Raw genomic sequence first — 63,489 nt, forward strand, 5'->3', positions numbered from 1 at the left:
CCATGTATTCCTATAGATGCCCTAAATCCTACACACTGGTCCTTTAAGCCAATTTATTCTCAACCTGATGATTCATTTGCATTTAAATCACTGAATCACAAGATAAGATGAGATGCACCCCATCTATTGATTTCCTGAAGGGGGTTTTAAAACCATTCTATCATCAGTGTGAGGTCGAGAAAATACCACAAATTCAAAGATGGAGGCCCACTGTGTAACGAGGTTGTCAGGGCCATGCCAAACCCCGGTGGCCATGTCAAATGGCGTGTCACGTTTGCTGCTAAATCAACATTATTTCATTCAGTGACACTGTCAATGAATACATTAATACACAGGTGGCAGGTCTGCGGCTGCAGCGAGGCTCTCGCACTGGGAGATTTTGCTTTACTCATTAATGGGGTTTATCAGGTAGTGCTGAACCTGCATTATATTGTAGATTAATGCACGATACTTGTTATGCTATAGTCGATAGGCAATATGACATACTCTTCTGAGAGATAAGTTTTATCATATTAAATCTAAATGTCTACGTCTGCCGTTCCTTAAACCTGATATCAGGTAGGAAACAAAGTTCAAAACACAAGCTCTCTGTGACTGTCGGGTAAATCAATGGACAGCAAAAGTGCATGTTATGGAATTATACATATTAACACATATTAAAATAAATAATTGGCATTGTTAAACCAGTACAATAGCCATTTATGTATGTTGAAATTGTACATGTTAGGACAGTTACCTGATGTACAGAAACGGTTTGGTGGCAAAGTTGTGATTTCTCAGAAGATGTTGGTAATATAGTGAATAATTAATACCATTCCTGACCAAATAAGTATAAGTCATGTCATATTCTTCCTCAGTGTGTCCGCGCAGCGTAGTGAGTGGACCTCCATATCATATTTGATTAATGTTTGCACTCATTCATAATTAAATCTCTTTGAAGCAGATTTATAACCATCCATGAAATCTGATCATAGGTGTACATGTTCTCTCCTGGGCTGCAGCAAATATGAAATGTTCATGCATGTCTGAATCTTGCAGATCATGTGACATTAAAGTGTTTTTTTTTTTCTATGAACCACTTACTCTCCTACACCAAAGTCCATAGAGGAAATCAACATTTTTAGCTCACGGCGACACCAGAGCTACTCGTTGTACTGCTATCTTGTTTGGTAACTTTGAGTTACTGAGTTACATCCAAACACTGCAGTCACAAAGTAACTTGTTTCAGCGTACTGATGGAGGCAGCAGTGGATCAAAAACTCACTGTGTGCCATGAGGTCAAATCACAGATTCTCTTCATGGGCTTTGGTGTCCGAGAATGAGCAGTTTCCAGTCAAAAAACAACAGTAACATGTTCTTAAAACATCTCCATGTTTCCCTACTTGCAGCCATGTTTTCAGTGTCCAACCACAGCCATGTTTCAGTATACAACCACCCTTCAAAAAAACCTTCAAGTATTGCTTTAAGTACCGTGTCATGGTCAATCATGGTGATGCCCTTTAATGTTCACTATGTGATACTGATTCCATTCTAATTTAAATGTCCACATTCTGTCATATTGCTGGGGTGAAGACAGCCCTGTTAATGGGGTCACGAGCCACGTCTTTCTCCATGAACCACCACACAAGTGCATAATTAATCTTTTTTTTTTTTGTATCGACATTCTTGTAAGATTCACATAATGCCCTCGAAACCAGAAATCCTAACTCGAGTGCTCTGTTTTCTACTTCGTCACTTCCTATCCATTTTGTATGGAGCTGTGACGTCACTCGTGTGGGAGGAACACAGTGAATTCTCCTTATGTCTGAGTGCGGGGAGGTCAGCACAGAATATCCGACAGCAACAAATGTGAGACTATAGACTGAGGCTGCAGGAATTGATTGACTTTTGCTATTTGTCAGAGTGCTCGTGGCGCTGATAACGCAGAGGGGAACTGATGATGATAAAGCAAAAGTGGAGTGTGGTAAATCCCTGACTTGCCACATCTCTTTTTACATGTTTCATTGTGAAGCCATCATAGCAGAGATGGCTCAGCTGTGCCTCGGCTGCTTGTCTTGCTTTTGTCCCACTGACACCACAGTGGTGACAGCATCGGGTCTACTCCTTTAAATGAGCCTTTGCGCATAGCCTTCGAATCACCACAACTGCATCAGTGCTGGCTGGGTTGCCTAGCAACTGGACAGCACAGAGATCCCTGAAGAAAACCTCCTCCTCTGTATAAAACACAAGCTTGTGTGATTCTTGAAATTGTGACGTGTGGGGGTTAGCAATTTCAAGCAAGGATGTTTATGTCTCAAACACAAAGGCTCGAGTCCTGTGTATTGATACGCAGCTGAATTAAATACGTATTAAAAATTTTCAAATACATGATTGTATACTTGTTTTTCGTTATCTCTTCAGGGCCTTTAAACAGAAAACAGACTTTTCCAGGTACAGCAGTTATCCTGGGCATCAAAGTCTAGTCCTAATAAATCAGTCTGATTTCTGAGGATCTGTTGAGGAGCTGTGAGTAAAGATGAGGTTAGGTAAGGTAAGGCATTAACTGGTGCTAACGGTCAGATATAAGTCTCCTTAAGTCAATGCAGAGTCCTGACAAATCATAGTTTCACAAACTTTTCTGGGAGAAACACTAAGCTTTTCACAACCTGTTGTCCACATGGGGACCAAAACCTGGTCCTAAGGAGGCAGAAACTCATTTCTGAGTTCAGATTATAGCATTATGTGGTCATGTTAGGGATGAGGCTCTGGGAGTCAATGCAGAGTCCCAGAGCAACACATTTTGGGATGTTTTCTGTTAGAAACACTGATCTTATCAGAACCTGTAGTCCACATGGGGACCAAAACCTGGTGAGTTATGATTAGAAATAAGATGGTGAATCGTGGTTGGGTTAAGTTTGAGGTAAGGGCATTAACTCATAATGGTTAAGGTTAGAGATGGTGTGTTTGTGCGCGTGTGCGCGCGCGTGAAATGCATGGAGACACCACACACACACACACACACACTCCCAGCATGTTAATGGCTCCCAGACAGACACAATCCAGCGCATGAACAGGCTGTCGCGCAGGAATTCACCTTAGGTGTCCCCCACCCCTCCACCCGCCTCCTCCCTCCCTCTCCAACCCCTAATAGATTATTATTATTATTTGAATTTTAAATAAAAACAGAAGAAAAAATTATAACAACGTAAGGGGAGAGAGACAGGAAGAGAGAGAGCTACGCACACACACAGAGAGAGAGAGAGAGAGAGAGAGAGATAGGCACAGAGAGACGCGCTTCCCTGTGATCATGTCTCTCTGTGGCTGCTGAGTGTCTGTCATTTGCTCAGGAGAACACTCGTGGACCATATTAACGCGCTCAGACGCCTTTTAACGCTGGACAGCGGAGGCAAGTGCACGGACCGTCCAGATACTGTAGAGCTTTTCTTTGTGCGTGCGCGCGTGTGTGTGTGTGTGTGTGTGGCATCTTTGACATGAAACCCGACGCTGTGATGGTGATCCATGCGTTTGTCTATTAGGAGCCATCCGTATTTCTCGGCATGTAGTTTTTGATTTTTTTTGTTGTGTGTGTTGTTTCTCCTTCTCCTCCGCCAGAGAGGAGTGATATAGGCTCCTCTGACGTCTGCATCAGATATTACCCACTGCTTGTTCAATGTGCATTTTCCCCTCAGTGACTTTGCGCTGATCTACATCATCATCATCAGCATCAGCAGCAGCAGCTGCGAGAAGAGGAGTGAGGAGAGGAAGAAAAAAAAGGGGGGGGGAATTAAGATTTCATTTTTCTTTTCTTTTTTTTTCTTTTAATACAACCCACCTTCTCCTCTTCAACTGATCAGCAGCTCTACAGCAAATATCTTTGAACAACATCACACAGTGGAATAGTCTGGCGCCACAGCAGCAGCAGCAGCAGCGTCGCTGGAACCATGCCTCTTCTGCAGATTTGGACTGGGAAATTTCATCCACCGATTTGAGGCGGCTGCTCACTCATTCATGCCCGTGTTTGTTTGTTTTGTAGTGGAGCAAATACTTGTCAATTAGGAACTGCCGTAAATGCTGCTATATTTTAAAAGAAGAGCAAGATGTCTGATCTTGTGGTGTTAGTAGAGGGGCTCTGTGACCTGCACGGATTTCCATAGCTGGGGAAAACAGCGGGGGCCAAATACACGATTTAGTCTTTTCAGAAATTGAAATCAAGACGCCTGTTTGAGATGAAGACATCGCATGCGTAGATGTAGGCTTGTTTATTTGACGGGTTTTTTAAAAAAAAGGGGGCAATTATTATTCTTTTTTTTTTGATTGCCATTTGATTGTTACTTTGGGCATTTTTTCCGGGGGGGAGGACCACTGCACTGGTTGGATTATAGAAACTATATCCAAGGATTTGTGGAGATGTTGGGTCGTCAAGAAGATAAATTATGTGGAATTTTCTCTGCTGTGGCGGCTTTGTCCTTCGTATGCTTTGTTCAAAGGTAAGGAAACACCACCAGCTTTGGATTTTATGATAGAACAAAAAAAAAAAATGCAAAAATCACACAAATATATGTTATAACAAATCAATAAAAGGCTTGGATCGCGCAAATCGCATTGACGGGGTTCCCGGGCCCACTTATTAGGGGCAGTGCTGTCAATATATGCTCTATAATAGACGGTGCTGTGGCGCTCGCGAGCGTAAAAACATGCGCGTGCATGATGTCGGTGTCAAACCTATTGTGAAACATCACCTATACTCCCTCTATCAAAACGGGGATGTGCATGTATGCATGTAATGGTGGCGACTTTTCAGCATGATCACACTCAGAATGACAGCCCAGGGTTGTCCCCTAATTGGATCAGTCATTCGATCATCGATTGATTACGCCACAAGCAGCCAGATGTGCTATATGGGGTTCTATTGTGACGAGGCCTATACTGATATCCCATCTCAAATTTGCAAGGTAATATTATGATCCATGACATGACTGAATCAAATTAGGAATATCAAAAAAAAAAATGAAATTATCTTCATCATCATCATCGTCGTCATCATCATCAGCTGCTGCTGCTCCTCTCCAGACAGGAGAGACAACAGCCTGTTAGATTTCAGTGCAGGCCCTGCATATGATGTTTACAGAATGATTTACTGCACAAGCCTTAATGAAGCTCATCACAGTGTATCAGAACCTCCTGATCAGTGCTGTGAACAATAAAACCCCTCGTGGCCCATATAATCGTCCATGTCTGCAGTCCTCCTCCTATGCAGCCTCACTTCTGACATGTCAGTTCTCCACAAAAGGACCTGCCCACTGTTGTTTTGACACTTGGACTCCATTATGATCGACTGACCAGTGGGAGAGCCATATTTTTAGGCTTGTATACAGAGAGGGTCCCTCCCACACACACACACCTCACACTAACAATAAAGAGGAGAGCACACAACATCTTAAAATGCAGTACAATCAAAATCCCAAAAAGATAGTATACTTACTTTCCAATCATCTTTTTCAAACATTGCACTTTTGCGATACAAGACCCTTAATTCATTTGGAAACCCTTAAATTGAGTTGTGAGCAGTCTCAAAAATAAATTAAATGCTGAGAAACCCTTAAATTGAGTTGTGAGCAGTCTCAAAAATAAATTAAATGCTGAGTCATCTATATTTTACACAACTTATTAAACTGTACTGTGTGTGTGTGTGGGGGGGGGGGTTATTTATGTGTCATGCACAAAAGTGGGCAAGTCCTTATGCCTCCATACATACACAAACATGACTGTTGCAGTGGTTCATTCAATATTCCAATACATTTCAGTTCAATACAGAGGTTTGTGATTGTTTTACAGCTCGGGCTTTAAACGGCAACGTTCTGCCTTCTCTTTCAGGCTTGGCAGATTTAGCAAATGTTCCCTTCCTGAAGCACAGATTAAGTTGTATCAAGCATTCAACACACATAAAAGGGCATTTTACTATTACTAATGGCACATTCTTTTTGACATCATAAATAGACAAAAAAAAAGAAAAAATTAACCTCATTCTCAGCTTCTCTGAGCTCACACATCAAACTCTGGTCAGTCTTCCTGGAGTGCGCATATGGAGCTTTGTCTTTTGTTCAATCGTAACGCTTCGACTGATCCCATGACAATAATGTCCCTAAATAACAAACAATAAGGGTGTAATCCTGCCTGGGTTTCAGCTGTCACGGCTCCTCTCTTGTAGTGTAATGATGCTGTCAGGTGTCAGACCCACAAGTCCTGTAGCTACTGGCCAGCTTGATGAACAGCTGCACTGCCCATGAGCTAATTGAACGGTGCTTCCCCGGCTCAGCCGAGGGCTAGTGCGTCTGTCGGGGGAACAGTTTTAAGCAGCTTCTTCCCCTCGCACTCTCGTCGAACCCTCTCCCGTAACAAGAAACCTCAGCTGGAGAGCTGCTCTCGGTCAGGTGATGCAGGTCACAGCACCCATGTTACATGTGTCACTCACGCAGACTGTGCGCGGACGGTATATTTGCCCTCTGAGGGTTTGAAGTCTGTCTCCACGCCTAAGACCAATGAGGCCTGACATTACGATACATCCCCAAATTGAAATATATGCATGTCAGGATGGGCATCAATAAAATGCTCAGGTGTATTGTGTACGGTGCTCCCCCAGTAGGCTAGCAATGCTAGCATTCCCGCATACGACCGAGGTGTCACTTTAAGTCTAGTTTAGCATAGTTCTTACCAGCTTGCAAAACATCAGTGTCATTCACTGCGAGTAAAAACATTCAACACTTCTCCACACTTCAACCAGTGTTAGGTTTTCTTAACACTCGTTCATAGTGTCAGATTTAACTTTTCAGGTCAAACAGAGGAGGCTACGTGATTTACCATTACATTTGTGTTCATATATGCTAACATCCTACGACCAAAATACTAGCATTAGCTTGCCTAGTTAACAACCCATCTATAAAATTCTATCTGACCTTTATGTTAGCAAAGTTGCTAACAGGAGGTTCACCACTGGCAAAAGAGCAAAAATAAATCTCAATATTGTGTTTTACTTAAACTATTTGAATTTTAATCGACGTCAGTAGATGGAAGAGACGGTGGCACGCCATGCGTCAGGTGAATTAGCACCTTTACTGTGTCATCCAGTCAACTATTTCAGAATGTCATTACAAGACACCGTTATTAGAGAGATATAACCCAATAAACCAGAGTAGAACATGAATTACAAATATTACTTGTATACAGTGCAACAGAATATTTCTTGCATTGGAAAAAAACATATATATTTATTACAGTGTGGGTATTATTAATTCAAATGTTTGAGGTCGAACAAAATATGTCTTATTCTCAATTTGTTTCCTGAACATCTACCAAATTTAGCCATTACCTTACTTTTAATTGTGTTCATAAACTGGAAATCAACATCCTCAACAACGGCTTCAATCTCATTAGTCATTAAGCAAAATCTTGTTTTCACCCTGCTTTCTGACTTTCTACGAGGCAAACAATTCCACAGTCGTACCCCTTCACATATTATGTGTTATTGATTGAGGAAACCAAACCACATCGCACAGCACAGCCAGTATAGAAATGTATTGTTTAAACTGTTTTATATGGAGTCTGATTGATGAGACTCTTTCTAATAGCGATAGATGTTTTGGATTGACACCTGTCGCTGTGTAACTGCTCACTGGTCACAGCCACGCCTACTTAAGATGGCTTCCCACTTCCAAAAAGCACTTTTTAAATCACCAAAACATTGCAATGAATTTTTTATCAATGCAAGTTGGACAGTGTGTGGGGGCGTTAACTATTAGGTGGCGACTGCCAAGAATGCAAGAATAAAACAACAAACAAAGACTGGAGCATGAGACAGACAACACGTTCACTGCTTTGCATGAACTAGTAGACATGGAGGGATGAGTCTTTTCCCAGGCTTCATCATACAGTATGAGAAACAAAATGTCTATGTGGTTTAAAATACCTACTGTTGTCCTTTTTTTCTGCCCTCAGCTCCTCCACTGGAAGCACTGGAATGTCTTTGGCCAAGACCACCGTGGACAAACTGCTGAAGGGATATGACATCCGTTTAAGGCCTGATTTTGGAGGTACGTGCTGCGACTGCGTCTGTTTTCGCTTTTTTTCTTGGGGGTATTTACAATTCCAGCTTTATACACTGGGGCACAGTGTTTATGAGTCATTTCCCTCAGAGAGTCCTGTGGCAAAATACAGGGCTTGGCTATCATGCTTAGGATGGCTGCTTCTGGAGAACTGGGACACGTGCAGAACGCTATGTTTAAAAAAATATTAAATAAATAAATCAGATAGTGATTATATTGATTTGCAGTTTAGGGAAAACACTTTTGCCCCATTAAATTTTATTGGAAATTGCGCATCTCGTGCATCTGCTTCTAAGAATAATGGGATTTTGATCATTGCTAAAAATAGAAGGTGCGGGGGAGGGATAAGTCATTAGTTTATGTCATTTGGGCTGACTGTTTTACTGAAGCTATTCAAAAGGCTCCAATTATGTATTACAAATGTACCAGAGCAATTATGCTCTTCCCAGTTCTCTGTCTCTTTTTTCAGGCGACATTTTAGTGCATTTCACATCTTTGGAGGAAAAAAAATCATGTTTGTATTTTTCCGTGTATGTGAATTGTGATTAAAGGCTAAATATTATGTCACTCAGCAAGCAGGAATGAGGCACAATGTTGTTGTTTTCTAGCATAGTTTTTTTGATGTTAACTTCCAAGCAGGTTACATTTCGCCACTTATTTTCTTTTACCCAGTTTTACACTTTGCTTTTAGCAAGTTCGCACCAGTAATAGGTTTCTATTTATTGAATATTCACGTATGGTTTTCAGGAGGCCTGTGTGAGTCGAAGGCTTGTTCAAACAGGCAACATAATGGGCCTGTTTGCGATAAATACTGTGCGGCACGAGGAAAATGTGATAACGTCGGTGAATATTGCAACGACAACAATATATGGCTCGTGACAAATGAGCAGTGCTCGTGTCCGACTGCTTCGGGTTCACTGCCAACATAGAACCAGACAGTGAGTCGCCGACACAAACTGAAATAAAATTAAATCCATTCCCGCCTCATGGGTTTATTGAACAAATAAATAAAATACACCTTTGTGTATTATTTTTTTGCTATTGCATACATAATACCTGGGATGGGTATCTTGTCATTGTGAAAAACTATAACTATACATATATATATATGTATATATATATATATACATATTGCAATTTCAGAACATGGAGGATCAGTTAAAAGAGGTTGATTCCCATTTTATGGCTTTGACTTACTGCATGTGAGGCTTGGCCCATTCAAGGCCACTCACTGTTAACATCACCACACTGTTCTGACAGCCATATTGATGGTTCTAATCCAGCGCCGTATACAAGGTTGTACCTATTAATTTCAGTACCGGCTTTATTGTTGCCGCTGTGCACACACATATCCGAAAGCTTTATATAAACATGTAAAAAAAAGAAGAAAGAACAAAGGAGGCTTTTGACAGAGCGTGATGTTAATTCAACAAGAGCAAACAACACAATAGAATGTCACAGATTAAAAATTGCTCCAGCTGTAGTTCTCGCCAACCAGTGATTTATATTTAGGGGGAAGATGAATCTGAAAATACATGTTGACATGCTTGCAAAACCCACAATTGTCTCATGTAAAGGCCACGGCTTTTTAAAAAAAAATCTACAACAGTTTTTTATTTGTCAAAGGAAATTGCTAAATTAGAAAAGTAACAAATGATGTTTTTAATGTATTTTCTTCACCAGTATGCGATTAAACAGGCCACACGCATCAGTCTGTCTGTTCTGCTTTTTGGCTGTTGTGCCAAAAAACAGATGCTCTGATGAAGACTGGTGTGCCAAAATATGTGAGGCTGATGTTTGCTTTTGTTAAGAACATGCTGTGGGTTGGTTGAGGTTATGTCTTTGTCGTGTGCTTTGGACTAGAGCCATTCCAGAGTCATTTCAAGATTCAGTGAAAGGGGAAGAGTCTTCGCAGTAGTGGGCAGGTGTGTCGTAGAGAGTGGTGTTTCTCCGTTTGTCACAGTGATAATCATTTTAAATCCAATTTGGATTCAACTTGGCACATTGATTAGGATCAGTGTTTTGACCTATGTTATTGATTTTTATTTATTTTTTTTCAAATCTGTCAGCTGCCATGGTCACCAAATGGGATCAAGTTTAACCCCAATGGCGTTGCACGATACATTCAACGAAAACACACATATCTTTAAGCCACTTGCAAGTGTTTTAATAAATTATTCAAACATGTTGTAAACAGCGACTTGCCCCGTGATTACTCATATGGTAGACTGTGGGAAAAAAGAAAGTGTCATTATAGTAAGGCCTTTGAATACACGCAGAGCCTAACGAAATAATTGTTGTTTTTTTCTGCGTCTTTGTCTGCAGAATCAAACCTATAATTGCTTTTGAAAACACCACATTTAAAATTTAGACGTTAAACAACGTTTCAAAGTCGGTGTGTACACTTTTACGTGACTGTGCTACGTGGCTCCGTGTTTATAAGTGTGCCCTGGCAGCTTTCTTTTTAGAAATGTACCAACTAAATTCCTGGTCGAACACATCGGCCTCATTGTCTTCCTCACGAACAACAGTACAGCTTACAGTTGTGCAAATGAAAGCAGATTCAGCAGGAAGGTTGCAGAAAGCACTTTGTCATACTGTATCGTAGCATTATACAGTGCAGTCAATACAATTTGTCGAATGTTATGATTAAATTATGCCTGAATTATGCACAAAACATTGCAGTTTATTTCTGTGTAAGGACAAAGAAGCTAATTGGCTTTTGTTTATAAGATATATGGAGGAGGGCTGTTGTGCAATCATTTAATTAGCCATATATAACATTAAACAATGTATGCATTTAATTGAACAAATAACGTAACACTATCTCTTTGTCTCACTTATACTGCAGTACATGTATTTTTGTAATTTATTTTGTCTTTTTTTTCTATATTGGTTGCTTAGATTTGTTTATTATAACTTACTGTTGTGTTGCAGCCCTTGAATGCATCACAGTGGTCAGAACAAATTTCATAGAGTGAGTGTGCAGGCAGAGAGAAGCTGCATGTGCTTCACCCTCAGGCCAAGGAGCTGCAGTCCATCATGTCGTGATATTTCGAAAATCAGTCAGCCACTTCTGCCGTGACACAACTGCTGACGGCCTTCAGCTCTTGAGATTCAACCAAGAGGGTTTTAATTTAGCACAAAGCTGGACACTGGCAACCGCCTGACCAACACCCACATTTAAAATAACATCCATTGTCAGTCAGCGGTGTAAATCAGCGGCAAAATCATGTGTCGTAAATGGTCAGAAAAATGACTCTGCCGATGTGACAGTCACCGTTCATCACTTCCCTCTCCCTCCCATTAATCTATAAAGCAAACAAGAATTTGAGAAATAGAGCTCTGAAATCGTAGACGGAAGGCAGCTTTCCCATCATTTGGAACTTGCTGGGGAGCTAAATGATATAGTTATTATTTCTGTTTCGTTGCCATATTTTAATTAATTAGTGTTCATGGTCAAAGACCTGAATCACCACAACCACAATAAACTGCATCACCCACATGACCTGACAGATATATTGCGTCAACTCAGATTTAGCAAGGTAACCTGACCTTGGTCGTTTTTCAGCGGTCGCACCAATGTCAGTTTCAACACGTTTTGAATCACTGTTGTTGTCCTCAGGCTGCTCCCATGGAGGGGTCATCGCAGCAGAACACCACTCGCATATTTGATTTGGCTTATTTTATTTACACTTTAATTGTCGTGCGAGTCGTCTTTCAACCGGAAGGTTGTGGGTTTGATTCCGGCGCTCTGCTAGTCTAAAAGTCACGAGAGCAGTCAAACACGCTCACAAGCAAATAATATTACTGCACAGACGGCACCGGCCCTCTTATGATTGGTCACTTTCAGTGCGATCGCACCCACAAGATTCTTCTTGTATTTCATATATATATATATGTATGTATATATATATATATATACATATATATATACATATGTATAATACTAGTAAAAGAGATACCTGTATAACTGTCCACAGGACACCTCGAGACATGGAAGTAAGTATTTATAGAGCTTAGTATTCTATATTTTATATTATGGAGTTTCATTTTGTAAAAAAAAAAAATTTAAAGTTTTTTTTATAAAGGCTATAAAGTGGATGTTTATACGTTTGATGATGAGAACGTTGGAATCAACTGTGTGTGATTATATGTTGCTATACTGTATCAGGCTACTCTGTGCTTTAAGTCACATTGGATATGGGAGTCATTATGGATATAAAAGTGCAAAATTCAAAGTGATAGTGCTACTCGGATGAATGATAGGAGAAAGGAAACTTACTGTGACATACTTGGTAATCCTTGTTATCACAGTTGGCCTGTGTCCAGTAAAAGATTAAATTACAGACATCAAAAGAGGTCAGCTGTTGTAAGAGCTTTTTAAGCTTCATCTTTATTTTTTGTATACATGGTAACCTACAACAGCAAATTTAGATACTTGCTTTCATATTGTGACCTGGCTGTACTGTGAACTTCACGAAGCTTTACGAGGGCCCTGCTCTGAAAGCCTTTAAAGTAATGATTGTCTTCCAGTCAGCTCAGCGTCCTGTTAATTATAATGCCAACAAGGAGGAAGCCTTTTCCTGCAATGGTTTCCACTATGGTGTGAGTGCAGCTCTTTCAAATAAGCTGGTTGCTACAGAAAACCTATTGGATTTGCCTCATGAACTTTATCAACAACTTAACATGATTGCTAGAGCGCGATCCTATTCTGTGTTGTCCTCTGTTGGCACAAACATTGTCAGGAAGATTAATGCATCTTGTTGGCCGGGACCAATGTGGTTGCACGTTAACATATAATTGAGAAAAAAATGAGAGTCATGGTCCATGTATGGTGACCAAATGAAGAAAACGATGCAAAAAAATGAAGGGAAATCCTGCTCCTAAACTTAGGGGCCGATCTCATTTCTTATTTTTACCACCACCCCCACCTGCCACCTTCGCATTAGCCGTTTGGAACTGATTAAAATCCAGCCCTATGAAATGGGACACACCTTGAAGAATGTGATACGTTATCATGTAAGCAAACACAATGTGGTATGTACAATAGACAACGGACACATTGTTATTAGCATAGCTGCACCACATGCTAACCAATGTTAGCATTACACATACACACACACTTTTACAAAATGTACAGGTACAAAATCAGAGCATAACAAAATGCTGTTTTTTTTATCTGTATTAGTAAATACAATGTAGAACAAGCATGAAACATAAATATAGCATTTCAATTCAATTCAATTTATTTGTATTGCACCAAATCACAACATAGATTATCTCAAAGCACTGTACATAGTAAAGCAGAAACCTTTACAACATTATAGAGTGCGGAGAAACCCAACAATTCACACAATGAGCAAGCACAAGGGGGAAAAGTCCCTTTTAACAGGAAAAAATCTCTGACAGAACCAGACTCAAAGATGTGCGACCATCTGCCTCGACAGGTTGAGGTGAAAGGAAAAATGGGGAACAGAGGAGAGGAAGGGGAGAGAATGGGGAGATGAGGGAGATGAGGTAGAGACAGAAGAGAGAAATCAGGAGCAGAAATACAGCAAGTGTATCAAGTTATAAGTTTAGACAAGACAGTTCTGAATCAGCTATGACAATGTCATTTATACAGGCAGCAGAAGAGATTGTTGATTAAAACAAAAATCTTCAACCTGAAATAAACCTGAAACAAATCAAATAAATCTAAAATAAATAAATCACAATCACAAATAGGACCCTCGTCTTTAATAAAAGTAACTTTAATCTGAAATAAATAAACTAGGCACAAATCAAGTTTTCATATATAACTAAATAACAACATACCCACCATCAAGTGAAGCACGGTAATGGTGATAATCATTCATTACATACCAGGATTTTTAGTGTTCTTCATGTGTCCCTGACATTACAGGTGTTCATGTACTGTGGCTAATGCCAGAGTCTGAAAAGGGTGTAGTCATCTCCCACGTTCACAAAGCGTGACCAACGGACATAGATGAAAATGCCTCTGCAGGCAGTCGGATAGACCTGGATGATATATGCGGAGCGACAAAAAGATGTGTCAACAAACGTGCTTGTGGTAGTTTTCTCGGAGCGATGGCTATCTAGTAATGACATCTAAATTTTGCTCCGTGGAGCGAGTCGCTTAAAATGGAGGCAACGGGCGAAACGAAAGACAGCTGTTCTTCGGTGGCTGCCAGCCATTTGTCTTCAGACTTCCCTCGCAGAATCCACACAGGACTGAGGCAGAAAAGGCTCCGCTGTCGTATGTGTTTCTGCAACGCTATCAATCAAACACACGTTCTGCCATTCAGACAATTCCTCCAATCTTCATGCAGAAGGCCAGTGTCGTGGAAGCTCAGCTTCCCTGGAAGTGATGATTTTCCTGCATTTGTTGTCCAATCACTGTCAAGCTCACATCCATATTTGACCACATTTTAGAGGAAGCTGAGCTTCCCTTGCTGTCTTAGAGCAATCGCCACTAGTGGACAACCATCCATTCAAATACAAGATTGTGAATCTTGTGAATCCTGTCCGTGGTTAACTTTTGACCACAAAGCGATATTGTGCTCAGGGAGGTTGTATTAGGCACAAAAACTACTCGGTTTGGTAAATGTCAACTTGTCGTCATGTTTATAAGCCCTGTGTTTTTGAGACCCATCCATCTAACCCCATCCTCCAAACACGGGCTCTTTTACTCTAAGTTTACTCCGCCTGACCTGTTTGGTCCCATCTTAACTTCTATGACTCGAGGTTGTTCAACGACGAAGCCTATATGTGTTTTAATCAGCTGCTGACACAGATTACCTGATTACTTTGTGATTTTTGTCTCATGTTAGTAAAACTTTGTAATTGCTGGATTGTTTATAGCACTTAGGCATACAGTAACTTACATCAGGCTTTGACAGCCCCAGTACATACATGATGCTTTGGTGTGTGAGAAAACTGGCTGTCATAAAAGTGGTGACCCATAAAATGTATCTGAATAAATTCATTATGTTGTGTAATGAAGTATGTGACCTCGCTAAATCAGTGTCACAAGGGGCTCATCTAATTATTCATCATTCTCACTATATTCACAAATAGTACATTTACAAGTATTGCCTTCTGGAGTTAGCACCTCCGCCATTGTCTGTCTGACTGTGAGCAAATTGTAATGTTTTTGGTTCTCAGTGTTTGAGAGTAAACACATTGCAGTGTTGGGTATTAGAAGGGCCAAAAGGCTTTTCTTTATTTTATTTTTCCATTTTCCCCTCAAGTGCCAAAGTGAGGCCCCTGGGCATGAGGGTGCTGGTTCATGCATTTGGCCCCAAGTTGTCTGGGTCTATACAATGACTTGTAGGCATCCTCCCTTCTTTATCTGTGTCATGAAATAGAAAAAAAAAAGCATTTTTATGAAGCACTGTATCTCTTAAGGGTTATAAATGTATAAATGTTGAGTTGAAATCAGGGCCGACATTACACAAAGAATTGTATTTCATCAAATGTAATTGCGTCGAATAAAACGGTTTTACAATAACAAATATTGTTCCCGAATCAAACATATCAAATCGTCCTCGAAGGCAGGGTGTTGGAAAGACTGTAGCATACCAGATACCACCAATTCTTTCAAGGCCAAACTGTCCTCCATCCTAATAGCCATTTCCGAAGAAATGCTCAAATCAACCAGAGTCATTACTCTTTGCCTGGAAACTTTAAAAAAAAAAATCTTTTTTTGGCAATTATCAGTAGCCAGGATGGTGGCCAAACATATCTTTTATTTATAGATTATTAGTTATTAAACAACAATATTTTTATTTAATCACATAGTGTATGCCCAGCATAAGAGATTATTTATTTGCCCACATGCTCCCTTTTACCACAGTGATTGACCGTCTAGGCTGAGCGGGGTATGTTCAGTCGGTCAGGGAAAAGGGCAGGGTGGTCTGACACCGCTTTTGTCACCATTAGTAATTTGTACATGGGAACTGGAAACATAGGATGACAATCTACCGATGTGGAGACTTGCTCAGGGTTCTGGGCAGAGATATTGACAGTATTGATCTTGGCGTAAACAAGAAAAATCACATGACAAATGTGATGTCCACTTACTTGGATGAGATAAGAGGACCCACTTTGGCTCTCACCTCCATCACACATTTGTCCTTCTGGAGGACATATTTCAAATCAAGCTGTCATCACAGGGATGTGTTTTTTTTTTTTTTTTATGGCCTCAGCTTCCACCATTAACAAAGCACCAAGGGCAACATGTGACAAATTCTGGGAACATGCGTGTTCCTGCTGGCGATGGAATGCAGAGAATTTATAAACTGTAAAATATGTTTCAACGTACACACTTTGCTGCAGAACTGTATGGATACACACAAAATAGAGTTCTTGTTTATAGCATCGCAGAACATGTGTGTTCTCCAAAACAGGAGACTGTGAAATGGTTTCCATAGTAACGGTACAGTAACTGAAAGATGCTAATGTCATGTGCAGTTTTCTGTACATGCTCCTTTAACTGGAAAGTATGTGACACAAGGTAATACAAAAACATGGAAATATGTTATTTATGAATACATATACTACAAAAAACATATTGCGGTCATGATAGTGCTTTATTAGATATAGATAGATGTGTTATTGTAACTGAATTCCTTGAGTAATCATTGTGTATTTATTTGGTAATTGATAATAAATGAATCGCTATATTAAAACTCAGTTTGCTGTATTTGTATTTGTAGTGGTTGTTGGATCATTGTTCTCTCCTTCCTGTCTTGAACATGGAATATATTTCAGTTTATCGGCACAAACACTGTTGTGTGACGCTTCCCTCTGCGACTCAGGCATTTTGTTCCTTGTATGAAGCGAAGAACAGTGATACTGGCTTAGTTTGTCTTAAATGGTATTTCGTCAGTTGTGCACTGGAGAGAAAATTCGTTTTTGCCGAGCATGCGGGTATATGTGCATAAACAGGATGACAAAGAAACTGGAGTCTGTGTAAATGTCTAACAGAAGATGCTGCGCTGGGCACATTTACAATGTGAAGCCTGTTGGTGAAGCTAGTCTTGCAGGTTTTAGAAATCGACCTTAGTGTGCACAACTGCAGTAATAATTTGCTCTGTGATTATTTCAGGCAACTTTGGAAATGGATGGGGGATACGCAGGAGCTTTTTTCGTCGAGCTGTGTTGATGGACGTTCTCTTGTGTGGCTTGTTTTGAGAGACAAAGGACAAAAGAGAACATGTCCTGTCTCAGAACAGTAACACCACAGTAATGTGACTTTGCAGTCTTCTGAGAATAAAACAAAAGTGACCGGAGAGGTGACTGTGACTGTGGAAGTCCCTGCTGATTCTGTGAGGCTGTGGGGATTTTTAATGCAGCTTTTTCACCTCTACAAAACAGCTTTAATTCATTCGAAAAGCCTTTCTCAAGTCCATTTTTAAGATAGATATGTCTGTTTTTGTAAAGCTGCTTTTTACTACAGTTTTGCCATTCACACAGTACATGTATGTGCAGCACGTTTTCTATCACACATATTTTATACCCATATACCCTGTGCGACAGTGTGTTCCAACCCACAACCTTCAACTTGAAAGACGACTCACTTTACCACTGAGCTACAGTCACACAAGTGAGAACTTCTTAGTAACAATGGAGAGAAAAGACGTTCCTCACCAGCTTCTGACAAAATTCACAATGTTATAAATAGAATGGAAACAAAAAGGAAAGCTAAGAAAACACTTAAATATTCAAAAAATTATAAATACACATGCAGTAAAAAAACCTGGTATACCTGGTATAGTACTACACGCAGGCTTGGATAGTACTATAGTTTAGTACTACCCAAGCCTGCGTGTGAGTGTTTATATACCAAGAAAACTCGCTTACTAGTTTGAATTAACTTATTTCATTTAGGTGTTACCAAGTTGAAGTATTGGGTTTTTTTTTTTTCATTTTCTTTTATTAGTGTAGGTGTGATGGACATAAAATCGACTTAATAATTCACTGAGTTTCATGTTTAATTATCAAATGACAATAAAAAAATACTATTCTGAAGGTCAGATGTAGAGGAAAGTAAACTTGCATTGCACAACATTCACTACATATTAGATTTGAATATATATATATATATATGTATATATATAAAGGCAAACTCAGCTCATATGTGGATAATGTTAAATAGGATCAAAGTCACATTGGTTCAGTCTCTTTACGTTATTCTATATTTGTGTTCGTGCACAACAGGACCGTCACATCTCAAAGCCCAGTTATGGCTCGGCTAAGCATTTATCCCAGCGCACTGTAACGGTTAAGCCTTAGCGTACATGTTGCTGTTTAACAATGTCAGCCATTAAAAGGCATCACGAGGTGCCAGGACTGCAGGAATGTGAGAGTCAGACTCTGTCTGTGAGGCAGCTTGTGGCCATCACTGTAAGCACCTGATCTCTCTGCTGTATGGGCTGCGTTCTGACGCAGCTCAGTGCCAGTTCAGCCTGCAGCCACGCCGTCAAAGCACGGTCACCTGTCCCTGTGTCTACTACACACGGCTGGAACTGAACTCATTTTCTATTGACCCAAATGAGTCCCAGCTGCAGCTTGATCTTGTTTGTAATGGAAAAGCAGTAAATGTAGCCATGAAGCTGTGCCGCGATTGTGGAGATACGGGTGATGAGAATAGACATTTAATTGACTGAATATGAAAGGGAGAGCCCACACACATGAGTGAAAGCAGGAGCTGCAGCACTTTACATTAAGCTCCTGACACCTTGATGGAATGCCGGTGCAGTGGATCTTATAATATCATATTAAATGCTATTATCATAGGCTACATCCAGATCAGACATGTGGTCTCCCAGTTGCAAAACTAACTCATTTTTGGAAGTCCAAAATGTTTATTTAGAAAAGTATACTGCAGATGTACCTTGCATGTTAAATTTGAAATTTGAACAGTATAAAACATATTTACAATAACATTTTTTTTGAGTCTTTGTCTCTCAATGTGCAAAAACAGGCCAGAAAATGGATACTATACGTACAGGTGTTCGTCCCACAAAAGACGCGGATTCGCCAGCTTCCTGAAACAGCGCGAGTGAAATTACCGTAATAACCACACAGCGGCCTTGACATTGCAACTAATCGGCTTTCAGAAACTGTCGGAAGTTTTCCGATGTAACTACGGTAACGCAAAGTGCAAATGTGCCGTTAGCAATACGCTCAGTGTTAAAAGGGTTAAGCAAATTAAAATGACACATTCAAGGAACTACAGGAAAACTGCTTTTTTATTTACAATATATATAAAATCAGTGGTTTACATTTGGGTAAAGCATAGAACTGGGTATGAAATAGTTTTCATTGTAAAACAGTGACTATAATTATTATTTTATTCGTATAACTTGGTATCTTTAAGTTGAATGAGTGTTAACTATAGTCTGTTGCCAATGGAAGTCATTTTTTTGGAAGTGTGTTTTCTTCTTCTTTTATTGTGCGTTGACTGCGGTGTCATCCCCTTGCACCAGCGCGACAAAATTAAACAGCGATGAAGAAGAGCGTCGTCCTCTCGAGCTTAATCTCACCCACACATTTGCTGCGATAACCTCTGTTTGTAAATCCCCACTGGGGATCGATAAAGGTCCACAAATATGATGTTTTCTGCTGTTGAGGCCAGGACAAAAATGGTATTTGTGTGCATGTTATGAATGTGAAGCGTCAGATATGAGCTGTAATGAATCATTTTTGAACAATGTCTGAACCTAGCTGTTCCTTATGTGTGTACCAGAATCACTTCCCAATGCAATAATTTACCGTCTGAAAACATGACTGCTGATTGATGAGAGCAAGGCATCCGTCGGATCTGGCAGCAGCAGGCATCGGATGACATATGGACGCAGTTCTATCACGAGCAGTGGACACTTTGTACAGAGGACAGTCTCTTAGTCTGTGTACTGCCACGTGTCAAATGGTGGCTCGCTTTGCATTCGGGCTGATAGCACGGGCCGTCGTAATTCAGTCTCAAAGTAATGCCTATTCAGCAGGAGCAGGAGTGTGTTGTCAGAATCCCAGGATGGATGTTGGGGCATGTACAAGTGATATCTATCCTGATGAAGAGAGAACGGCCAGTGATTTATTACAGGAGAAACACAGGGGAAAAATGCTCAAGCTGGGTGCTTTCCTCCTCTGCCTTCACTTAGATTTTCTATTTGAATTAAATGAGGTGTGCATGTAGGCAGACAGAGGGGGGGCAAAGGGTGGTGAGAGATAGCATGCAGCGGAAAGGACGTACTTCATCTTCCCATTCAAAGTGTTGTTTTCAGCAACTTTGAAATGAAGGCGAAGAATTGCTGATAGAATTGCACCAGAATTCATTGCCGTGGACTAAAAAGCATAAAAACCTCAGGTCAGATATTGGTGAGGCACCCTGCACACGTGGCAAGCACCCCACCCAAAAGGCTCACTTTTTGAACCATACAGTGATTGATGCGTGGTGCGTCCTTGACTTGAAGGCCAAAAAAAAATGCATCAGCTATTCAATTGTTTCACGTAGATAAACAAGAATAAAAAATGTCACTTACAGCGTCGGGAGATAGATGCCCCGCCACCCTTCACTGTACCAGGATGTGTGCTTGCAAACCCATCCCATTACCAAAGTCCAGTCAGCTGGATGAGAATTATGTGAGCATCGATAAAGAAAAAGTGCACATATTGCACAAACAGACATTAAAAAAAAATGTTTTTACAAATGCACTTTATGCGTTAAAAAAAGGGTTTTTAAGAATAACAGCAATGGATCCTTCATTTTTTCCGATGCTTTATTAGATATATATACATATATATGTGTATTAGATTATTTTACACAATGTACAGTATTTCAAAGCAAGAACAAGACAAGAATGCCGTAAAAAAAAAAAAAAATTCAACCAATAACACTAAGTGACCCAGTTTGGAGAGACTTGGAGATAGAAGTTCTCATTCCTGACCAGGTATCCATTAAAATCACACAGTGGTACCGTCAGCACTTGAGTTTCGTCTCTTAATTCTGTGCACAGTGTATTCTCAACTGCAGGTTGCCATGGCAACAATGTCAGTGTGGCATCTGTGTAAGCCATGGTTTAATCATGATACTGCACTCTGATGTGATGTGGTGTTGAAAACAGCCTCAACACCATTTTGTGTTTCATCACTGACACATGACAAAAAAAAAAAAAAAGAATCCGGTGAGGCAAATGGTTTCATTTACTGAATCTTTCCCAAACTGGAGTTGTTTGATTCGGAGGTGACTGCAGTGACTGTTACACTGCGGTAACAGCGGAGGTAATATAAAGCACGGTAGCTTACACAAGCTCACAGCTGAAAATACTCACATTTTTGGTGGCAGGAAGTCAGAAAAACAAAAAACGTATCCTTTCAATCAGATTCCTATTGCGTCAGCATATTCTGGTGTGATTCATAATCACATCGTCTCTAGTCCCTTTTTGTTGCATTGCTCCTTTATATATCCCAAAATACTGTTTATTTATTGATAAACTTCCTTCATTCTCTAGTGTCAAGTCTCCATTAAATACAGAGGAGGGTGTGGAATAGTCTCTTAAGTAGGTAAAATGAGTGATGTGTCCCTTTTCCATGAACAACCTTCTCCTCATGGTGTGCTGCCTTTTATTAGAGTCTTTGGAGGACATGAGTACACACTGTCACTTTTGTTATGCTGGCAGTTTTTTTGTTTTTTTTTAAATGCATTATGTTTATCTGACTTCATATTTATGCATTTTTGCCTTCATATGCTATTTTCCCCTCAGGTTTTTGTCATTTGAGTCTGTCATTTAGAGTGTGTATATATATATACATATATATGTATATATATCACACACAACACTTAGAAAAGAGAACACCGCTTTTGTATGACAGCATTTTCAGCCCATAGAGCATATTTTCATGTGACGGCAACTGTTGCCTTTCCTGTTGCCTGGCAACACCGGATGTTTGCTTCCTTTTCATGTTGCAGATTTTGAATTTCTGAGGTGTTTTTCTTTTCTTTTTCCTTTTTTTTCCCGTGCCTTTCTTTGACAGCCAACATTTGCTAAATTACAGGAAATGAGGGGAAAGACATGGGGTTTCGACATGAAAAGTTATTTGGCGCCCTCATTGTCCCCGCCTTAAAAGGGATATTTCAGGTATTTCAACCGTGGACGTGTTGGATACTGACACGCCGAACTACGTGTGCACCCCAGTGAAGAGAAGCAGCATGGCTGCCATGCAGGCACACAATAAAAAAATAAATAAATAAATGCTTTACCAAATTAAATCTATGAAGTCTACAATATTTCAAGAATGTGGAAAGGCTTTCTCCTGCACCAAAGTTCTACAACTGGTGATTTTGATCCACTGCTTCAACTGGATTTAACTTTAATTTACCAAACAAGGCTGCAGTAGACAAGAAGCTCCTACTCCTGTGAGATAAAAACACTACACTTGTACATTTGAGCAGGTGACAATTGTAGATAAATTGTAAAAAAAACAGTCTTGAAATATTGAAATCAAGTTTTTATGCTTGAGGAGGTGGAAACGCTGGCGTATTGATGGAACTGGATGTGAATGAAAATAGGAAATAGCAGAAATATAGCAAATATTACTACAATAACGAGTTAAAATACGACACTTCCAACAGCGCTATTTTACGTCACCGATTTTAGTGAGCGAACTCCCGTTATCTTTAGAAACACACGCAAATGCACATTTTCTTAAACAGACTATTTGAAAAATTCTGTTAAAAGTTTAGCAGTCACAAATGACTATGCAGTTCACCACAAGACAAATCCTGAACGATGACTTTAATCCCTAAGCCTTCAGGGCAGCCCACTATACTTCATATAATAATTGTCTAAAACAATTAAACAAAGTCTTTAAGCTTCAGATGTAACGTCACATACTGTATGAATATATGTTAATAAAGCAAAGATTCCTGACGTGATTGGTGAATTCCCGCTCTCCTGGGACACGTTAGCCACGATCACTGAGGAGGATCTGCACATAATTACCATAGGTTAATATAATTATGCTGCCAGCGTCAGCAGAACTCCTCGTACATGGCATGACACCAAAGCAACTGGGATTTCCTGCACATGTAAGGTTACTCGGGAGATTAGCTTTGACGTGGCACAGGTGGCACAAAACAAAAAGACAGCTGTTCTGTTTAGAACAGAAAAAAAGCTCTTTTATATGGAATCTAAAAAAAAAATCCTGATTAACGCCATCAATCTGTGACGTTCTGAATCATTTATGGCGACAAGTGAATAAATGATAAGTTGGAACATAAAGGACTATTGAATGAATTATGCTCGTCTTCAGCCAATAGTTTCCTAACGGCCGCAGGATAAATGTTGCAGTGGGTCAATGAGTGTCCTCAAATAACTGTTTACTAACTAATATTTGTCCAGCTTTACCAATAATTCAGAAACACTTGCGTGAAATTGATTTGTGACTCGTTGTTCAAACAGGAAGTGGCTGGTTGAAGATAACCTTTCGTGCTCAAGATGAACAGAAAAGTTGTTTTATGCACGACTCTCATTGTAAATTAGGTCACGAAAAACTGGTATGAAAAGGTCTCAGAAGCACTTTTGTCTCATGCCTCTCAAGATATAGAACATTATGAATTTACCGTTTGACTTCATTTTTTTTTCACATCTAAAACATTACAAATACATTTAATTGACACATTTAAACTGTATTTCGTTCTCTAAATCTCCAATTCCACTACAAATCCATTAAAATAGTTTATGTTTTGCGGCATAAACTAATCCTTCTTGTTCACCCTTGGTCTTTTTGGAGTACTTTAATAATGTTGCTCTCGGGGATTTGTGATTTATGAGTTCGGAAAAGTCCACGGGTAATATGTGCGGCGTTTCATAATTCACTGACAAAATCTGTGTGTATAAGTAGGAGGCATTGTTCATGTGCAGCTTTTAGCGTGGAATCTAATTAGGTTTCATATATCAGGTCCGAGGTTTGTGACAGGAGAGGACGATAAGATGGGGCCACCTTTACTTTATCCTCCGTCTCTCTGACTTCCTGTGATGTACTGCTCCAGCCTCATTGTTTCCTTCTCGCCTCCTCTTCTGTCCCCTTTCCCTTTGCTTTAATGATTTCCCTTTATTCACCAGCAATCAGCAGTCTGACCATGCTGTTTTTTTTTTGTTTTTTTTTGTTTTTTTTTATCCATAGTTGCTTCAACGGCGACTGTATACTCCGCTCAGCAGAGTTTGTGTGAGCATGTTTACTGTCAGATTATTATTCTCTGACAATGGAGAGTGGTGCAGTGGTGCTGCGTGACCTTTATTTAATCAGGAAAATACCAGTGTGACTGCAGTTTCATTTTGGTGGGCATGAATACTTATAGGAAATACATACTACTGTATCATGTATAGCACACAATAGCAGCAGTAGCGGGCGAATATGCACCCACGTAGTGGGGGAACCCTGACTTTGCCTGATCTGGATGGCTGAGGTTAAAAAAGTCCCTGAACCGGACTCAATTTGCCTCTTAACTTCCCAGATGGACCCCAGGAATTTAACTCCATCATGGGGCAAACTTGGTGGTTGATGCGTTAAATTCAAAGCGATGAGTTAAGTTGTACCTACTCACTTTATACCACCCCACAAGGAAAGTGAGACACCTCTACCCCAGAGCTCAGACCCAGCATAAACATGATTTTGGCCCAGATTTTGGAACCTTGGGTGTAGGGTGTGGGGAAACAGCGCTTGTGTGAACTGAACTGAGTCTCGGGTGACTGATCGCCCACGTGACACATACGCTATACGTCGTTTGGTCTTCACTACATCGGTAAACTCTCTCTCTTTGAGCCAAACTCACCGATTTCGAGCAGCGCAGCGTCCCCTAGCGCCCCGGCGTTGCAACTGCAGGTCAATAAAAGCAACACCTCTACAATAATAACACTAAAAATGCAACATGCAGCTGCATTAAATCCTATTTTCACAAAACGTACACTAACTCACTAATTTGACGCATTTACATTAAGACGCACTTGAATATCACGCTGTACATTGAGCTGCTGTGCTTTGATAATCATGCAGTCACCTGATCAGTTATCTGCTCTGTATTTGCTGTCCGCGCAACGAGTACAAAAGGTCCTTTGTACATGCAGGAGATGCAACATGATGGACCTCAGTGAAAACAATGTTGAAGAAAACATACTTAATTATACTTAATTGTGAGTTAAGTCTCAACTTTGGCTAAAAGAGAAAAAAAAAATGGTTGCTCAATGTCCATCTGTGAGAGGTACTGTACATAAATAGTGCTACAGTGCTAGAGCTACTTGTTTTGTCAGTATAATGTCACATAATGCAGATTTGAGAAACCGTCCATCAATGGTGTCCAATAAATAAGCCATTGATGCAATTATTAAACGGTTCAATTTAATTCAAGGGTGAATTCTTTTTTGAAGAGGTCAGGTTGTTGGAAAGACAACGTGTTCTATGTTTTTGAACATTTGTTAGTGTGACATGGCGGCTCAGTGGTTTGCAAGAAGGACGTGTCTTTTAATCTGGTCACAATTTGTGGAATCCTCCTGTTTGGAGTTCATACTGTATATTGGAACTCACATGACATTGCTTTCTTTGCAAATGTGATTTATTTTAACTATTATATATATATATATCATTAAGCCCTTACTGTATATACTGTTAAGGTCTTAAGGTCCCTAAGACTTTTCGTGTAATGGAACACAGTCAAAGAGCTTTTGGTAACTTTGTGCTGACATTTTTTTAGAGTTGATTTTGATCACTGACTTCTTTATTGTGCCTCGAGCACAGTTCGAGTCTCACTTTGTGAGAATGTGGGGGATATATAAGCATGAATAAATTCGGCCATCACTGTTACTCCCCGTTGTGACCTACATAGAACTCTTCATTCATAAAAGCAGCTATTTGCATTTGCTCTCTTCACATATGGCTCAATAATGCACTTAAAACCGAAGACTTCCCTATCATGGTTCTTTCAAATGTGTGCATTCCCTGCATTCAACAACACAATTCAATGATTACATTTATTAGAGCCAGAGTTCTGATGTGTTACTGTGAGTGGTCATGATCACAGTATTCAGTGTAAGAAGCTGGGCATTATGACTGGGAAAAATCTATATAATAATGGAGATGGATTCATCGGAGGTTACGAATGTAACTATGGTTCTGTGAATTCCTGGCCAGTGGATACGTCGAGTGACATGTCGGCTACCTATAAATAACACACGGTAGACTACATCCGGCCTCTCAGAATCTTCTCGCTCCAAGCATGACTTACGTGGCGGCGTGGCATGGTAACGTAAAGAGCGCTAACCCATAGTGGGGCGGTAAAGGAACAAAGAACGCCTCTCTACTCTTTGTGCCAGTTCAGCCGAGATCAAGGCATAATTAATCGATCGCGGGTAGCGTTCGTCAGCTTTAACTCCCAGATCAGATAGATTTTTTTTTCCGGCGTGCGTAATCGGAGGTGTGGTGAGAGCGTGTGAAGGCAGTCAAAGGAGTGTGCAGCCCTGCGTAAGCAGTCTACCATGTGATATTTATAGCGGCGTAGGCCACCTGCACGTCACTCGTGTGACTTTTGTTCACGTAAGATCTTGACCTGAGGAGACGTATCCACTTTTCTTCACTGCCAATTTGAACGCGTTGTTCATCATCCACATCCTCATTTGATTTTGCATCGCATGCAGGGAAAAGAATTCAGTGCAACGCAAACGTATTGTTCTGTTTGTTCATTTCTTGTCAAAGGGAGGCAGCAGCAGCCATTGAAAGCAAAACCAAACACAGACTCGCCTGGATAAATCATCATGCTTCTTTAGCAGCACTGTAGGGAAAATGCTGCACAGTTGCTATGGAGCCCTCTGTTGCTAGGCAATGAGTTGATTATCAGAGTTTTTATATAAGAAGCAGAGTGGCATTTTCTTTGCTGTGCAGAAAATTTGTTTTCAGCCGGATTTACGATTGACAGGCGTGGCTGGGATAATATGACAACGCAATCCTTGGTTTTAAAGAAATGTACACGGCTTGATATGTTTACACTGGACACTAAAATGTGGAGCATAATCAATATTTCAATTTCACATTTACATCAAATGTAAGAGTCATGAAAGAGGTCAGTGGCGTTTGGGGAAAGCAGCTTCTCTGTGTATGTCCGTACAACAAACCTGCATCGCTGACTCTCGAGCCTCTTTAATCACATTTCACATGATGAAGCTGTGTGCCGCGCGATGAGACGTCCGCTCATCTGCTGAGAACCCATTCTCCTTGGCACAAGCACAGAATCAACCCAGATATGCCAAACAAATAATAATCTCAGCACCTGTTTGCTGGTAATTTATTCTGCTCATTTATTAGAAAATATCCAATTCATAAGCAGTGGAGAACAGAGATACTGAGGGGAATATCACTACAGTGCCCTCTTGTGGTTGTACTGAGATATCAGACTGATTTTGTTGTTCTGTCTTTTGTCTGTTTTTTTAATAACGGCTCTTTTGTTACGAGGTTCAATGACGTGTTCAATAAGTCTCTCTCTCTCTCTCTCTCTCTGCATCCTCTCTCCATCCCTGGTTCAGTCTCGATCTTCATCACATGCATTATAGCCCTTTGGCTACATTCATCTGGTTTCTCTTCTGCAGACTGATGAAGAGGATGATTCAGGCTTTTTTTGCAGTGTGATTTTAGCCACTTCATAAAGGCTCAACCACGTGACCTACACCAAAGTCCATAGAGAAAATAAAGTATTTTAATTCCTACAGGAGATGATCAGTAAGTTCAAATAATTATTTTTGTGACTTCATTGTTTCAAATCCTTTGATTGGGTTTAGCTAAGTGACAAAAACAAGGCAGCAGTTGACAAGTAGCGCCTTTGTCCCCCGCAAACTAAATATTCTGATTCTCTCCATGGACGTTGGTGCAGGAGCGGTTTATAAACGTCACTTTTCACCCGTTTAACAGCGAGATATGTTGACCAACATTCTTGAGACACAGTAGAATTAACCTGGGGTCAATTTTGCTCGCAACTGGCTTGAAAAAAAAAAATCATTTGTATGTAAGAAATATTGACCTCTAATGGTGAGACTGCAGATTGCAACAAGTGGTACTCCTGTGCTAAGCCCTCCCCTGTGTGTCAGGGAACTACGGTGGCCTTTGCATACCAAAAAGGATGTTTAGTCAGCTGTAGATAGATGGCGGCACAAGGTGGTGGCCTTCATAATAAAGGCCCTGTCTAAAGTACATATAAGAGGCTTATTCTAAGGCTGCGCATAACAAACAATTGCTATTTTAAAGCAATTATATAAATATACAATTATACTTTTGCATTGTATATTCCATTTCTGCTAATAAACCCTAAATATTACACACTGGAGCCTTTACCTGCACAGTAATAACCTAGTGTAACTCTGTTTGCAGTGTTAGTACAGCTGATATTGTGGGTAGTGGTTTTATACATTTGGAACAGTCAGAAGATCACTGACACGCTCATAGGCGAGCCCTTGCCTGCATTAATCTCCAAGTGTTTTGATATGAAATGCCGTTACCAAAGCTAACGTTAAACAGAGCAGCCGTGCCACCCACTAAATCAGTTTAGCTTGTTTGCCCTGAGGTGTGATAAGACTGTCAGGCCTGGGAGCTGAATGTGGTGACACATTGTTGGAGTTGAGAGGACAGCACACACAGATAATAAGCAAAGGAGGGCAGAGTCAGGCTGAAATAAGAAAAAAAAAGCAACTGTCAACAAGGAGGGAAAACATTATGAGCACTGCAGTAAGATACCGCACATAACTGGCTGGGTTTGGAACGCAGTGGCTATCGTGACTGAGCCTCAAGGCCAGTCGCGCTCATACGGCTGAGGTGTTGTAAGAATGATGTAACCATTAATGGTTTTCACAGGGATCATCAGGCAGGCAGCACTGCTGAGTAACCATGTAATGTAGATGTTCCAGTGTTTAGTTTCAGAGTGCAGGTGTGTAAATATTAATAAGGTGTTTCCCATTTTAAAAACGAGAGGCACGCCAGATGAAAGCTCCGCTCTCTCACTTCCGAGAGACGTCTCTTCGTCCTCACGCCGAGCTGGAAGCGGAAACGGAGGAGCACATTTTAGCTACACGGGGGGGTAGTAGAAGTGAATAGCTCAGCTTTTGCGTTCGCCATTTTTATAACAAAAGTATTATTCGTTCTTTCATCACCCAAACCACTTGCTGTTGAAGTTGTTTTAGTTCTCCTCAGCTTGAGACACTCTCAAATCATGATAGATTGAGAAATATGTCTGCCTTTTTTTAATCTCACCTTTAGACTGTCTTTTTAATTGGACATTTCATTTTGTGTCGCTGTGTAAACAAGCTCATTCTCCATAGAGTAATCCATTAAGTAAGTCAGCAATTTTATCAGTGCTTCTTAGACTGAGACTTCCTTTTATTGTCATTGCACACAAAACACAGCAGTGAAAACTGGCAACGAAATTTCTCTGTGTATGTCCGTACAACATACATTCTCTCTCCGTCTTTGAGTTTAAATAAGTTATTTTGACCATATTCAGTACAACTGTGCTTCACATGACAGCTAATGGTGAGAATTTGGAACTTTCATGTTCAAATCTTTTTTTATTTTATTTTTTATTTACCTATATAGGAACACAGATTTCCCTGTAGGAAGCAGCAGTCCAGCAGCTCCTTTGTCCCTGCTGAGAGCTAAAAACATCTCTGTCACTGTCGATATCACCGGCGACTGAATGGTTTCAGTCAGAAAAAGTGGTCTAATGGTGAGATAAAGCGCTTGAAATATTCCTAAAATAGTGTCGACTTGAGACAAGCTTTGACTTCTAAATGCAAAATGTTTTTATTTTAGAGTAATTATCCAATATCTATATATGTTACACACTGGGCCTGCAGCTGGCTAAAAATTCCCCTTGTAATTCCAGTGAGGGTTAGCATCCTTGTCTCAGGCTGGTTCCCAGTGGCTGCAGCACACACATCACGGTGGATGATGACAGCATGTCATTACCTCACATACCCAAATTTCAAAAACTTCTACTTGAAATACTTCCCAGCGAAAATAGGGCAGAAGGTGAGGTATACCACAGAGACCAGCTCTCAGGGCGAAGTATGTGAGGCAACTTTGCGAGCCTCTACTCCACCATGTGCTCCTGTATCTTTCTATTTCTGTTTAATGTGCCACATACAGAACATAAAGTGTCGTCAGAGCAGACACATTTCAGTGTTTTCTCAGAAAAGAGGTGAACAGTGTTTATACACTGATGCTGCTAATTGTTCACACACAGTGCAGTTTGCCTCGGGACAGTTTGATCTCCCCGTATCTGGCGCTCAACACTTCCTTCATTTTGGTACAAACAAACAAACAACAGAGGCCGAAGATGACACAGTTGTCGCCAGCGCTCTGTTGACACGTTACCGCGTTAGCGTGGCTTTTCAAGAAATCACAAAGTACTCGCCGAGCATTTCCATGTCAATTGTTGGCGAGAAACGGCGAAGGTGTTATTTAAAGATGTCATTTTTATAAGTGCAAGTGCTGGTCATGGTTTTTATTTTGAGAACAGTGGTGACAAGGTGCGCATGGATCACTAAGGCAGGATCACAATATGCAGAGAGACAGAAAAAACCGAGAGAGAGTAGAGATTTGATGCTTTCTGTTTTCATCTAGCGAACAAATGTACTTTGACATCTCTGGGGAAAGCTGTTACTGGTTGCCTTCACAAAGTGCAAAAGGAAATGGCCCTGCTTTTTCTCCTTTTTTTTTTGAGAAGGAGATGGGAGATGGGTCAGGGAATATGACAAAGCTTCAGGGCATTTAGTGTTAGTGCGCGGAGTAGGGCAGAGAAATACAGGACTACAGAATATCAGAGAGAGTATAGAGGGGGCCTTCAAGTGGTTTGCTGGTTAATATTTTAGTAGCAGTTTTGAAGAGAAACATCGCAAATTAAATCTCCTTGTAGGGGAAAAAAAACAAAAACATTTTAGCCATTCACAGCGGAAAGTAGTTCAACAAGAAAACGGGTAAAAATTTGACATTTTTGAGCAACACTGTCACTTTAATCTTGAGCATTTTCTACTTTGTCTTGTTTTACAGTGTTTTAATGTACACTGTAAAACATTTGACTGGCTACTGTTTGCATCACTTTGCAAGTTACTGTGTGCATATTTAGAGTAAACCACTCGGCCCTAAATACTCTACTTTCACAGTAAGTTACCCGATCATCTGCTGTCAATTGGTATCTGTAGCAGTCATTTTACAGTCAACTACTGTATTTAACTATATTTTGTAAATGATCACGGTTAAAGCATGTAGAATGATAGTCACGTGTTTGTTTAGTTAATAAGGGATCATTAAGATAATGCTTTGGAAATCCTGGAAATAATTTGCAGTGTATTTTGTCAGACTTCTATGCAAATTTGACATTTACATAAATCATCAAACTGCATATATCAAAGCAAAATATCGAGTCATTTTTGTGTACTAGATTTTGATATCCGTCAGTTTCCACTCCAATTGTTGGACTCAGGCTCAGACTTACAGTACAAATGTTATGCATCGCTTCACACGGTGACGTCATAAATGAGTCTGCCTTCAGGCTTTCAGGGAGCATTTTCTTGAATGCCAGGATAGTACAGTACAGTACAGTATAGTGCACTTTCCTCTGGATCAAACAACCTTTTTTAGGATATTTACTCATTCGTGGAGAGCTATAAATTAGCCGGAGAATGCAAATACCTTACTGTGACCCTGTGTCAGGGTTGATTTGATGTTTTATGTCCAAAACCCGATTTTCTCCACAGTGGCTGAACTGTTTGTTCTGAAACTTTAGGGTTTCATAAACGAGGTGATGACGCAGATACACACACACACAAACGCAGCGTTAATTGGAGCTTCCGGTCTATGTCACCTTTAAACGTCGCTATAAGCATCAAGCCAGTACTAAGTAGTCACTCACAAAGAAAACCCTAACCCTATATTCTATTATTTATAATTATTTAGGCAATATTATAGGTCAATGAAATGCACATGATATAAATAACATAAATGTCTGAGTGGGAGCCAACAGTGAAAGCCCGACATGGATATTTACCCTAACCCTAACCTGAGTCCTTCTCTTGGCCCTGACCAAACCTCAGGCCTATCCTGGTCCCTAACCCTAACCTAAGGTGGCCATATTCTCTCTTTCGGCTTGTGAGTATTTTTTTCTGGTTTAGTCTTCCCTACCATTAGGTGTTAAGTGGTTCTTTTGTAATAATACAATACAATCATACAATACACCCTTGTCATAGGTTTTGTAATAATAAAAAAAACACCTTGAAACACCCCAAGTGAGTGCCCAACTAACAAGTAATAGTGATGCTATGCCAATATTCTAAAGTTTGTTTGGCCAAAACCTAATCTGAAAAGAGCTGACACCAACAAAACGAATAAACGGTGGATGAGCTCGAGGCTAAGGGAATACCCCGGCACTTGGTCATTCATCATGGCAATCATTTCAAGCGCAGTATAAGCGCACAGCTGTTATGTGTGCATTTTTCTCCTGCATTATTCATTAATTACCCCAAAATGAAGACATTCTGGTGCAGAATGCTCTCCTGTTGAAGATCACCAAGTCTCACATTGTGCCCCGTGAGTCGCCGAGACTGCAGCGAGTGCATTATCCATTCACACTCCGAATGGACGATCCTTGTGCATCTAAAAGGTGTCTGAATATTAAAGTGCACTAAGTGTAACGGAGTGGATGTGCATTGTTGTTTACATGTCGACAGCATGTACCGTAATCATGTAAATGAGGCACAGTTTGCTCTTCCTGTTCCTTTACATGAATTTGTTAGCCTAGTGTGGATGAATGCATTTTCGCAGTGTTGTTTCATAAGCTGCTCAGTAAGTGCTCTTTACTCCCTGCTTTGTGCACATGCTCAGAGCTGCAGAAAACAGATTTGAATTGGCTTTGTCACCAGCATATGTTTTTTTTTGCATTATTTGAATATAGTGTTTTTAAAAAGTATTCTTATTTTGTTGGGGTTTTTTTTGTGTTTTTTTTTCATCAGTGCTGTTGAACAAGTGGAAACGATGCATTGTCACTGGAAGCAGTGCGGCGCCAGTGATTGTGTTTGAATGGGAACAACAATATCAACAACAAATGTTTACGAACATAGTCAGACTTTTCAAGCTTTTCAAGTGATTTTAGTCCCGTCCAAATGTGCTATGTCAATCATGACCAGACGGTGTCAGTAAAGATTACGGTGACTTTTACTTGGGCTAAAAAGGTCCGGAACAAGTAATAAAAGTTTGTTCATCAGAAGTCAAGAAGTCTCTTTGTTTCTTAACGTGTCTGTAAACCAAATATGAGGAGTTCAGGTGCAGGACAAGGCACATGCAGTGCTCCGTCCGCCGATGTTTGACTCTTGCCAGTGTCAGTGGCAGTTGGACGTCCTCCTGCTCGCTGACGCGCGCTCAGTCAGAGCACCGCTGTTAAACCTGCCATAAAACTTTACCGATTGTCCACTCAAGTTTATAGGGGTTACAGAGAAATCCCTGTTCATTCATCATTGCCACTGCTCTATGTATTTACTTTGCTTGGTGAACAGTAAAGTACCTTCTAAGTACACCACAGTAATTATTTTGTACTTTTTGTAAGTCATGACGTGGTGTTTTTCTTCGTTCCCTCAGGTCCTCCAGTCATCGTAGGAATGAGCATCAACATAGCGAGCATCGACTCCATCTCAGAAGTAAACATGGTGAGTCTTTTGTCCTCTTCACCCTCACACTGCAGCGCTTCTCTCGGCTCAATCCATTGACCTGTGTGCTGAAACAAAATGCTGTCAGAGGTGTTTGTCACACGGGTCAGTTGTTTGATGGTGGGCAAGAATACGTCATATTTTCACTGAACGAAACCTTAGTTTTCACATTAAATAGAAAAAAGAATAGTTACACAGAAAATCAACGCGTTAAAACCGAGCGTATCGCCGACGGCACGTTTGCACAAGCGCACTTTGCATTGCCGTAAAGACACGACGGCTTGTGAAAGAAATAACGTGGTTATTACGGTAAGAGGTAGTGTTCATTTCTTTGACCTGGACATTGAGACAAAAACTCAAACAAATGTTATTTTAAATATGTTCAAATTTAGCACAGGAAATCTGTGCGACTACAGTGTTTTTAAAATAAAACTTTTCTTTTCTTCATTCAAAATTGTTAGTACACCATTTCCTCGTGCAGTAAATTGTAAATTCTGGGGAAGAAAATGGCCAAAAGCACTTAGTTACAGGACATTCTCTGGCCCTTTTATGGTTAAAATGAACCAAAAACATTGATGCTCAGGTGTAAAAGGGTTAACAGTATTGTGATTTGACTGATTTGCTTACAAACCCGCTGTTCTGCTCTGACACTGACTCTCAAAAGCTGTGTGAGGAGTGCGGAAGGAGTGCGAGTTGTGACGTTGTCTGCGTCTCTTTATTTCACCCAGTGTGTTAGAGTCGCTCATCGCAAACTCACGCCTCCCACGTCTCTATTTTGTGTTGTTTGCTTTCACCCTCTCTGTTGTCACGTCTGTCTTCCAATATCAACCTGATCAAAGCCAAAGTTCACGATTTGTTTGAAATATCTTTTCCTCTCAAGTCTTCAAATTGATGAAAGAAAAAACAACAACAACATCATGCATAATTGGAACAATGGAGCATTTAATTGACCTTGAATTCGATGTGAGTTGAGATACGAACATCTCGTTCACAACTTACTGTTTTCCAGGGAATTCAAGTGTGAACTGTGTTGCGTATCTGAAAAATACTGCAGTATGACTGTACACTGTTCATTTTGTTGGTGTCTTATATATATACTGTTCGAATGTGTGAGGTTTGGCTGAACCTTTGGTTATCTAAAGGTTTGAGTCCGTAATTTGTTTCTGAAACACTTTATTAGGTTATTGAAATACATTTTTTCTTTGTTGGTAGGGTGTAGCTTCTTTTTTTTTTTGCAACCATTGCAATATACAACCATAACTCTATGCTTTGTATTGCTATTATATGTATAAATGAAATATACTCTTATTGTTTTTGTTGTCATTGTATTTCTATTTTATTAATTTTTTTTTTATCTGCTCTCCACACACAACATATTATTGCATGTCTGTCTTCTCTGTGGCTCTTCCTGAAGTTTCTTCCATTTTTATTCCCTGGTTTAAATTTAGGCAGCTGTTCCTTGTGGCTTTTGTGTACAGTATAAAGCACTGAGAATTTCAGCTTTACAAATTAAATTGATTTGATTTGCAAAGACCTTTTACAACATGCGTCGCTCAAAGCTGAGTGGAGGAGAGACAGTGGCCATTTTATTTTCTTTCAGACCTGGTATGAGTAGTCCAGGGTGTAACATTTAGGAGGGCCAGCATGCTACTACAGCAGCCTGAAGAGACCAAAAAGCCAAACGATTACTATGGAACAGCATCCTCTCTGCATTGAAGGAACCATTATGTCACTAATTCTCATGCACTGGACATTTAACATCCGAAACCATGGACTCCACTGGTCATCTTTATGACAGTATTGAGTGGGCCAGTAAGCCTTACTTAAAAATCTGTTGTAAAATCAGCTACATATATATATATGGGTATATAATATATATGTGTGTGTATATATGTATATATATATATATATATATATATATATATATATATATATATATATGTGTGTGTGTGTATATATATATATATATGTGTGTGTATATATATATATATATATATATTATATATATATATATATATATATACACACACATATATATATATTACCACTTAATATCATGTTATAATGAAAACATGACCCTATGACCTCCTCTTCCTTTAAACAGCACATGTGGCCAGCGAGGTGATAGAATGAAGACAGAATATAATACTAAATAACATAAATAACTTTGCTAGCAATATATTATAAACAAAGTAGAAAGGCAGTTGGTAGTGATTATCACATATTTAATGTATTACAGCATTTAGAGCAGTAGCATTTCGTTATGTATTTCATGTTGTGTTTTAATTACAGTTGTCCACATCATTATTTACTGAATGTTAGATTTATTTTTGCGTCATATATGTTTTTATTATCAAGTATACATCATTTCAATATCACAACACTTTTGCCTTGCAATTCTGAGAAATGTTGTCATTAATATGTTTATTATGATATCACGATGGAATAATTGTGTTCTCTAATATGACCAGGTTCTATTGCAGTGAAAGTAGAAGCTCGGTTTAACAAAGTTTTGCCTGCATAGGTTGTTTGGTTTAAAACCAGTGTCTGTACACAGTGCCGTACTTTGATTGCAGGGCCAGTGATATATTAGCTCCCAGACATTATACCTTCACTTGAGTGCATTTCCTGTTAGATACAGTGTTATAAAAGAGCACCAGGACAACTGGATTTGTTGGTTTGCTGCCCATGCCCTATTCTACAAATGCTGAGTGGGAAAGTTTTTCGTATTGCATGAAAAGCTACACAGCGGTGGATGCATTTATTTATTGCTGACATTGTCTTATCAAAGTTGCCTTTTTTCTCTTTTATTGTCTGTTGTGGTAAAGCACTGAGTACAGGGATTTTTTAAATATTGTCATCTCTTTCCGTATGCGACACCCTGTTCTTACTTTCTATACCAGTCGTTCTGAAATGGGGCCCAAAGACTCCTTTGGCAACCCCAGGTTGAAATGTTACAAGATGTGTTAAAGGGTAGTTGGTGCAACAAACAAAAAACAGAAACTCAAAACCTTTGCTTGCTGTCATTTAAAGCTTAAATTGTGAATATGGCTGTATTCAATCATCAAGCTCACATGTTTCCTTAATGTCTAATTACACGCAACGATTTCTGCCCTTCTCCCCAGGACTACACCATCACAATGTATTTCCAGCAGAGCTGGCGAGATAAGCGTTTGGCCTATGGTGAGCTCAACTTGAATCTGACTCTGGACAACCGTGTAGCAGACCAGCTGTGGCTCCCTGACACCTACTTCCTTAATGACAAGAAGTCCTTTCTTCATGGTGTGACAGTAAAAAACCGCATGATCCGCCTGCACCCTGATGGCACTGTCTTATACGGGCTGAGGTAAGAACAGCTGAGACTTACAGTATAACTCATGTACAGTCATCTCTGTTATAGGAATGGATTTCATGCCTGGTCTGGTGTTTTACATGAGCATTTGTCATTTTAACACAACACAAACCATAGTTTATGGCTAAATGGATATATTGATATTCTTGTGAACATACAGTATCTCAAGGATGTCTTTCAAATGTGGTACAAAGTTCAAATTTGGTACAGGATTGACTGAAGAATGAATTGATTGGATTTTCCTAGTCAACGTATAATGTCACGGTGACAACACTAAGCACCTTGTTGCTTTGTTCAAATTTACTAAAAAAAAAATTTCACTTGGGATTTGGTAGCAGGTCACAACTTTGAAAAACTGAAGTGAGGAAAATGGTTTGAGACTCCTTTGAAATGCACAAATGTGAGGTTATTAAATTGCGCATTATCTAGACTCATGTTTAAATTCAGCACCAATCCTCACCATTAAGCACTACTTGTTTTAACTGTTTTTGTTGTTGTTTTTAATGTTATTTCCCTGCCTATGTTTGGCCCTTATGGATGGAAACAATGAACGACAAAACATTATTTATATGCTGTGTCCTTCATCTGACAAGCAATACTATCAGACCTGACCGGAGCAGCGTTTGTGTATAGACAGCAGCAGCTCAGTGTGGCCAACTTATATTGGAGACTCTGACGTCAAAGCATATATTGTTCTAAAGGTCTTTGCACACCAGACAGGACAAAAATGCAAATTATGATGCACCCTCCCAAGCGCAATGAGAAGAAACTAATGAATTATGTGGACGAGGGGAAACAAATCGCAGTCTGTGTTCATACCAGATCAGAGCAGACTTCACACACACACACATGCAGCTGCTGCTGCTGCTGCGGAGACAGCGTCTCAGAGCGAACATTGGTGAAATCTATTATGAAGCTCGATTTACACTCACATCCCACTGAAGCTCCTTTGCAACCCCCCGCCACACAGCTTGTAAAGGTTTCATAGTTTTGTTTATTAAAAAGAACGGGGTATTGGGAAACAAACACTGCGCCTGCCTTGTTAAATGTTTTGACTGTACATCATCAACGACACTCGTTCTGATTGGTTAGCTGTGAATCCGTCGACTCTTACTGACTGCAACACTGTGTATTAAAGATGTTGATTCCTATGCGTCAAAGGAATCGACGATTCCTGAACGCAACATGACTGGGACATGCCTGGGGCCTCTGTGTCATGCAGTCACTCATGATCCCCCTAAAAATCTTTAATTTTTAGATTTTAATTAAAAAAAATAATATCTGCATTAAATCAAAATTGAAATAAGATGTTTTTTTACAATTCAAGATCAAAACGTGACATTTCAGTTCCAAACACTGCAATACTGAGAAACACAGAGAGTGAGACTTGTGTGAATGTGAATTTGACTATACGGTTTGAATGTAACTGACAGTTTGCGCTGAAAACTTGCACACTACAGCTTTAAGAAAGTGTTTAAATTGCACTTTCCCCCCATATAATGTGCATTAAATTGATACCGTGTGACTTTTCAATTAAGAACTGATGAATGCTTTCTCTCACTATTAAAACGATGATGTAAGGCACCGCCGCTTGCCTCAGTCCATTCCGAGCTCTTCGCTGCTACAGCTTCACTTGGTCTGTAATGACCAGTAACTTATGGTAGCAGCTAATGTGAACTCTGGGTTCACTGACTTCATGACTGCTCCCCATTTGTGCTGCTGTCACACTATATTGTAAGCACGATCCCTTAATTGTTAACTGTGGATGCAGCAGTCGCTGTTCAGCAGAATTCACAAACTCATGGTTCGCTATAATTTCCACGCTATGGAATGGCATGTTGGACACCGAAAGCAAGAGCAGTGAAATCAACTAAATCAAGCAAGTGCATTATTTTCAGAGCAGGAAAGTATTGCCTTTCCCAGAATGAGGGCAATAAGACGGGGTCATTTTAGCTAGCAGTCAGGGGAAGACTCCATCCTATGATTAATTTTAAAGGCCCAGGATTCAATACCCCAGTGTTAGACCAAGGCAAAAGGTCATATTCTCCTTTGTCACCAATGAAAACATACAAGAAAGAAGGATCTCTTCTGGTCTTACCTATCTTCTTAACTTATTTATTTACAAACAGACATTATTATTTCCCTTTCTTTCCCCTGACTTTGTTCATTCTGTCTCCTTTTCTGTTCTTTTATGTGTAATGTGTACAATGTCTTCTTCTCGTCTTACGGTCCTGTGTGGACGGAGATATTTCCTGAAACAACGCCAAGAAAAAAATCCTTTTCTTTTCGTGCCGTTTCCGTGTGGATGTGGCCTAAGAATGTTATTAAAAATAAGTTTTGAGGACAGCAAAGAGAGCCATCGATGTATTTGGTTCCATGAATAAAAGGAAATGGCAGTGACAAGGTTTAGCTCCTACAAGGTAATGAATTATTGATGCAATAATCAAGATTCAGAAATTCTGTGGTTCCGACACAAAAGGATGGCGTGGCCTTTTTTCTCTATTTTCCCGTCATGACTCTCCGCAAGACCCTTGGAAAAATGCTGTGTCACTGCTGTCGAAGCTGCAAATGTCTGTTTAACGAGTGAATCTTTAATGTTTGCTCTTCACTCTCAGTCACAATCACGCGTTGACGAGGCAGACTAAATTTAGCTTGAGTGTGACCAGAACAAGAGCAGCCTGCTGCAGTCCTGTGAAATGTCTGGAGCGGATAAAAATATTATGTTAATCAGCATGAGGAATTTGGTTGTTCTTCAATAAAGGTTAGGTTTTAGCAGTTTTAGATTATATTTCTACAAGAATGAAGCACTAAGTGCAGATGTGCCTTTCTAATTTTACCTTTGATAGTCTTTATGTGGCAGCTAGAGCAGGTCATCCTCTGACCCGAAGGTGTGCCGGTTAAATCCCCACCTCCTCTAGCCTGCGTGCCGAAGCGCCATTGGACAAGACATGGCATTTAAATGTGCAAATGTGTTTTAAAGTGAGTTCTTAGCATTTCATTCAAAGGAGGGGTCTCAGAAGGTTTCATTTCTATGGGCTAGTGTTTCTTTTTCACATGAGAATTGGAACGGGTTGAACCACCAAGTTCACAGATGTCACCTGCAACCAGAATCCTATCGGATGGCACCAGGTGTCAATCAAATCACATGTGCCGTGCTTCACTGTCTATTCCTTTACAAAATAAACATCATGTTATATTGAAGAAGACCAGAAACTAGTGAAACTAAGAAACTAAGTCCATTCAAACAGTTCTTTCTGCAATATATCCAATAAATTGCAACATCCTAGTTAGACTCTCCTTGCAAACCAGAAGGTCTGCGATTCATATACACTATGACAAATGCAGTGGTTGATTGCCTGGGTCAGATACTGCTGGCAGGAGCATTCTAGAGAAACTTCGGGATGATTTTAGGACAATATCCAGATTTGCTGGTCTGAAAGCAGCTGAAATTACTCTGCTGTTGATGGGGCCGTATATGAACGTGTGTGAGAATGGTAAAAATGCAACATCGAGAGCTTTGAGCGGTCATCAAGTCCAGAAAAGTGGTGTTCTGGCTGAAATAGGGAACATTCGTGTGCCTCTTTGCAATGAAGAAGGAGGAGGAGGAACCGGGATCCATTCCATGCCAAAATGGTACCAATATTTCAAAACACCACCTGATCTGAATAAACATTCCCAGCTGCTCCACTTGGCACACCTCACTCGCACAGCACACGTAGCTCCCTCTCTGGAGCCAAAGAATTACCAAGCAGGCACAGGTCTCGTAAAAATCGGAAGAAAATCGCATTACACCGCCATTTGCACCTTCTGCTGGCGTATAGTGCACACATGAAATGAAACGCTAAGGCCATAAGCATCACTCCTTTCACCATCTCATCTTCACACATTCTGCACAGAGGCTTATGGTTATTTTCAGCCTCTGCAGTAATGGAGTGTGGCAGATGATGTCAAACCCCTGGATCTTTCCTCCTGTCCATTGTTTCAGCAGTGTACAGTAATAAAGCGCAGCCCATAATGCATGTGGACCGGTGATTCCGGGACCTTCGCAAGCCTCCTGTGAGCATGTCGTTACACCGCCTTGGTGAATGCTTTGTCTTTGCCCAAGGGTTGTGTGGACGTCTTTTCTCCAGAACAATAGATGAAATTATTGTCGTGGAGGAAACAATGTCTGACTGCTGGAGGTTTTTGTTGTCCTAAATTTTTAAATGCGTTTCCTTGTAAAGATTTAACAATCTACGGTTGCCTTGCGCACGGTCGAATGAAAAACTGTGGACAATCACATTACACACGCCGCTGCACCGAGTCGCTCTCTGTGTAATGTGCTGATGCTGGTGTTTGTCTTGTTGTTCAGCTCTTATTTAAGTCAACTTCTGCGACTTACACCGATTTTTAATCTCAGCCCTGCTGATTTATGTTGATCAACCGTTTCTATTCATGTATGTCTTCAAGAGCGAGACAGGCGTGTCACAAATCCACAACGCTGTCCTTATTTTCTCCCCCAGTGAGCTTGTGTTAGATGTTGAAAAAATCATTCTCTGCGCTTGTCCTCTTTATTTTCTGGTTTTAGTGCCATTAACCATTTTGATTATATTAGTTTTCTCTCAATACTCAATAACTTGTTTAAATTATTATAACCTGAGCTGCAACTAAATCCCTTATACACACATATATATATATATATATATACATATATATGTATGTATATATATATACACATATATAGGAGGTAGGAGTGATATTTCAAATCAAGCCTGGAACCCAAACCTCTTCTTAAACTAATAAACTATCATTTCCTGCACATAAACGATATTAGCTCATCGCTAGATTTGAACCTTTTGCTTTATTTCCATGCGGAGGGCGGCGAGGGAGGCGAGTTCTGAAGAATGCTGAGTGGTGCCGGAGTTTGCGGTGGAACAAACAAAAGAAAGTCATTCCAAACATCAATAAAAGTTGGTGTCAGTAGAAAGTGTCGAGCCCGATGTGCATGACTGAGCAGGTTTTTCCAACTTGCCAGTGACATGAGAGGCTGAATCATCGTTAGCAATCTGTCTATTGAATTTTGTAGTGTACTGGGTCCTGAGAGCATTGAGGGATTTGATTTTATTTTTATTTATTTTTTCCCTTCGTTTTTGGTTCAGCTTCCCCCCAGATGGTGTTTTCTCTCTTCCCATCCCTGGAAGTCTGTTCTCTTACATTCATCTCGTTATTAAACCACAGTGTTTATCTTCTGATAGTACAATAATCTCTATTTGGTGAGCAAGCTGCCTCACAATGCAGACTGTGTAGGTGTCCAAGCCATTGCTCACATATCTGAGAACCTTCCTGTCTGTAGTGGGATCCGCCTCCACGTTTCTTTTAGTTTAGCCGTGTTGTGCTGGCATGCTATATGGTCAGAGAAGCCAAGTAAAATGAATGGAAAATACTGTTTAATTTTAGTTTGCGCGGGCTTGCTATTACGCTATCTGTTTTAAATGACATTAGTAATTTGAGGATGTAATATTTCTGTAGTAAACTCTCAAGGATCTCAACTACTAACTAAAGTGTAAATGGACAGGGAAACCTATGGAAAGCTGTTTATTACATATCCTTTATATCCGACTGAAGTTCCATGTACTAGTTTTTACTTTGGATTATGCGCAGAGTGCTTAAGCAACTTTGGGTCCAGTTTGGGTCCAGTTATGCACTCCCAACCGACTTTTGTGATAGTTTGACTTTGAGAAATTCAATTTTTAAGTCTCAGGCCAATGAGACGACCAGAAACTACAGTATTGCATATTCTCTTAAAGTAATGACGATGCAAGTGTTGGACTGCATTGTTCAGATCTGATGCTGCTGCAGCTGCTGACCATCTCAGGTGGGACTGTAAGTTGCTGACCTACATCTGCTGACATTTCCAAATCCCAGGCTCTCACTGTGAGTCCTCTCAACCTGTGCCTACTCAATGACGATGCTCTCCTCCTGACTTAAGTGTCACACATAAAGTCAATTTTATTCATAGTGGGGGTTTTCTCTCTCTCTCTCTCTCTGCCAAAGGGTAAAGAATTAATTTCTGTCCATTACACGGAGCTGCTTCTTCCACCAGGATTTTACTGCTTTACTAAGCTAAGGCACCAGAGAAAAAATACGATATACGGTATTTTTATTTTCTTTTATTAAGTGTACTTTCATTAGCCAAAATATGTTCAGCACTCTTTAAATCCATAAAAATGCATATTTCTATTGAAGGTAACAGTCTGTTTCATTTGATGGCATCCCTTTTGCGGAACTGCTGCAATGTTTTGCATATATTATGCGTCGCCTTTGAAAATTTCCATGAATAATAAAACTTTTAAACAGGACTCTTCCTCATGAAATACATTATTTGACAATAGAAGAAATTAAAAATGATGGAAGTAGGGAGCAGATTTGCGAGAGGGTTTTGACTTGTAATGGGTACGGGATGTGTCGCGTTTGTGACACAATGACGAGCTCTTCGGCGCTGATGAGGGCGTAGAAGGAGAAAGGGAGACATCAACGAACTGAGTCTAAACATAAACCTGGAACTATCCCTTTGTTCCCACACGCACATCACAAAGAAGCTGTTGCTCTTCTTTCAGCTTGCTCTTAAAATTCATGTTTGCCATGTGACCTTTCCTATGTAATTGGGTACGATGTTATCGTAGTCTCTCAGCAGAGCAGCACTGAGGCAGCGGGGAAGTGCGCTACAGTCGAGCAGAACACGATCCAGTCATTGTCATTGTGAAGAATAATAATACACACCTGTCAGACATTTTGTTTTGTGTATCATTATTACTCCTAGTAGTATTATTTTCTCACGTATCCTAACGGTGAGCTGTGTTTTAAAATCTTGCATTCGGAGTACATACGCTGGTGCACATCAAACCTTTCACTGATGATGAACTGAACATGAGTTTATCTATTTCATTTAAACAGAAAGCCAGTAAGTGGGTAAAAGCTGTTTTTTAAGAACACACACCGGCTGGTACAGAAATGTAATTACTGAAATGTGCTGCACTGGTAAATGTGTAAGTTAAATGCCAAAGTGCATAATTTGTAGCTAAAGCTGTTTGCCGGGGCCACTTGATTTATTGACGATTATAAACTGCCTCACATACAAGCTACCTGGCAGAAATGCATATCGCAGAACTAGCAATAAATAAACCGCATTGACAAAATCACACACTGAGGCTGAGCATTTAGGGAACCGTGAACACAAAGAAGAAAGAAATGCCTTCCAGACTGTACTCACAGAGACATCGCAAATGAAACGTGTACAAGTTTGGAGAAAAGCAGGGGGGAAAAATAAAAGTCTGCTGAAAAAAACAGTTTTGGTTTGGTGGAGTCTCCAGCTACCATCACCCCCTGAAAAGTGAAATGGTTTATAGATGAAAGACGATGAACATATGTGGTTGGCAAAATGTCTTCAACAGTGAAATAAGCTAATTCCTGCTGTTCAGAAAACAGTTCAGACCCAGATTTAGACTTGTTTTTGACTCCGATTGGCTTTGGTACGAATTCAAGACCTGGGTGAACACATTAATTGTATGTGCTTCTTACTTTGCAGCATCATTCGTAAGTAGCCACAAACACTGGGACATCATTCAGATCAAGATACAACATCACATAACCACCATAACATTGTCACTCGGCGTCATGGTGTTTTCTTCTTCTTCTTCTTCTTCCTCTGACTTGTTTTGTTTCCGGCACGTTTCTGATGTCTTACGTCATATACAGGTGACGCGCGGGCACGTACCACAGGGCAGACCAACTACTGGCAATGGGACTAATGCTAATTGTTTTTTTTTTATTATTATTGGTGTGAACGAGACTTTCATAAACCTTCGTGCTGATTTCCTGATTGCTTTCTGCTTGTGTCTGTGTGATATCACCTAAGCGTCTTTGTGTTTTGTTTTGTTTTTTTAGAATAACCACCACTGCTGCTTGCATGATGGACCTGAGGAGGTACCCTCTCGATGAACAAAACTGCACCCTCGAAATTGAAAGCTGTAAGTAACGCAGAAGATGAAGAAGTCCCTTTTTTTGCAGCACAGATAGGATACATAATATTTAGTAAGATCATTATAATCTTGTTCAGATATGGTATATGTTCTGCATCATTCAATCACTGATACAGGTCTGAGTGCACCTAATCCTCTGATCTGATCGCAAAAATCTAAATTGGATGTGGTTTGTGGATGCGTGAGTCCAAATACCTGAGCTGCATGATCGCAATCTATTATCCTCAGATGACTTCCTCTGACCGCCTGCAGTTTAACAGTTTACACTGATCAAGGCCCCCATGCATCCCATTATTATTGAGAATGATGGTCACGTGATGTCTTTTTCTAATGGTTCAAATCTTATTTCATGTTACAGCAGCGTGAGTAGAGGTTTGATTCACTCAGGGACTCCCGATTATTTTTCTCTCTCCCTGTCACTCTCGCCAGCACAAAGGACAGCTGGCATTGGATCTCCCATTGGATCTTAGAGAAGATCCAATGGGAGATCTTTATGAACCAGATTACACAGACGGGGCACTTCATCAGAGAGGAAGAACGGGCAGATTGAGAGAGAGAGAGAGAGAGAGAGAGAGAAGCGATGCAAGAAGATGCGGCCAAAGCTGCAAAGAGAAGAGACAGAATGAATAAAAAATGATGGTCTACTTCTTCCTGCATCACCAACCATGGAGAATTTCCTTTTTCCAACATTCCCAAAATAAACTCCTCAGCCAGCTGGACCCAACAAGTGATATCAGTCTCTTATAATATTATACAATTCATTCACTATGAATATTTATGTGGAAGCTCACATTATTGCTGGTGACTATTCACTAGAGACTTGTTTCATACTGATCTATAATATTACACAGTTGTCTAGCCTTTTTATATATATATATATATATATATTATAATTTCAATTTCTTATTGTTCTACTACATCAATACAATACTTTCGTCATAATAAATCCATAATACTAACTAAGTATAGCATATTCCACCACCAAAAACTATGTTCGCAACCACTCCACCACATAGAGAAATACTAATTATATGTTCTCAGTATAAACACATTTACAGGCTGGTTGGACACTGGACGGTACAACATGGGTTACACAACTGTGTGATATTATAGATCAGTATAAAATAAGTCTATAGTGAAAGGTCGCCAGCAATTAATTGAGCATTCACATACAGTAAATACTCCTACTATTGAATTATATAAGATTATAAGAGGCTGATAACGCTTAGTTTAAAGACAGCTGGCCGTCGGGTCCAGCTGGCCGGGGCTTCTTCCAGTTTATTTTGGGAATGTTGGAAAAAAAAGGGACTCTCCGTGGTTTGTGATGCAGGCAGAAGTAGAAGACGTGCGCTGGCTTCCTCTGAGATGAGGTTACACTTCTGACAAGCGCACCATAATTTCTCATTCATTCTGTCACTCCTCTCTGCAGCTTTCGGCCCCATCTTCTTGCATCGCCTCTCTCTGATGAAGTGCCTTGTCTGTGTAATCTGGTTCATAAAGACATCCCATTGGATCGCCTCTAAACCGTTCACCTTCAACGTTTTTGGCGGCTTTGTTAGACGTGTTTTATTTGTTGAGTTTCCTTCACACGCTTTCTGAAACAGGTGATATGCGTGGCTGCCCGGCGATACAGGCGTGAAAATAGTACCAAATGAATAACATGTTGTGACATACTGATGGGCACCGCTTTTAACATGTGCACGCTTGTTCGGGGGGCAAAACATGTTAGCTGTGTCACCCTGACTCTCTCCCGGAACTACTTTACTCCGCTCGGAACCAGGGAGAGATCTCCGAACTGGAGATTTGTTAAATGATTTGAAAGCGTTGCATTTACTCAACTACTGGTGTCTATGTCATACAACTTCCATCCATCCCTCTTCTACCGCTTTATCCTGCACTTGAAATAGGGCGTTAGGCGGAGTACACCCTGGACAGTTCACACTCACACCTACGGTCAATCTAGAGTGTCCAATTTACCTAATCCCAATATTGCATGTTTTTGGATTGTCGGAGAAAGCCGGAGAACATGGAGAAAACCCACGCACACACAGGGAGAACATGCAAACTGCATACAGAAAGGCCCTTCTTCAGACCAGGTCTCGAACCTGGGTCTTCTTGCTGCAAAGGCGTCATTCAACTTAATGTCCAAAAAAATACAAACTATTCCTTTAAATATTCAGTTGATTGCCTCATCCCTACATTATATTCAAGTAATTTTCCTGTCTGTGAATACATGAATGTGGAGTCCTTTAGAGTTCCTTTTTAACGTGTCGGCTCCGCAGGCGATTGCTGCTGTCACAAATCAAAAAGAGCCTGATGAGGTGCATTGATTGGTCTTGTAACAGATGGTTAGTGCCACCGCTGGGTCTGGGAAAGGTGAAGGCAAACTGATGGCATTCATCCTGGGAACCATACGTGACCCTCATACATACATATGTATATATATATATGTACATATATGATTGTACCACATACACATACAATGTCAAAATCTGAATATTTTTAATGTAAAATCTTGCTACAGCCATTCACAGTAATTAATAAGTAATACTTTCCTCATCATAAATAGCCTAATATCTCTTATATAATTATAATATTTACCACAGGATGTATTACAATTCAAACAAAAGATAAAATGGTGTAAATACTAGGTTGTGCATGTCTACCTCATTTTTAAAAGAAAACTTAAAACTTTATTTTATTTATTTTAAAGTTAAAACAGGGTTTGAACCTCTTGACTTTAGCCTTTTCCTTTTCATGCCACCCTGTGTTGTGTTTGTGTTGTATTTCTATCTCTTTTTCTTTTTAAATGTTCTTTTCCTTTTATCGTGAAGCATTTTGAGCTGCAATACTTTGATGAAAGGGGCTATACAATAAAGTTTATTAATGTTATTATTATTATTATTATTACCTTAGAAGACAATGTAATATGTTCTTAGATACATGGGTTACAAGACGAACATTTAACATGTGATATCGAAATTCATTTTTTAGCCAAATCATCTCATCTTGGCTACAGGAAGAAACAGATTAAGCATGAACTCTCAAGAGCGTAGCTAATCTTGCAAAAATAGAGTCTCGACGGGGTCTTTTACGAGAGTTTTAAGCGAGAAAGTAACAACTGAGCAGCTTCATGAAACAGATTCACAACATTATACAATGATGAATTTGTATCTTTTTCCTCTATTACCCATAACCAATTTTTCATTGACTACAGTACTTTCCTTTCCTAGCAAATATCCCAGGTTGAGCCCAGGTTGAGATAACCTCATTACTTTCTTCTCTCAGTTTCCCTAAGATCAGTAAAAATAAATGCAGAGTATATATATATATATTTATATATATATACATACATACATACAGTATTATTTAAATACATGTTTCTGTTTTTGATGACTCATTAACCCACGAGCGAAAAGGGCTGCTGGTGTAATTAAAAATTGTATTTGCTTGATTATTTTCATTGACCACCTCATCAATCACGCTAGCAGATATTTGTGGGTTCTTGCTGTTTGAGGTAAAACTGCAGCGTATCTAACCTCAGGGACTTGAGCAGGCAATGAAATATGGACACGCATTGAATTAAGACGCTGCAAGAAAATATTTGCTGTTTGTGTCCGCGGAATGCTCTGCGCGCTTTCGCGTTAACCACCAGCTTGATGGATGAGGCGGGCAGTTGTTTCAATGTCATGGACAATGTCACTTTTCCTTACCCTATAACCCCAGCAAGAGATTTAAGGCTAATGAATCCCGGTCCCTGAGTGAGTTTAATGCCGTCCAGGTCTGGACACGTGACGGTCGAATGTGAAATGTAGTAACACTGTGCGCTGAGAAATGGCTCTGCAGTGAATGTGTATTGGCCTGGTGGCATAAATCCACTTGCTGTGGTCACTTGGAATTGCACTGCCAGCTGAGAATATGTGGGAGCACGAAGCAGACTGACACCTGTTAATGAATAGTCATGCGTGTAGTAATGCATGTAGTGATATAGTAGCTCCATAGGAGTCAGCACAGTGGAAGCATGGGATTGCAGGCCAAGAGACTGTCAATGACTGATCTTGTATTCAGGTCAGTCTACTCAGTTGCGTCCAGTCAAACGCTGTATGATCCGTTTGATATTTGATGCTTCCATGTTTAGCTATGCTGTCATGCTGTGTCATAGCAAAATACGTGAATGCGTGGAAGCTACTAGGCATGATATATCACCGCTTGTCTCAACGACTTAGCCATACCCATTTGTTTTTATCTGTTCATGTGTAGACATAATGTGTCCCAATTCTTTTTGAGGTACAGATGGAGAATTTCTTATTGGCCCACTTAACACAGAGATTAACTCAGTCTAAGGACAGCATTGTTACTGTCATAGAACTAACATTCGTTAATAGGGTGTGTCTATGAATATTCCCAAGCCTTCAAGAAGACATTTGATTTTCCAGACAAACGCTTACGCTGCATTCCATTTACATGGAACAACAACACTTTTTAAGAAGCAAAAAAAAAAAATCCAATTCAATCATTCAAAAATATTGTATTTTATTTATTGTTCTTCTGATTTGTTATCAGGAGAACCTACTGCCTACTGATTTGTTGAGAGCTAAAGACACCAAATTTTCGGTCTTCCAAACAACTATATTTATTTAATGATGATTATCAGTAAGTGAGGAGAATTTCAACAAATAAGAGCCAAAGTGATTTATATACAAACTGATGGACTCAAGCTTTAAAGTCAATATGTAGCATTGCATATTTTGACTTTTCCATTTGTAGTAAATCAAAAAGACATCCAGATTTTATTTTTAAAGTGAACTAAAAGAGATATTCATACCATTTGAGTGAGGTTTGTGATTAAAGCCTTCATGGCCATTCTGGCCTTTTTCCCCCATTCCTTTAAATGATTCCTTTTTATGTCGTGTTTACGAAGTAATAGTTGCCACATTTCTTCAAATCAACTATCAAACTATTACTTTTCTACTTTGTTATAATATATTAAAATATTGAACCTAAAGACACAGAAGGTACTAACAATGGTTTTATTCTACCAGACTGGTGACTCATGTGAGGTAATACAAACAACAGCTGTGTGTGTGTGTGTGTGTGTGTGTGTGGCTGGTTTAAACGAAAAAAAAAAAAGAATAATCAATTTTTGTTGTTAGTGTTCAATGGAACAAATAATTGTAAACAAAGTAAGCCTCTGGGTGCCAACATTTGAAGACAACCCAGACTAAATACATGTATATTTTGACGTCGCTCATCCCTGAATGACTTTAATGAAAGACGGCATTGGATTGAAGCAGATATTTGATGTGTCAGTGTGACCTCTACTCATTATCCACACTCCTGCAACACTCTTAAAAATAGAAACTGAAATTACCGTTTCTTAATCACACTTACACGTGTTCTTCTTTCCCGACACCCTCCGCCCCAAATGTTCCCTGACTTTGACACAGATGGATACACCACGGACGACATCGTGTTCTTCTGGCAAGGAGGCGACAATGCAGTGACTGGCGTTGACAAGTTGGAGTTACCTCAGTTCTCGATTGTGGACATCCGCTTAGTGTCCAGGGAGGTCCGCTTCACTACAGGTATGACTTTCAACGAAGGAAATAAAGCTTCTTAATTACTGTGGGTAGGCGGGAAGTGTCCACAGCATGCACATAATTGGTCTCGCGCGCCACATGAACACCTCTGCATCTGTGTCACCACTGTGAATGTGGGCCTCAGAAAATATGTCACTGTCACTGTGGGGGAATTTGATTATTTTTGGGTCAATGTCCTTTTCAGAGCCATGCATATTTAAAGAACAGCACAACTGAATTACTAGATGCTGACTCACATGCTAGTCTTTATTCGCAACAGGAATAGTAACAGCAATTTCACGATGAATTTCGCCATCAGGGTCTCTAAGAGAAAAGAATCAATTCAGCTACTTCAGCTCTAAGAGAGAACGGCACTTTACTGAGTACTGAGCTACTTTTTTTACATAAGTGTAATAAACACTGCTTTAGAGCAGTGATTCCTTTTCGATTACATTTATATGTATAGGTCTTACATTAAAGTAATACAGTGCGATTGCACTGGTGTAAAACCGTCCGCTTTGGTTTCCTTGGCTCTGCCGTGGTAAAAATGTCACCCTGTATTACTTTAAATGAAGTTGTTATTCATTTATGAAGCATCTCTTGGAAAGGATTTGTCAACCAATTCAAAATGACATTAGGTGTTACAGATAAGGCTGTAAATGTGTCGCTACGGTAACGCTCAAATTAGCTCTTGTCATGACTTATATTGGGATTTAAGTCACAATAATTTGCCATCTTTAAAAAGTGGGTGCCCATGTAGAAGGTTTGGGGAACATTGCTTTAGAGAACAATTAAATATGTATCTAGATGTTAGCCCGCGATTTGATTCGATCCGATACAAATGAACTGAATTGGAGAGGATTTAATCAATACGATACTTTTAGACATTCATTTTGAATTTCATACAGATTCAAACAGATAGAACTAACCCGTAAAAGACCACAGAAACTTTTACTTAAAAAAATAAAACCACCTGGTTCACAGAAAAGAAAGTGAATAATGTCTGAGCCACCTATACCTGTCATTATGTATACTTATTATTATTCAGCATTTCAAAGATATCATCTTCTCAACTTGAGAAGTAAATACTACACGTGAATGCTGATTAAATATTAAGTCTTGCAAGTATCAGGAGTGTCTTTTATGAGTTTGAGGCGACACACTGAGGAAGTAGCAGCATCGCAGCTTCATTTAACCCATTCATGTTTAAAGAGTACAGTAATCTGTGAATCAATGTATTGTTTTCTTATACTTTGTAACTTATTACTATCACATGAACTATACATTCTTGTTTTAGCTGTTTGGTGCTGTAATGGTGTAAAGGTCACCTAATCTAACGTGTAACTTGATTCATCCAATTTACTAAAACCACTGGAACAACTCAACAACAAATGTTTGCAGTTATCTCCTGCTAACCTCGTTGCACTCCAAGTCAGTTTGGCTAACACATTAGCGATAAAGGCGAGCAAATAAAAGGTACAATTTCTTGCAATTTCGTGTCTATATGATCATGTGCAGGAGCCATTATTCGGCAAAGTAGCCTGGGTTAGCTGAGGCGTTTGTCTCACACTTGATGAAGTATGTATGCTAAGGTATTGATTCATTAAAAGATTTACAGGAACCTAGAGATGATGAGGTCATTCATCACTGTGCTCTCCACATAGCAAATAGCCTTTCAGATTAAAACCATCACACTGAGCTCAAGCCTTCTTTTTTTTTCCTTTGGTGACAAATCAGACATAAAACTGTGGATAGAATACATAGAAGATAATTTAACGAGTATTTACTGCAATGTGCAGTTTGCGACCTCGTAAATATCTCACGATAGCTCAGGGGGGATTGGTCCAGTCTTGATGTTTATAGGGCTGCTTTGTATTATTGCGATTGTTTCTAATTAAAGTGCAATCAAAAGATTAATGAATGCCTTGTCAGAACCAGCTGATATACTCCTGCATGCACAATGGAGCGCCTTACTCCACACACACAAAAGCCATATTGTGTTTCCCTCCCTTTTCTAGTGGAAGTGCAAGTGTTGTAATTACGCACCTCTAAAATGCACTTTTGGCCAAATGTTTAGAGAATAGAGAAAGTGCAAAAGAACAGCAGAGCTGCTCTCTGTGACAATTCTCCGAGGGATGCTGGAGCTGCCTGCTGAGATAGGGGGTTGCAGAAAAATCTGCCGTGTTTGCGACTTTCTGCGATGTTTAATTGGAATCGAACTTGTCCCTGGAAAGGAATCCATCGCTTTGGGGAAATTAAGTGCTCCATCAGAACAAATGGAGAAATGACTACCCTGCGCATTGTCAAAGTGCAGACTTTGGAACTCTTATGTTGGGCCCTTTCTCTCCTTTTTTTTTAACTGATGTTTTCACTTTTGTACTCCTGTTGGGAGACGTTTGCCTCCAGGCCTTGCTTGCAGATGTTTAGACAACAAAAATACCTGGTTAGGTTTTGGACAAGGTCACGGGTTACCCTATCGTGCTCTTATTTGTGCCAAATATCACCCCTTTTTTTCTTCCTCTTCTTCTTCCAGGTTCATATCCAAGGCTTTCCCTGAGTTTCAGGATTAAGAGGAACATTGGATACTTCATCCTGCAGACATACATGCCCTCTATTTTGATCACCATCCTCTCCTGGGTCTCCTTCTGGATCAATTATGATGCCTCTGCAGCTCGGGTGGCCCTGGGTAAGTCACCGCCCTACTGCCATATTCTTGTCTAGGGATATTACAATTGTCATGGGCAGTTAATCACCAGATACCAAATATCTACAGTGCTAATTGTTTAATGACAGGAGGAGTCATAATGCAGTTGTACATGACACTGATGGACAGTAACTTTTTTATTTTTTTTAAGATTAAGATTATGATTTAAATTTTAAAAAAATGGTTTATTGGTATTTTATATGAGTACTGTATTAATATCATATATTCAAATACTATAGATATTCAGTTTTATAGACGAATCAGCAAAAATACTGGATGTAAGCGATAATATGTGACTGGGGTCACACCATATTTTTTTTAAGTTGTGTAATATAATTTGCCGGTAATGTTTCTGTACTTGAAAGTATTAGCATTATTTTGTACAACGCAGCATCGTTGGACAGATGACTTCTGTGTCAATGCAAATGTGTCACTGTTAAACGAAAAGGCTACGTCCATACTACTATTTAATTTGAAATTGTATTGGGCATTTCCAAAGCCCTAAAACCAAAGGAGTTCGAAGTGCTGCTGGCACCGTTTTCTTCTGGCCGCGATTTAGTCTGAATGGGCAGAAAGGAAAGTCATTAACAGCATTGCAGTCGGGTCTTTTCTGTCACAACTCAACTGTTAGCTGTGAATGAAAAGCTTACCTTCAGTTTCAGTTTCACCTCATTATCAGTCGCATTCAAATAAATCCCTGCTCTTACTTTACTCTATTGTTGTTCTCATTAGTAGTACTAGTAGTACATGTGTATACCCAGTTTACCTCCATGGTCACGTGATATGTAGATTATTTCAGTTTGAAAATGCAGTTGTCAAATGAGAGCATGTATGTAGCCTGAGTTACAGTATAATTAATGTCTGACACTGAATCCTTTGTTTGTGTGTGTGTGTGTGTGTGTGTGTGTGCTGCTGTACTCAGGTGTGACAACGGTGCTCACCATGACAACCATTAACACCCACCTTAGGGAGACTCTCCCAAAGATTCCGTATGTGAAAGCCATCGATGTCTACCTCATGGGCTGTTTTGTGTTTGTGTTCCTGGCCCTGCTTGAATATGCCTTTGTAAATTACGTGTTCTTTGGCCGGGGCCCTGCGCAACAGAAGAAACTCAGTGAGAGGCTGAACAAATCCAACAACGAGCGTGCAAGATACGAAGAGAAGCGCCTGAGGGAACAGGTTTGCAACCTCATCTGCTGCCTCTCCTCTTCTTCTTCTTCTTCTTCTTCTTCTCTACTGTGTGTCAGTCAGTCAGCACAAGATCCAAACAACTGTGTTCTGCATATATGATTTCTGGCCAACGTGCTTTTTTTTATGTATTTAATTCCAAATACACATATACAGCGCTCCCTGAAGTCCTCTTCCAAAAGCACACAAATGCCACCGGAGCCCAATACGCATTCACCACCCATTATCCATCGCTTCTCCCTCAAGCACTGAAAGCTTTTTACTGAGCATAGCCTTTTTCATTCAGATAACGATTCATCTGGCTCAACAGTGGTGTAAACATTCTCATATCTTATTTAGGTTGTTGTGTATGTTTATGCTGTAGGCTTCATTCATTCTCACTCTTCTTCACAGCGGTTAAACATGTGTTCCAATGAAATTAGACAAACCTTGTAAATGCGGCACGAGCAGGCCTTTGGAAATTTAACGGATTGTCTCTGGCAGACACTGAAACAGTCAGACAGAATGAAACCCCTCCTGTTTTTTCACGTGTGAAGTGCTAAATGCTATGCTTTCTCAAACACTGTGTCCTATATATAGATATATTTATATATTTTTACATTGCTAACTCTCAGAAAATGTGCTTATTTGCCAGTATTTTATAGTCATTTCTTTAATGTTCTCTTCATCTTTTCTTTCACATTGCAAGGACTCCATTTCCACGCCGTATCAAACCAACACCTTCAGGTCATATACACAGCGAAGAAATCTGTATCTCGAGGAACAAAGAAAAGTTGGGGTACATGTATTTAGAAATCATATCAGCTGTAGACCAGGGCCTCACCATAAAGTCAGATGATTAAGGCTATTTTTTTGTCACTTATAGATGTCTCTTTATTGAAGTTCTTGATTAACTTGCATGCAATATTTGACACTCCATATCATCCTTGCATTCTAATTTAGCTTTGACAGCTTGGAAGAGGGAGGGTGGCTTAGTGTAAGGCCTGGGCCATACAATGTATGTCCATGTGTCCACTGAGGTCTTCCTTGATCATGAGACGTAAATGTTGTCATCCGCACGCGTACGTGGACCTCATGTGGATGACCGCGATCATCTCCACGCTGCCTGTAGCACAACTTTGTGCTGTTGGCGGCACTGTTTGGGCAAAAGAGACAACGAAGAAGACCTTAGTGACTTTCTTAAAGTTATGTGAAGAGGTCCACCTGCACTAGGACTGGAAATCAATTAAAATACCGTGGGGGCAATTTCACACTAGGAGCAGTATTTATTTGGGTGTGTGTCTCCTGCTCACCTGCCACATAGCTACTGCTGAACTTTGCTATGTTTAATCGTAAAACATAAAAAATAATAAATAGTAATAGAGTCAAAAAGAGCCAACATTTATGCCCACAGTTGTCCGACTTTATAGATTATGCATTTTTTGGAAGAAAAAAATGTATGGAATTGGGTGGGAAATTAAGCACCACGATGCTTTTACTTTGAAACAGGAACAGGACGTGCTCTATTCGTGACATATGCGACCGATATAGACACTGAAACTATCACGTGCCTGATCCACCTAAATGTGACGTATTTCTGTCGTCACTGAAGTATTACCGTTCCAAAAAAAGAACAATGAACAGACACGAAAGACAAGCAGCTTCTGCTTCTACAGACGACGCCGCGCATGTCACGATAGTCCCTTTACGACTGAGCGCTTGATGCGCGTGCACTCGCGTCACAATCGAATCAGTCAATTTTGCGTCCATTCAAACTGTGGAATTGTGACTTCCAATCAGAACGAATCTCTTCCGAAAGTAAACAAAGTTAATGAGTGTAATGTTTTTCAAGAATTGAATATGGATTTGCAGATATTGATACTGATTGCGATACCAAACATTTGAAACAGTATCCATCCTTCGCTGGTACACACACACGTACCATTCATCGCTCAAATAATACAGTTGGGCCAAACTCCGGGCAAAATATCACCGCGACTGAATGGAGTGAACAGAAAGCTAGAAACGCGTCGCGGGGGCTCGACTGACATGGAACACAGAGTGTATGACCCAGGCCTAAGTCTCATAGTTTGGGGAATTTGGGGCTAATGCTTGACATTTCATCCCCCGCTGATACTGCGTGTCTTTCCCCTCCCTTGCCTCGCAGGTGGATGCTTACGGAAACATCCTGCTCACCACACTGGAGATGAACAACGAAGTGATGCCTTCTGATGTGGGGAGCAGCGTCAGTGACTCTCGGAATTCGGTCATGTCCTTCGACAGCTCCGGGGTCCAATTCAGGAAGCCCATGGCGCCCAGGGATGGCTTCAGCCACCACTCGCTGGATCGGAGCGCCATGCGGAGCCGGGCCAACTGTCGGCTACGGCGACGCTCCTCCAAGCTCAAATTGAAAATCCCAAACCTGTCAGATGTTAGCACCATTGACAAGTGGTCCCGGGTCATTTTCCCCATCACCTTTGGATTTTTCAACCTAATCTACTGGTTGTACTATGTGAATTGATGTGCATCCCACTAGGAATCATGGGCCATATTTTGAGAGCACATTAAATTGGCTTTGATAAAGTTCCAAAATATGTATACACATATACAAGTTGAACATATGTATATGCATATTTCTATATATTATATTTATATATACACATGTGAAATCTGAAGGACCTTTCTGCTGTACAAAATATTAATAGGATGACTTGAATGTTTAAGAATAATTGTGAAAGAATAATTTCAAGGCTTTGAGTTTCTTTTTCGTCCAGAAACAAACAAACAAAACCTGAGATCCCACCAGGGATTTTTGGAACTAAAGACTGCATGATATTTTTGCTACAACAAAAAAAAAATACAAGCGAAGGTGAAAAGCTCTAGAGAGAGAAAAGATGTCTCAGAGTCCCATTGACTTTCTACTGATGCTTATTGTAATCAACAATTCTCTACTGCAGCTCATGAAATTGGTGGTGGCTTGTCTGCGCAGGCATCAGCTGAGTGAGAGATCCTTGACACCACCCTCCCCCAACCTCGTCACCCAACTCACACACACACACACACACACACACACACACACACACACACCCTCCCATCACCATGGATAACATACATGGAAATCTCCGGTTCGACTATGTACAGCAAACTTGTTTGGATTATGTGTTGTTTCCTTGGGTTTTTTGAAGTGATATCGTTCTCTTTATTGGACATCAGCTCCGGCCTAATGGTCTCCATTAGAGACCCGCGTGGATGGGGATGCTTGACCGCTGCATTTCCCGCCCACAGTCGACGCAAACTTGTGTTCCTTTCTCTTCTCATGTTATTTTTGGAAACATGTCCTTGGGGTTCAGAGGTGTGGCTCTTTTTTTCATTACGGTTGAAACAAATGCTGATTATTGTAGATATGATTTTGTCTTAAAAAACAATACTGTGATCTCAAAGAGTGTCGGGGGCGGGGGGTAGGAGTCTAGAGCTAGGGCATTATGAGGTAAAAGAGTCGAAAGGTATGCATTACTCATTTTTGATTGTTTGAAAAGAAGAAAAAAATAACATATTCTGTACATTTTATCATTCAGTATTTTCATGAAGGTATACCTGTACTGTTTCTTTCCTCCTCTTTGATTGATTCACATGCTCTTTAGATGCAGAGTCCATTGATGTCATATTCTACTTTGTGTTCCAAAAAAGGACATGGGGGATTTGCTGTTGTGGTTCGTTTGAAATTATTCCACAGTGAAGATGTGAGAACGTGTATATTCAAAAAAAGAGTCGACATATATGCCCACAGTTTGACCAGTTGTCTTTCAGTATAGATTATTTATTTGTTCGTTGAGCATTTCTTCAGTGTTGGAATCACAGTTTCTGAAGGCAAAGGATAGTGATGGGCAGCCCAGGCTTGTGGGCGGAACAAAAAATATTAAATGTCTCTCACTCTCTATCAGTGCCCCAAAACCACCTTAATCAGGAATGACACAATGATCCACGAGAGCGAAAACATACGGTGAATAGCCATAAACCCAAACAACAACCAAAAGGCCTATTTCCACACATACTTGTCTTATTTTGCTCTTAAATGCACACGCACTGTGTTTCCAATGCTCAGGTTCACCTGGATTCATTCATTTATTTCCTTAAAATCAGACTGGATAATCTGTGTTTGATAGTAGTAGAATTTATGTGAGGTTAAATTGAAGCAGCAGTAGGCAGGATCGCTGGGAAATGATTGATTGTCGTGTTTCATCTGTCGGTTATTAAAACACTCGTGAATGACCTGTATGCAGAGCAGGTGTAGTGGAACAGCAGTTCAGCCTTTAGCGTTCTCACTGAGCTGCTCTGCAATTCATCCTTCTTTCTATCTGTCACTGGATTTACATTATTCTGAAAGGTTAAAACGCCGCCCGTCCCCCTTCTCGAACACTAGAAGGCTGGAGCAAATGGACAGCGTAGGGGAGAGATAGGAAAGAGCTAAATAAATAAATAAATATATGGAGATAAAATCCTCCCGTGCATGTTTAGCACCGTCTGCAGATCAGCATCTTCCTCTGTCTCATCTTCCCTGCAAGCACAAACAGGCTCCACCGGGAGCGGCGGTCTCCCAGCAAAAACCTACGCGACCAAATCAAGCGTGGAGTCCTATAGCAGAAAAGTGATTGTGTCATTATGATCGCCACAAAATAGACAAAACAGAAGACAAGAGGGAAAATTGGCGTATACTGCAAAGAAATGCAGAGCCGCAGAGTAACTAGATGAAGACGGTAAAGCCAGGGGAATCAATTTATCATCAGAAATGTCCACTCCCCTTTGGGTGTAGTATGCATAAGACATCTTCAAAAAAGGAATACTGATCAGAAACCAATTTGTCTCCATAAGTCATCGTGAAGTTTCTACAGTGATGTGGCCCGAGCTGTGAACCAAGTTTAGTATTTCTTTTTCTTTTTCATCTTCATATTCCTAATGAAAAAAAATAAGAAAAGAAAGTGTAATCCGCGCTATATGCAGGGAGATGTCGAAAGTCACAGGGAGACGTACTGCGCTGAATCTGTTTTTATGTCTGCAGCTGAACGATCCCCCATTTGTCTCCCAGCCAACTGTGAGTCCAAACATTTGACCAAAAACTTAGTGATTTGTCTTAAATGTGGAGAAGTTGAACTTGTTTCTGTTGGTGGGGAAACATGGTGCTGAACGTGGGCTGAATTAGCAGCAGCTATCGTGAGAAAACGGTCAATACATTTCACCACCTACGCTCTGAAGCCAGTTTTATTGTGTTGCATAGAAAATACATACTCAGTATTATATTGTAGATAACTGGTGAGTGTAAAGGCTGATTGTTTCAATGTGAACAAGTGGGAGTGAGTTGAGCCTGAAGTGCAATGAAGTTGAAAACAGTAGCATCAGTTGTTTCACACTGTGTTTAACCATCTTACGAGAGCTCTGTTGACTTCCTATCGGAAAACGCAACAGATGAGGTCCAATATGCAATGCTTGAGCACCACTCGACTTAGCAGTAGAGCACACATATCAGACCCAAATAAAAGCGATTGCGACAGCTATTCTAGCCAGTCACCAGTGACAACAGACATAATGGCTCTCATTTAGTAAGTTACTTTCTCGGAGAAATACACGCTCCAAGTCACTTTCACAATCCTTTTCACAGCTTGTAGAACACCCGACTGATATTAACCTTGGTCCTGAGTGTTGCGTTCACTTGAATGCTTTGTCCTCTGTCAATACAGTGCAACTTGACTGACTGACTGTGCCTCTAACCCATATTAACCCTTGTCCCCACCATTTAGCCCCACCCCTCAATTTTGCATATTTACATGTAGGCCTAAGTTTTCCCAATTGTTGTTTAGCTGGAGGGGAAGGAGGGACAAGTTAGCCCTTCGTTTGAGTAGTACATCCAAAAATCCCACTGCTAACAATGGTTAGCATGTTGTCTAGCTACGCTAGCAGCAAGGAAACTTTCCCTATAAACTATAGTATAGTATATATACTGTAGCTCCTGTGAGCTATTGCCAACAGGAGCTATAGTATATAACATTTAATGACTTTTTTTTTTCAAACCGCATGTTGAATCTCTAGCAAAGACACATGTAAGGCAGTTCCAGTCGGCAAGGGCCAAGAACTAAAAAAAAATTCAAATGGTATCAGGCATTCAACAATGGCAAACATATGTATTTACCGTGTCTTTCTCGTAGTACACAAAGGCAACTGACAAAACAATAAAGACGATAAAGAAACACAGAGAAGGGACGTTACTCTCCACTCAAGACACTATTACTCGAATGTTGCATATTGCACCTTTAAAACAAATGATTCAAATTGATAACAGAGCAGGAGGTATTCTCCTTTTTTAAAAAAAAATCATCATTCCACATGCTCATGTTTATGAAAATCTGTTGCACGCATAACCCACAATGCAACTTGACCACCCACATTTCAGTCAAGGTTTGTTATGCTAAAAGTAGCTAATGTAGCCTCAAGCTGCCAGCCTCAAGCAGAGATGAGGAGTGGGCTCCAGAGAACCCGAACACTCACTTGTTTGATTAACTCCACTCCTAAGGGATTTCATTTCTTTAGGGTTTTTTTTTCTTTTCTTTTTTTTCATTTTCTCACTTGTATACTACAAAACTGCCTCAAGTGACATCACTCGAGGGAGTTTATTCGATTTCCTGCAAACAAACTTTCATGTGACCCCTTTAACTCTTCGTGCTCATCACTGGAGTATGTATGCTGCAATCTTAGCCAAAAAAAAAAAGGTTAAAATATGAGATGTCACATAAAGGTCAGCTTTTCATTCTCACGGTATACATTTGTCCATGGTTGGTATTCAGTTATATCATGTTAGATGTGGATTGTAGCATCTGAGACTCCGTCAAGGTGATGATTTATGACGTGCACATTCATGTATGGTACATTTTTCAGGTAGCATTATCCTTTAAATTTTTTAAATAATTAAAATATAAAGAAAGGAGATAAGAGTTAGTGGATGATGAATGGACACTTTTAGAAATAACACCCCTTTCCCGTTGTTTATTCTTTTGATAATTTCATAGTGGTCTGCATACAGCTTGTCAAACTGTTAAAAGGCAATACAGTGTACTTTTCAGACGACAGGACAGTATTAGTTCCAGTGCAAATGATGCTAAAAAACGACTTACAGCAAGTGTTTTATCTAAGTGTCATATGTTCAACTACGAAGAAGCCTCATCCTTCTACACTTTGGTTTCAGTGCAATGCCAATTTTGTTACTTTCAACATTCTCACTGAGGTTGGTTTATTCCCAGTATTTTTATTACAAAAATGTCTATTTAGTTTATGATGTTATTTGATTTCATCGCCGATGCATATCTTTAATGAAGTCCAAACACTCAGAGGAGAAACATTAGCAGCCCCTGCATGCCCGCGGTAAATATTCTCACTCGCCCATAACTTAACTCACAACATGTATTATCTGCTCTCTGGACATGAAATCAGCACATTCATCCCAAACAATCTGTGAGGATGTCTTTTCTGTTCTTTTACTTTAGGACCTTTGCTTATATAGGAGAGAAAATACATTTCTTTTGACACATATGTTTGAGGAGTACAGGAGGAGGAAGAGGGGAAAAAGTGTTGAACTGATTTCAATGTGAATTTTCTTGCCTCTAGTGTATATGTGTAATTACATGTGAATTGTACTGTAAATATGATATCTTTCACTTAATAGTTCTTAATGCATGAACAAAAACATGGCAGTTCGTAATACCAGCTAGCCTCACTGCTAATGGCATGGACAGCTTCTCTAGCATTGGCATACTTCTGCAAACGAAACCGATAAAAAAAAAAAAGAACCACAAGAAATGCACGGTGTGGACAAAGTAATGGAGAAATTAACGCAAAGTTGTCCCACAGTGAGGGAGAGTCTGAGCTCGTGTCGGTTCACCTGTTCCTGTGCAAATACACAGGAAGCACACTTTGCCTTGATTCATCGTAGATTCAATTCTCTAGTCGTCTGCTCCGAATGTTCCATTTTTTGAACTAGTTTCTTGGAGTCTTCAGTAGAGTATACCCACAAAATTTACCTCAGCTATTAACAAATCACTCAACTGTCCATACATCTACCAACACCCAACTGAGGGCATGTTAAACTAGCTGGCTTAAAGAGGCTAGAGGAGCAGGATTGCCTTAAGAAGGCGAGCGGGATGTTCTATCCTGTTCCTCATTAAGACAGTCACGCGTGCCCTTGACGTAAATTACTAGGCTGATTGCCGAGAGCAGCTGCTCAACTGCTGAGAACTGGAATCTGTGCAGGCTAAGCCCCAAGAAGTAAATATGGTAACCTATGTGAGGTTTCTGATAACGGCACATTTAATTTGGGGGTAAAAGAAAAGAAGAAGAAGAAGAAGAAAAAAAATGCTCCAAAATGTTGCTTGGTTTAACCCAGTATTGTAGCGTGATTAAACTGTCTCTGTGGCCAACCCCTTTTTTTTTTTGTATGTGGATGTAGTACCATGTTGGATGCCATTTCACATTTCGCCATAATTACCAGATGGGGTCTAATCTGGACTGATTTGAGCAATCCATCCAGGATTATACCATTCCCACCCAAAAACTGATATGCATTATGGGCTGAGCCTGTAAGCACAAAACTGTTGAGAGAGTTGTTGCATATAGCACTGAAGATAACATCGACTAAAAGACTCAAACACAACATGGAAGTTGATTTTACCCACCACACGATCACTTCAGAGCTGACAGACTCATCACTGTTGGAAGAACTTCTGTTGGTGCGTCCATTACTTTGCACACCTTGCAGGTTTTGTTTTGCATGACCTGAGTTTTGAAAGGTTTATTTTCATATATTTTTTACTCCC

The 63,489-nt window shown here is 40.0% G+C and overlaps 1 protein-coding gene across 2 annotated transcripts; it reads left to right on the forward strand.

Annotated features, from left to right (window-relative positions):
• Positions 1-3,763: 3,763 nt before the first annotated feature.
• gabrb4 (gamma-aminobutyric acid type A receptor subunit beta4) lies at positions 3,764-57,689 on the forward strand. 2 transcript variants are annotated; one of them, XM_044042190.1, is made up of 10 exons: positions 3,764-4,466; positions 7,972-8,066; positions 33,747-33,814; positions 36,940-37,160; positions 45,090-45,172; positions 50,632-50,769; positions 53,297-53,449; positions 54,390-54,646; positions 55,344-55,433; positions 56,802-57,689. In XM_044042190.1, exons 1-10 carry the CDS (start codon positions 4,387-4,389, stop codon positions 57,153-57,155), a joined length of 1,539 nt encoding a protein of 512 aa, XP_043898125.1. In that variant the 5' UTR covers positions 3,764-4,386; the 3' UTR covers positions 57,156-57,689. The 2 variants fall into 2 exon arrangements, with proteins under 2 accessions (XP_043898125.1, XP_043898126.1); XM_044042191.1 differs by lacking the exon at positions 55,344-55,433.
• The last annotated feature ends 5,800 nt before the right edge of the window (positions 57,690-63,489 follow it).

This window comes from Solea senegalensis, linkage group LG13 (genome assembly GCF_019176455.1).
Source record: "Solea senegalensis isolate Sse05_10M linkage group LG13, IFAPA_SoseM_1, whole genome shotgun sequence".
In the NCBI taxonomy this organism is placed as follows: domain Eukaryota; kingdom Metazoa; phylum Chordata; class Actinopteri; order Pleuronectiformes; family Soleidae; genus Solea; species Solea senegalensis.

Excerpts from the sequence above, each read along its gene's own strand:
- gabrb4 (XM_044042190.1), top strand. The coding sequence starts at position 4,387 with ATGTTGGGTCGTCAAGAAGATAAATTATGTGGAATTTTCTCTGCTGTG. Across the intron at positions 33,815-36,939 it reads CCATCTCAGAAGTAAACATG|GACTACACCATCACAATGTA; the intron begins GTGAGTCTTTTG and ends CCTTCTCCCCAG. Across the intron at positions 53,450-54,389 it reads TGCAGCTCGGGTGGCCCTGG|GTGTGACAACGGTGCTCACC; the intron begins GTAAGTCACCGC and ends TGCTGTACTCAG.